General features: G+C 50.1%; 2 protein-coding genes and 2 pseudogenes across 4 annotated transcripts; 2 read left to right on the forward strand and 2 right to left on the reverse strand.

Annotated features, from left to right (window-relative positions):
• Nucleotides 1-17,054: 17,054 nt before the first annotated feature.
• Nucleotides 17,055-21,481, reverse strand: LOC149914422 (uncharacterized; annotated as a pseudogene). Its single transcript, XR_016460363.1, has 3 exons — nt 20,748-21,481; nt 19,560-19,655; nt 17,055-19,310 (listed from the first exon to the last, which is right to left on the reverse strand). The product of XR_016460363.1 is annotated as an uncharacterized LOC149914422 (transcript).
• Nucleotides 21,482-24,025: 2,544 nt separating this feature from the next.
• LOC149914423 (zinc finger CCCH domain-containing protein 11A-like) lies at nt 24,026-29,882 on the forward strand. 2 transcript variants are annotated; one of them, XM_090126560.1, is made up of 6 exons: nt 24,026-26,056; nt 26,698-27,361; nt 27,613-27,699; nt 27,989-28,327; nt 28,634-28,710; nt 28,832-29,882. In XM_090126560.1, exons 3-6 carry the CDS (start codon nt 27,672-27,674, stop codon nt 28,886-28,888), a joined length of 501 nt encoding a protein of 166 aa, XP_089982686.1. In that variant the 5' UTR covers nt 24,026-26,056; nt 26,698-27,361; nt 27,613-27,671; the 3' UTR covers nt 28,889-29,882. The 2 variants fall into 2 exon arrangements, with proteins under 2 accessions (XP_089982686.1, XP_089982685.1); XM_090126559.1 differs by having other exon boundaries at nt 24,026-27,361.
• Nucleotides 29,883-37,979: 8,097 nt separating this feature from the next.
• LOC116239494 (uncharacterized) lies at nt 37,980-41,504 on the reverse strand. Its single transcript, XM_090126561.1, has one exon. The coding sequence runs from the start codon at nt 40,263-40,265 to the stop codon at nt 38,538-38,540; it is 1,728 nt and encodes a 575-aa protein (XP_089982687.1). The 5' UTR covers nt 40,266-41,504; the 3' UTR covers nt 37,980-38,537.
• Nucleotides 41,505-61,749: 20,245 nt separating this feature from the next.
• Nucleotides 61,750-63,551, forward strand: LOC149914424 (syncytin-A-like; annotated as a pseudogene).
• Nucleotides 63,552-70,310: the final 6,759 nt, after the last annotated feature.

Raw genomic sequence — 70,310 nt, forward strand, 5'->3', positions numbered from 1 at the left:
GGGAAGGCAGCCTTGAAGAGCAGCCAGCTTTGCTCACCATCTTTGTTTTTACAGACAGATCCCCAGAGATCTGGGCCATCAGCCCATGAAAGCTTAAAGCTCGCCGTCCCAAAGCTCAGGTCCTGCCCCACTCCTTGCCATGCCCACATCCCTCGGATCACCAACCCCACAAGCCGTGCTCACTGCAGCCAGGCTGCCCCAGCCTGAACGCCTTTCACTCATCATCTCCTCCGCACTGCTGAGCAGCAGATCCAGCCACGCTTCACCTCTGGTCGGTCTGCCCAACGCCCGGAGCACAAAGTGACCATGGCTGCATTCCAGGAGCCTCCTGGAGCTCCTGGAGCTGGCCGTCTGTCCTTCCAGCAGATCTCCGATGGCTGCAGTCCTATTTTTGTAAAGATAACTGGTATTTCTGGGAGGAAATGTCCTATTTTTGGGAGAAAATGTCATACTGAGGACTGTAATGTCATATTGTTTGGAGAAAACATGAGGTATTTCTAAGAAAACTGTGACTCCCTGGAGAAAGTATCACATTATGGGGAAGGGGGGGTATTGTAATGTTGTATTTTTTGGAGGAAACGTGAGGTATTTCTAAGGAAACTGATATTTCTGGGAGGAAATATCATAATTTTGGAAGAAAATTTCATATATCTCTGATAAAGCTGGCATTCTGGGAGAAAATATCATGGATTTTGGAGAATGCTTGTATTTCCGGGAGAAAATATCGCATTTTTGGAACAAATTGTCATATTTAGGATTGAAAAGTGATCTTTCCGGAAGAAAACATCGTGATTTGGGAGAACACTGATATTTGTGGGTTATAACGTTGTTTTTCGGCACTAGTGACACGAGAGAAGAGGCTGAAGCCCAGCTCTCTACAAGCTCCCTTCAGGTAATTCTAGAGAGCAGTAAGGTCTTCCTGAGCCTCCTCTTCTCCAACTGAACAACCCCAGCTCCTTCAGCCGCTCCTCGTGAGCTCTGTGCTCCAGACCCCTTGCCAGCCTTGGCGCCCTTCTTTGAACCCGCTCCAGGGCCTCGATGTCTTTCTGGCAGTGAGGGGCCCAAAAGTGGACACAGCACTCGAGGTGCGGCCTCACCAGAGCTGAGGACAGGGGGACAATCACTGCCCTGTTCCTGCTGGCCACACCGTTCCCGATGCAGGCCAGGATGCCATTGGCCTTCTTGGCCACCCGGGCACACTGCTGGCTCATTTCAGCCCAGCATCCATCAACACCCCCAGGTCCACTTCCTCTACGCATCTTCCAGCCGCTCCGCCCCCAGCCTGTAGCGTCGCCTGGGGTTGTTGCAGCCAAAGCGCAGGACCTGGCCTTTGGCCTTGTTGGAACTCATCCCATTGGCTTCAGCCCAGCTCTTCAGCCTGTCCAGATCCCTCTGTGGGGCCTCGCTACCCCCAGGCAGATCCACACTTCCAGCCAGCCTGGTGTCATCCGCAAACTTCCCGAGGGTGCACTCAGTGCCCTCAGCTCATCAAGAAAGATCTTGAGGAGGACAGGCCCCAGCACCGACCCCTGGGGAACAGCACTGTGACCCACAGATACCACTTTTCTCACAGATACGTGACATTTTCATCCGGGAACACTATTTTAGTCCCCTACACATGATCTCTTCCACCAAAAAACAAGGACATTTTCTCCCAGATAGACCACTTTTCTCCTAACTATGTGACCGATTATCCGGGAAATACCCATTTTTTCCTAAAAATATGGCGTTTACTCCCAGAAATACCAGCTTTCTCACATACATGTGATCTTTTCCCCCCAAAACAAGACATTTTCTCCCAGAAATACCACTACGCTTAGAAATACCTCACGTTTCATCCCAAGAATACTACTTGACGCTCCTCAGGATCACACTTACTCCCAGAAAAATGGCAGTTTCTTCCAGATAGACCAGTTTTCTCCCAAATACATGACATTTTCTCCAAGATAGACCACTTTTCTCCCAAAGACGGGACATATTCCCCCAGAAATACCAGCTTCGTCTTAAAAATACGGCCTTTTTTCCCAAAATACCAGCTTTCTCACAAACACCTGTCATTTTCCAACCAAGGATGCTACTATCTCCCAGAAACAGCAGTTTTCTGAGAAATACCTGACATTTTCTCTCAAAAGTACTACTTGACACTCCTCAAGAGGACATTTTCTCCCATATTTACCGTATTTTCTCCCCAAAGGACCAGTCGTCACACCAAAAATACCACAGTTGCTCTCGAATAGAAGACATTCTCTCCCACCATTTCCGAGTTCTCTCCCTCAAGTATGTCATTTTCTCCCAGAAATACCACATTTCAGTGGTAAATTTCACCTTCTCTTCCAAAAAGAGGATATTTTCTCCCAGAAATACCCCTTCTCTTAGAACTACCACACGTTTTCTCCCAAAAATACTGGATGACAAAACCAAATGGGACACTTGCAACCAAGAAGAGGACTGGCACAACTGCAGAGCGGTGCCATCCTCATTGAAGAGGTGACGAGGAGTGTACAGGGAGGGGAGCTGGGGACAGTCGGGGACATGTGGGGTCTGCTGTGGGTGTGACATGGGGTCGGTGGTGTCACCATTGTTGGTTCTTCCCTTCACTGGATGCCACTGGGAGTCGTTGAGTGTCACTGTCTTCAGGTGACGCCGTGACACAGGGTGACCTCGATGTGGAACAGCCGTGACGCAGTGTCCCCATCCCTGGCTGTCACTGTTGTTACCGTCATCTGGTGTCACCATCACTTGTGTGCCACCATCTATCGGGTGACACCATTCCCTGTACTCTGACCACCGCATGGGGCCAGGCACAGGCAGCTCTGCATTGTCACCATGCTGTCACTGAGCCTCTCACTGTTCTTTGTCACCCCTCCAGGCCCACCTAGAACTGGACCTGGTGACACTGGAGTCCTCTGGCGCTGTCACCATCGTCTGACATGAGGATGTGGACACGCACGGTGGTGAACTCTGTGCCACCACCAGAGGGGACTGTGTGACACCAGCGTGGCACAGCCGTGACGCGGTGTCATCGTCATCGGGTGTCGCGCTCGGCAGCCAGCATCGGGTGTCACCGTCATGCAGAGGGGACAAAAGGACCCCCTGGGGACGTTGAGCCGAAGCTGGGGACACTGTAACCAGCTGGAGGACTTCCTGGAGAAGTGGGGACACAGCATCGTGCTGTCACACCACCAAAGTTGGGGACACCTTCATGGCACCCTGGTGGTGTCACGTACTGGAGATGGGGACACCCCCACAGTGTCACCCCCACGGACCACTTTGTTCCCATGGGTCGGGGGTTGACACCCCTCACTTTTGCAATTAAGGTTTATTTTTCGATAATGGGGGTTAGGGGATGTCCCCCCCCATGTCCCCATGTAAACTAAGCATGCACGCTGCAGTTTTCAGCCTAGGCTTTTAAGAGCAAAGCCAGAAAATTCCACACCGCTCAGTACAAAGCTGTGCGATGATGAGAGTGACTCATGCTCTGCCCAAAGGATGGAAAGTAGCATCAAAACGGCTGAAGAGAGGGGGGACAATGAGGCAAGGTAGCACTGCAGAGAAGTCAGGAGAACACCTCTGCCTTCCGGGATCAGGCAGCCGGCGGAGCCTCTCTTCCCCCAACAGAGACGCCTGCAGGGTGAGGGGCACACGCTCACTTCTGCTCAGTGCTGCCCCGAGAAACTCAGACAGCTCGAGACAGCTGTTCTCTAACTCAGCGCGCCTGTGCTCAGGCCGTGCTACTCGCAGCTCTGTGCACGTGCTTTGCAGGCAGTGCGTTTATGGGCAGGGCCAAGGACTGGTGCATCCATTGCTTCTATAACCTGCAGCATCCCCTGATGGAGATGTGGGAGTTCTGACCCAGCGCCGCGAGTGGAATAATGAGGAGGTGGTGCAGCAGCTCACTGAGTGCCACTGGACAAATCAGGCCGTGCGCTCTTTGTGAATACAAAGCTCCAATTGTTTATTGATGGACTGCAACCAGAGTGCCAAGTTGGGCTGCTGCCACGAAGCCGCTGCCTTCTGATGCTCCTCCACTCAGTCCTTCAGCTGCAGCTTCTCCATCATCTCCACAAGGCTGTTCATTGTGGAGGACTGGAAAGAAAGAAAGCGAGCGTCAAAGTAGGACACCGCTTCCCCCAGCATTCTACAATCCCCTTCACGTCTGACAGACAGAGAACAACAAGAGCCGTGTCTGTGCTCACCGAGGACTCACCTCTGCACGTGCAGCGGCAGCTCTCAGAGCAGCCTTCTTCATTTCTGCTCTCCTCTCTTTTTGTCGTTGTCGTCTTGCTATAGAGAAAGAGGAGAGAAATTCAGTTTGTCAACAGCAAAACCGCGGAAACATGGGTACATGAAAACAGGCTAGGAAGCCTCTCAGGGAAGGGTATTTCCAGTGGGACAAGCAGAAGGCCGTCATGGATTTCATGGGAAAAGAGAGGGTTACACTTTCTGGCACTTCCTTGCCATTGGACTCGGCAGCCTTCTACTCTTTTCCCCTCTCCGCAGAGAGAAGGAGAAAGCAAAGCAAATCCTAAGCAAACTCCATGCACCTGATAAGGGAAGCACCTCACCAGGGCAGCTGCAGCACCTTCCTACCTCTTCGCTTTGAGGTCCGGAACCGCTCAGTCGGCGCTGGGGCAGGCCCAGGGTGTGTTGCTGGAGCTGGCACACCGCCTCTGCTCTGATGTGGGCTCTGAGCCTTCTCCCCATCGCGCTCCACCTTCACTTGTTTCTTGGCAGGCCACAGCTCTGCTTTTTGCTCCTCTTCCTCCACTCCCTTGCGCTTTCTTGCAGCCATGGTCTTGGAGAGGGAGTGGTTGTCAACTGCAGGGGAAGGTCTTTCCCCTCTGCTGGGACCTGCTGTTCCAGGAAGCCCTCCTGGAGCCTGGAGAGGAGCTTTCGCGTACATCTTGCCGTTTGGCTCAGCACCTCTCCCTGTTCAAATCAAGCAAGGGGAAGCAGCAAGATTAAAAGAGAGTCACACACTGCCTTCGGTCTGCAAAATGGGCCACAATGCTAGGAACTCTCGAGTGTTCACAGCAATGGACCTTGGGATCTTGGCTGAACTGTGGGCCATTTCCAATTGGGACAGGAAAGGCAACTGTAATCCCCAGGGATTAAGATCTCAAGCAACACGCAACGACAGCAGTCCCAGGAAAGGACAGACAGAAAGCCTAACTAGAAAGACAGTGCACCAAACCCAGATGCTGCTGTGTGTCTGTACCTCTCTTGGGGGCTGTGCCACACTCCATGCTCCTCCCCTGGCTTCCTGCAAGGCTGCGCTTCACTGCAAGCCTGCTTGCATCAGCTTCTGTCAGAAAGGAAACAAGAAAGACATGAAGAGCATCTCTTTGGAGGAGCATTTTAGCACAGCCAACCACAAACTTCTGCTCCTCAAGCGTAGTTTCTTCAATTGGCCTTTCTGCTGCTACAACGCTGTGCCATTTCTGCAGTCAGCACAGATCTGCAGTGCCCCTTCTTTTCTCCTCCATCCCACACAGCCCTTCATGCAGCCCTATTTAGAGGCAGGTACCCACACCACAGCTCACAAGAGCTTCTTACCTGGGGAGGCTTTCCGTTTCCCCCCAAGCCCAGCACCATTCCATGGACGCGCAGGCTCCGTCCCTACAACAACAGATTGTGTGTTGATTTCACAGACACCAGGAGCAGCACTGTCCTGTTAGCCCACGTCCACCACAAAAACCAAAAGACACTCTTCTACAGCCAGAACAGAAACTGATCTTTAAACTGCAGTGCGCTTGCACAAAGCACTACTGCTCTCATTCCCGCTCAGGTGGCAGCAGAGGAACCCCAGTCTGCCTGACAGCTCTGCATGCTGCAGAGCAAAGCTGCGTCAGCACACAAAACGCTATCAGCTGCAAAAGTCGAGGCACGGATTTTTTGTCCCTACAGGGAATGCACTCAGCTCTGAGCACCACCACTTACACACACACTTCTGTCTCACTGCTGCCATCTGTTGCTGTCGGCCTCTCTAATGCTTCCACCATGGTTACCGGACATCCCTGCAGTGCTGCACCGCTCAGAAGTAATACTTAAAATGCATTCTTCCATACTTCATGACAGAGGACTGCAGAGACTCACTTTTGCGTGGTGCTAAGGATGGTCCGTCCCCATCGCGTCCCTCTGTGCGCTGCAAGGCGCTGTTGGATCCCTGGCAGCCTGCTGGGTGCTGCTCCCTAGCACAGGGAACTGCGCCGCGCTGCTTCTGAGGAGAGAAATAAAGGAAGGGCCATGGAAACGGCCACCCAACGTTTGCAAAGAGATGCAGCGTTCCAGATGGTGCCAGAGGTGGGTATCAGAGTGCTGAGACGTTAGTTATCACTAACGGAAACATTTGGGAGCGCATTCACAACATCTGCACGCGCTGCAATTTCTGGGCATATCCAGCTTTCTCATCGTTCAGGTGGAGAAGACGGGCGCTCTCAGACATCACTTCGGGGGGTTAAACCAACACACCTGCAAACACCAGCATTATTCCGAGGGAAACAGTGACTTCAGGTGCCACAGTTCAACCCATGCAAAATTACCGTACACAGCCTTAGCTCTTCACCACTATTTCTTCCCCACCCTTTACTACTGCAGGCAGCTAGAACTAACTTCTCAGCAGAAACCCAGGGCAGCTGGCAAACCATAACCAGGTGCAGCTGGCAGGAGGGCAGTGCCCGCTCTCTGCTCCCACCCTGCCCCAGCAGGTTAAGGAGCCTGGCAATGCTGTCCTGTTGCTGCAAGTGCACAACCCAGCCGCTTACTGAGCTAACAAAGGACCAGCAGGGCTCCCCCTGCTCCACCCCTTCCCCTCCAAAACCAGAGAAAGGAGAAACCCAAGCGAAAGAAACCCAGCCATACCTTTCCACGCGCAAAGCAGCGATGGCAACTGCGTCCGTCTCCCTGCTGAGACATGCTGGGGAACGTCTCAGGGGAAGCTCAAGTTCCCGGGGTCCTCTCCACAGGGACTGCCCGCACTGTTGGAAAGAGCTGGCTTCACTCTCTCTTCAAGTGCCTCGATCCCCAAAATCTCCTTTTGGAAAGGAAAAAGGAACCCTAAGGAAAGAACCTGCAAGTGAAAAACAGTGAGGAAGAAGCATTTTCCCAGCATTCTTCTGCTGTGCAGTTTAGACTCTCGGGCAGGGCAATGTCTCGAAACCAGCTGGTTACAAGGACTGTCCCCAAAATACACCCAGCTCCTGTACAGCTGCCATGATTTCTGACAGCAAGCGTTCTCCATCTCCTCAATAGTTACGCGCCTTGAAGCACATGGCTGGTGTTGCTGTCCTGAAGAAAACTCCCTCTGTCTCACTGCCAGCCGGGACGAGGGCTGATGCAGCGTGCCCACCCCAGCCCAGCTTTCCTGCTGAGACACCTCCCGGCAACCACCCAGCACCAAACCCAGCTCACCTGCTCGGCCTGCTCAGCCTGAGCTGTGCCCAGCTCACGCACACGCCGCAGCGGTGCTTCCGACGGGCTCTCGCAGGGTGATCTCTCAAGGAAAGCTCACAGCTCAGTCTCTGCGTGCAGCACACTCACCAGAGCACCAGCTCTGCTCACCGGCTGTGCCACAAACGCTCCCACCTCGGCGATGACTGTGACCTCAGCGAGTGCCCTCATCACTTCTGTGCTTCCATCATAAGCAAAGGGCGTGCTCACCTCCCAGATCCAAATTTTAGGAAACCAACACCACGGTCTCCCAACGGGTTTATTTAAGTAAAAGAACAGAGATATTAAGATGACCCTCATGCAGCCAGTTCTTGCTCAGGTGCTGCACAATCGGACCAAGGAGATGTTACCCCCAGGCTGCCTCCAGCTTGGAGGATTTGAGCTCCCAAGCAACCAGCAAGCATTTGGACGTGCCCTCCCCCTGCTTTTTACAAGGACAGACGAGTCCTTCTTGGGATGCCAGCTATTCTGCAAAGGCGGAATAGCTCTGTTCTTGGGCCGCAGCTCCTTGGCCACGCGCTTCTCAAATACTGGGGCTGCATTACCTCCTGGGCATCCACACGTGCTCCGACTCTCCCGCAGAGTTTCTGGCTTCCTGCTGGGGAGCTTCTCATCTTCTGCAATATCATTCCTGCCTCCTCTGGTACCATCCTGGGAGATGCTGCAGAGCTCATGAGCCTGAACTACCTTCCTCCCATCAGCAGCTGCTCTTGCTTTAAAGAAGTGCCAGCACCTACAAATCAGCTTGGAGAAAGTAATTCTGGGGACCCAGAGACACTGCAAGTTTCAATGCAACTCCCACAAGAACGCTGCTGTTAAATCCATAGAATCATAGAATGGATCAGGTTGGAAAAGACCCGAAAGATCATCGAGTCCAACCACAACCTGACCATACTCCCCTAACTCTAACAACCCACCACTCAATCATGTCCCTGAGCACCACATCCAGAGCTCTTTAAACACGTTCAGGGACAGCCAGGACACATCCCCAATTAGCCAGGACTGCTGAAGGATGATGGAGAGCGGCTTGGCAGCCACGTCTGCCAACCCCCTCAGCACCCCAAGGTTCAATCCATCCGGCCCCATGGCTTTCAAAGCAGGTTTTGTTTCTTTAATTATTGTCTCCCATTCTATCTTTTCTTTTAGAAAGGAATCTAAAAGATGAAAAGTAAGAAAGTACTAAACAAAATGAATCAAAAGAAATGAAAAAAGGAAAGAAAGGGGAAGAGATGAAAAGAGACGGAAAGAAAAGGGGAGAGGGAAAGAAAAGGGGAGAGGGAAAGAAAAGGGGAGAGGGAAAGAAAAGGGGAGAGGGAAAGAAAAGGGGAGAGGGAAAGAAAAGGGGAGAGGGAAAGAAAAGGGGAGAGGGAAAGAAAAGGGGAGAGGGAAAGAAAAGGGGAGAGGGAAAGAAAAGGGGAGAGGGAAAGAAAAGGGGAGAGGGAAAGAAAAGGGGAGAGGGAAAGAAAAGGGGAGAGGGAAAGAAAAGGGGAGAGGGAAAGAAAAGGGGAGAGGGAAAGAAAAGATGGAAAACAGAAAACAAAATGAAAAAAGGAAAAAAAGGAAAGGAAGGGAAGAAAAGAAGAAAAAGGAAAGGAGAAAAAACCATCCTTCCATCACCATTGCTACCACAAGCACTAAACCATATCCTGTAACTCCTAATCCAGATGCCTCTTGAACACTGCCAGGGACGGCGACTCCACCACCTCCCTGGGCAGCCATTCCAGTGCCTGGCTGCTCTCTGAGAGAACAAGTTCTTCCTTATGTCTAACCTAAACCTCCTCTGGTACAACTTATGGCCATTTCCTCGGGTCCTGTTTGTTGCCTGGGAGACGAGGCCAAACCCCTCCTCATCACAGCCTCCATTCAGGAAGTTGTAGATTGCAATGAGGTCTCCTCTGAGCCTCCTCTTCTCCAGACTGAACAACCCCAACTCCTTCAGCCGCTCCTCGTAAGGCCTGTGTTCCAGACCCCATACCAGCTTTGTTGCCCTTCTCTGGACACGTTCCAGGGCCTCAATGTCTTTTTTTGTAGTGAGCGGCCCAAAACTGAACACAGTGCTCAATGTGTGGCCTCACCAGGGCTGAGTACAGGGGGATGATTCCCTCCCTGCTCCTGCTGGCCACGCTATTTCTAATGCAAGATGCTGTTGGCCCTCTTGGCCACCTGGGCACACCTCTGTCCCTGGAAAGGTGATGGAACAGCTTGTGCTGGATGCCATCTCCAGACAACTGGAAGAAAAGGAGGTTATCAGGAGTAATCAGCAAGGGTTCACCAGGGGGAGGGCATGCTTGACCAACCTGGTAGCCTTCTACGATGTTGTCACTGGCTGGGTGGATGTAGTGCATGTAGTCTACCTTGCTTTCAGCAAGGCGTTTGATACCGTCTCCCACAACATCCTTATGACAAAGCTGAGGAAGTGTGGACAGATGAGTGGACAGTGAGGTGGGTTGAGAACTGGCTGACTGGCAGAGCGCAGAGGGTCGTCGTTGGCGGTGCAGAGTCCGGTTGGAGACCTGTAACCAGCGGTGTTCCTCAGGGGTCGGTGCTGGGTCCGGTCTTGTTCAACATCTTCATCAATGTCCTCAATGAGGGAATAGTGCTCACCCTCAGCAAGGGTGATCTGTGAGGCCCCGTGTACTGAAAGGCAGCCACACGGTCTCCCATGAGCCTTCTGTTCTCCGGGCTCAACAAGCCCAAACCTCTCAGTCTCTCTCCAAAGGAGACATTCCCGATGCTTTGAAGCCTTTGAAGTCACGTTCCTGATGTCCAAGTTACGTGCCCATCATGTGTTAATGCTGTTGTGCCAATCGGTGGGCTCAACAGCTGCAACAAAGACACCAACGTCTTTGGGATAGGCTTATTTTACTGCCTATGACAAAATAAAACCAACAGTAATATTGGCAGCGTCTATAGCCAAAAGAGAAGCTTAGCAGTAAAGGGAATAAGCAAGGCAGTGGGCCTACTCATTGCCACGTGAGCACAGTGGTGAAGAAAGATCCACGACCAATTGCCCCAGCACTTTACCATCAGCCAGATCTGCAGTCACTGGGGAGCCCCGTTTGCAGGGAGGATCTGAAGAACCTCTCCCAGCCATGGGGAAGTTGCACAGCAATGCATCCATCCCACGAGTGAGGCGTCCAGAGCCGCTGCAAGCAGCTCCAGCCTTTCTAGCACACAGTAAACCAATGTACGGAGCAGTCCGAGGGAACAGCCGCTGCCCTCTTTCTCCTCTTGGTTTTCGCCCCGAAGCCTGGCCAGGGCTCAAGGGGAACAAAAGGCGTCGTGCTGTCAATCTTGCTGTAGCACGGGCCTCTTTGGCAAGACTGTCTGCCCAGCCCCCCCGCGTCGGGCTTCGTCGGGTAACGAACTCAGCAGCAAAGCTGCCCTCGGCTCCTCGGGGAGAGCCCGCCGTCGTCACGGAAACGCAGCGTGACAGCACGCAGGTCCCAGCAGCCCGGCTGATGTCACCGGCGCCGTGACTTCCTCTGCCTGCCCTGGAGCCGCAGCCCGAGAGCTTTCCGGCCCCCGGCCTCCCTCTCCCTGGTCAGCGCCAGCGCCGCCAGCTTTCTTCTCGGACAGACGTGAATACAGAAAACGGCAGTCGAGTCCTCCGCCTGCGGGGCAGCGGCTCAGCACGGCGCTGCTGACCGTTCGAGCCGAGCCGAGCCGGAAGCGAAGGCGGCCGCCCGACTCTGCCGGGCTCCGACGCGTCTCGATCGGCGGGGTCGGTCCCTCTCTTTCGGGGCTGCCCGGCTCGGCCAGGAGCCGCTCCCGGACACCGGGCGTCCCGCCGCTCGCAGTCAGCCGCCGGTTCTCAGCCGGCGGCGCCCCGCCGCGACGCCGACTCCGGAGGACGGCTCCGTTCTGACGCGGGACGGACGGGGCCCCGAGGCGCGGGGCGGGCGGCGGCGGGGACGCGGGGCGGCGGAGCGCCGCTTTCCCGGCACGGAATCCCGCGGCCGCCATTGGCGGAGAGCCCGCGCTCGGCCCCGCCTCTCCCGCTCTCCTATTGGTCGGCCCGCGGAACGGGGCGGGCGCTCCCGGCGGGGTCGTTTGCGCCCGCGGTCGCGCCGTCATTGCGTCATCATCGCGCGCGTCCCGCGTGGCCCCGGCCCGGCTGCCCGCGGCGCTGCCTCGCTCCGCGCGCCCGCTCCGCTTCCGGGGCCCCGGGGCCCGCGCCCCCGGATCCTTTTCCTCCGCGCGGCCTTCCAGCCGCTCTGCCCCCGGCCTGCAGAGATGCCTCGGGTCGTCGTGACCGAAGTGCGGGACCGGCGCGTGGCGGTGTTGAACGTCGTTCCGTTGGCATCAGCCGTCGGTCAGCCCGTCCAGAGCCCTGTGCGGGGCCTTCGTTTCCTCAGGCGGATAACGGGAGGATGCCGGAGCCGAGGGGCGGTGGGAGGGAGGCGGGGACGGGAGCATCCTGCCGTGCCGCCAGCAGCCCGGGGGCCGCGTGCTGTGGGTGCCGGCACGAAGCTCCGCCGTCCGTCAGCACGGGAGCTGCGGTTCTGGTGCAGCAGCAGGAGCTCAGCGCAGCCCTGCAGAGAGCGGTCCGGCGGCACGGGAAGAAGATGACGGCCTGGAGCGCGAGTGCCTCAGCAGTGTCTGCAGCCTGCGAGGAGCCGAGCCGGGCTGGGGAGAGGAAGGTGTGGGAGTCCCGGGGAGGGACGCGCGATGGCAGCGTTATTGGCAGGATCAGCTGCTTCCTCCACCGCTCCCGACGCCGAGCACTGGTTTCCTTTGAGAAGCAGCCCACTGTCACATCTGTGGGGTTCCGCAGGACACACAGGCATGGGGTAAGTTTAGGTTGGATATCAGGACAAACTTCTGTGCAGAACTTCTACAGCCGTGGGTGGGATCCCCCTGAGCTCCCCTTCTCCAGGCTGAGCAGCCCCCTCTCTCTCAGCCTCTTGTCATGGCAGAGGTGTTCCAGTCCCTTCACCATCTTGGTAGCCCTGCGTTGGACTCTTTCCAGCATGTCCAGCTGTCTCCTGTACTGGGAGCCCAGAGCTGGACGCTGTTCTCCAGCTGCAGCCTTCCCAGTGCCGAGCAGAGCAAAAGGAATGGTGCAGAATACTGGTCCTTACCTGCTACAAGAGAAGTCAGGACTAGGGCTATGATGGGAGTGCATTGCTTTATGATTGACGTGGAGAACTGCTAGGAAGAAGGCCTGGTGGGCCTGAACACAGATGCCGGGTGGTCCAGCTTTTGTTTCACTGGAAACCCGGTACTCCGTGGGCAGCAGTATGGAGATATGTTCTCCATGCAGTTGTGCCCCCGTGGCTTCTTTCTGATATGCTTGGGAAGTCCCACTAGAACAGGCTGCCGTGTGAGACAGAAGTGAGAGAGAAGCATCAGTTGTGTGGGTGGAGTTTTACTATCTCTGTGTTCACATCTTTTATGTTTGTCTTCTTTTTTTTTTCCAGTTCAACTCTGCGTGCGTCGGTCTGCCTTTGCTAAATCCTTTTCTTGTGGCCTTAGGCAACAATCGAGGGGGTCTCAAGTTTCAGCGCTGAGCAAGAAGCGCAGGCTCTCAGGAAGGCCATGAAGGGCTTTGCTAAGTTGATCTCCCTCCATGGTCAACTTTTATTTTTTCCCCAGCACTGCGAATGGCTGCTCTGGTGGTTTGATAGAGGGAAGCATAGCTGCTTGCACTGCTCTGCTGCACAACTGCCCTAAAAATTGTTGGAAAGTGGAAACAGAACTGCCCTTCGTGTCCCAAAATGCAGCTGCTCTGGTGGCGTGGGTCCTGGCAGCTTTGTGTGCATCGATGTAGTCCTGGAGCTGTTGAGAGCCGGCTGTGTGAGGGACTGGAGGTGGCACAAGACCAGAGGGCACTTCTGATCCTTGTGCAAGCATCCTGACTAGCTTCCATTTGTTTCTTGCAGGCACGGATGAAGATGCCATCACTGACGTCTTGACCAAACTAAATGTTTCCCAGCGTCAGCTGGGTTCTGATCACCTCTAAGAGCACTACTGGCAGGGTGGGTGGTCTGCAGAGATGCATGAACGTGGTTGTGTCACTTGGGCGCAAAGTGAAAAACGACCCAATCTCTACAAGAGAAAGGTCGGCAGAGACTTCACCTGACCAAGGTTGTTTTGTTCTTGTTCAGTTCAGAGCAGTTGTTGATGCAAGGAGGGTTGGAGCCTGAAGAGGAGTGCTGAACAGCTCAATTCCTCTGTCCTCAAAGGCCGTCCCTTCTGCCAACTCCTTTCTCCTCTTTGCCTTCTAGGATTTGATTGATGACTTGAAGTCGGAGCTGAGTGGGAATTTTGAGAGGGTGATCATTGGGGTGATGACTCCCACCACCATGTATGACGTGCACGAACTAAGGAGGGCTGTGAAGGTTTGGAAATCTTCCTTTTGTATTGCTTAAGTTCTGGCCAAGGACTTACTGCTTTGTTATGCATGTCTTCTCTCTCTTAAAGAAACCTGGTTGCACGTCACAAGCAGGTGCTGGTATCTTAAGTCTTGCCTTGGTGATTCCCTAGGGAGCAGGAGCAGATGAAGGTTGCCCAATGGAAATTCTGGCTTCTCGCACCAATGGAGAGATTCGTCGCATTAATGAGAACTACAAGCTTCGTAAGGAGTGCGAAAGGCTCTCTTGTCAGTTTCCTTCTGTCTGCGCTTCTTAATTGGAGGCTGTAGCACTAATGATGATGGCTGGAGTGCTGCAGTGCTGCTGGGAGCCCTGGGCACAGTTCTGTACTTAGCTAGGTTACAGCTGGCAAATGTTGTGGGCAGCACCCAGGTGGTGGCCCTGCTCCTAACGGGTGCTGTGTGTGTGTTCTTGCTGGAATATGGCTGCTCCCTTGAGGATGGCATCGTATCTGACACATCTCCCATGTTTCGAAGGGTCCTCGTGTCCCTCGCAACGGTGAGCCAAGCTGAGGGGAGAAGGGGGTGAATGTTCAGAGCTGCGGGCACAGCTCTGCACTCAGTGGTGAGGAGCTCCAGGCTGGCTTTTTCTCACCCTGTGTGTCCCATGACCTGCTCCTCAAACCCAGCCTCTCCGGGGAGGGAACTCTGACTCTGGGTGTGCATGAGTGCTGTGGGCTCTTCTTTAAATGTCCCAGTAAAGTGGGTTGCTGCTCGTTTCAGAAGGAAGCCCAAAGTACATCTGAGCTGCATTTCATTTGTAAGCTAGTGTTCCCTTTGAAGGACTCCATTATCCATCCCCAGCAGCTTTTCATGAACGGGGAATTCTCAGGAGTTGCTTCCAGTAGATGCTCTGGTGAACTGAGTCTTCTATCCTTGTGTCTTTGCAGGGAAACAGAGATGAAGGAATGTATGTGGATGATGCCCATGCTCAGCAAGATGCTCAGGTGCGTAGTAATGTGCTTCCCAATCTATTCTTGTGCAGGTGATGCATGGTGAAGAGAAGCCAGCCTGTGAAATGGAAATAATGCTTTTAGCCTTGTTTGCAAGTCTCTAATGAGAGGTCTCTCGACAGGCTGGCTACTTGGCAGGGGCAATGAGATTTTGGCTGTGGGTTGCCGTGCCTGGTAGGTGCTTGTTGGAAAATATCCGTGATCTAGACAAGTACGCGCCAGCAGTGCTCTAGCTGCAAGGGATTTAAGATCTCCTGTACGCCCAGTCTTCTCCATGAGCCTTACTTTGTCACCCCTAATGTCTTGAAGTGCCTGTACGAAGCGGGGGAGAAGAAGTGGGGAACAGATGAGGTGCAGTTTATGTCCATCCTCTGTACACGGAACAGGTATCATCACCTAGTGAGAGGTAGGACCCCTGCACAGTGTCCTGGGTTTTTCTTTCCTTCCTTGTTTGTGTGTGATGCTTTTGTAGGAGCTCTGTAGCTGTCCAGTAGATGTGAACTCTTCTGAGGCAGCAGGTGTCCTAGAGAGAGCCGCATTGCATCCATTCCATTCTGGCTGTTTTATTCCCTCCTGAGACTGAAAGGGACTTGAGAAACCTAAGTCCAACTGGCTGCAGCTCCAGCATGGAAAGCAGAGATCATGAAGTGTGACTGCCATTGGGGCAGGGGGGAGAGGAGCTAAGAAACTTGATTGGCAGCACAAAGCAGCAGGTCTTGAAAATGGTACTAGCTGTGGTAGGCCAATTCGCAAGACTGTTAGCAGTGAAAATGAATTATTTCTGTGGGGCGATCCTGATTTAGCTGAGAGTGCTGCAGGGATGAAAGAATGTTCATGCAGTATACGAGGAGCTTGTTGCAAAGCGGTCCTTTGAATCTCTGTGACTTTCTGCCATAGTTTTTGATGGTACAGAGGCATTGCTAACAAGGACATAACTGATAACTAACAAGGACATAACAAATCTGAGATGACAGGAGATCTGGAAGATGCTTTGCTGCCTGTAGGTGAGCGCTCTGCTTTTAAATGTTGTCTACAAAGAAATGAAGTGATTAGAGGTGCTGTGTCTTCCCTTGAGTGACTGTTACGTACAGGTTTGTCTTTGTTTATGGGCACAGAGCAAGGCTGGGTGGGACTTGGAGCACCCAGGTGTAGAGGGAGGTGTCTCTGCCTATTGCAGGGGGGTTGGAACTCTTCTCCCTCTTTTCTCTGCCCCATTCCTTCCTTTCTTCTTCCATTTGCCCTTCCCTCTTTTGCTGTTCCCTCTGTTCTCCCCGCCCTCTCTTTTTCTCTTGTCCTTTTTAGATCTGCTCTTCTTACCTCTTTCTCCTCCCCTCTTGCTCCTCCCTCTTCTGTTCTTCCCCTTAAAAGCTCCTCTCTTCCCTTTTTCTTTGTTCTGCTCTATCGTTTCTCTCCTCTCCTCTCTTCTTTGTGGCAAGAGGGCTCCGAGCTCCCTTGCTGGTGTGGCGAGAGAGGCGCAGACTCCCTTGCTGGTGCAGAACGAAGGACCTTTATTGTAGGTGCTCACAACCTTTTATACCCGCGCAAAAACAACTGGTTACATGTAGGAGTCAGGCATCTCGTGTGTGTTTGTGTCTGGCTCAACTTACTGCTAAGCTTTCTTAGACGTTAGCAAGATAATGACTTTGTTTATCCCACAGGGCTGCAAGTGGGACACTGGGATATGGGGTCGTATAGGGACACAGGGGGAACGTGAGGATGTGGGGAGTGGGTTGAGGTGAAAAGGGGGGGTGTGGGGTGGTGGTGGAGTGCTTTTAATTCCTCTGGAGAGGGGACGGGGGGCCCTGTGACCCGAAGGTGTGGCCCTGAGCCATAACCCCACGAGCCATAACCCAAGGTGACCACAAAAGCCCGTATGTGCCACCTTTACCTCACATGTTGCCTTCTCCTGAGCAGCACTCTGCTCCTGCAGCCTGTGGCCCCTATCCCCATATCCTCTGCTGTTACCTCCGGCAACCACCGTGACAAAGGCCGCACTGCCTAGGGGCTAACGATCTGCATTCGCTAGGGCCATAGCAACATTGACACCAATATGATGTAGAAGCAAATGACAATTTATTAAGGCACAACAACCCCTTACATACACATCCCTATCGCCTAAGCCCCTTAAGCATGCGTCACATGTTACTCACACTTTACTCACAGAGTGGGGAAGGTCCTATCGCGTCACAACCCGATACCCGTTATCACCTACCACAACACACTATGAGACACACTAAGACAGCCAGTATAATTTGGAGCAAGCATCGTTAGCTTCCCTAAGTAACACGGGCCACCAAGGGGGTTCTTTGGGATACCCTGCCAGGCTCTATCTCCACATATTGGCCACACTGAAAACACGGCCCTTGTCGCTGCAGAGATTTTTGATGTCGCAGGCTGACATACTGGATAATTTCTCCTGGGGTGTTAAGCATTCCCGGGGCGGCCCGCAACAATGCCTTAACATTTCTCCCAGAACTAACTTCCCCTTCATCTGCTGAGCTGTTGCTCCAGCTATTGCCCGAGCTATTGCCCTTGGGTGTAATCTGAGACAGCAGGCCTTTTGTCTGCCCCCTCCCTGTGCCGGCAGTAAGCTGCTCCCACCCGTGTGGGTCGTACCCTCCTCCGCTCCCTTGACCCAGGGCGCACTGACACAATTCAGATAAAGGATACAACGTTTCACCCAACCGGTCTGGATATGGTGGCAGGGGGTGAGTCAGCGAACCTCCTCTGCTATCTTGTTGTCTGTCTTCTTTCAGACTGGGCACTGTCAGTTCAGCTCGCGGCTCCGTCTCCTCTCGGTCCCTGTAAACAACCACCGCTCCCGAGCCCCCTCCGGAACCCCCTGGGTCCGGTGTCCCAGCCCCGTCGCTGAGACCCAAAAGCAACCGAGCCTCCAACTATACTTTTTTTTCCTCTCTGGCTGCCTTCAACGCTCCTAGTATCAGGCCCCAAGTTTTTAGCTCAGATCCACCCTTCTGTGTGCTCATAATATGTTGCGTGAGCACGGAGGTGAGATTGTCCCACCTCCAGTGGTCAAGAATCTCTTGGGGGGCGTTAACCTCCCCCTCCTGCTCTAACCTGGAGATAACTGCAGCGACCTCCTTCTTAGAAGGAATGTTCTTGTCACAGTAATCTTTGCACAGCTGAAGTATTACCTTAATTACCGGTTCCATGATTCGGACCTCAGCGCAGCACCGCTACTCTGCCGTTCCGCTGACTACGAATCGTGGCACAGCGCCCGTACCGTGCTGGTTCTCGCTTGATGATGGCCCAGACCTCAGCGCAGCGACACTAGCACACTGCCTCCTGCTGACTATGAGCCCCCCTTACAGTTCAATAATAGCCCAGACCTCAGCACAGCGACACTACCACGCTGCCTTCTGCCGAGTATGGGCCCCGGCGTCAGCCTGACACCGCACTGCTAGTTGCTGGAAGGTAAAGGGTGACAGTCCGATCTCCTCACATGGGGCACCATTTGTTAACTCCGGCAACCACCTTGTCAAAGGCCGCACTGCCTAGGGGCTAGCGATCTGCATTCGCTAGGGCCATAGCAACATTGACACCAATATGATGCAGAAGCTGCTGGGGATGGATAATGGAGTCCTTCAAAGGGAACACTAGCTTACAAATGAAATGCAGCTCAGATGTACTTTGGGCTTCCTTCTGAAACGAGCAGCAACCCACTTTACTGGGACATTTAAAGAAGAGCCCACAGCACTCATGCACACCCAGAGTCAGAGTTCCCTCCCCGGAGAGGCTGGGTTTGAGGAGCAGGTCATGGGACACACAGGGTGAGAAAAAGCCAGCCTGGAGCTCCTCACCACTGAGTGCAGAGCTGTGCCCGCAGCTCTGAACATTCACCCCCTTCTCCCCTCAGCTTGGCTCACCGTTGCGAGGGACACGAGGACCCTTCGAAACATGGGAGATGTGTCAGATACGATGCCATCCTCAAGGGAGCAGCCATATTCCAGCAAGAACACACACACAGCACCCGTTAGGAGCAGGGCCACCACCTGGGTGCTGCCCACAACATTTGCCAGCTGTAACCTAGCTAAGTACAGAACTGTGCCCAGGGCTCCCAGCAGCACTGCAGCACTCCAGCCATCATCATTAGTGCTACAGCCTCCAATTAAGAAGCGCAGACAGAAGGAAACTGACAAGAGAGCCTTTCGCACTCCTTACGAAGCTTGTAGTTCTCATTAATGCGACGAATCTCTCCATTGGTGCGAGAAGCCAGAATTTCCATTGGGCAACCTTCATCTGCTCCTGCTCCCTAGGGAATCACCAAGGCAAGACTTAAGATACCAGCACCTGCTTGTGACGTGCAACCAGGTTTCTTTAAGAGAGAGAAGACATGCATAACAAAGCAGTAAGTCCTTGGCCAGAACTTAAGCAATACAAAAGGAAGATTTCCAAACCTTCACAGCCCTCCTTAGTTCGTGCACGTCATACATGGTGGTGGGAGTCATCACCCCAATGATCACCCTCTCAAAATTCCCACTCAGCTCCGACTTCAAGTCATCAATCAAATCCTAGAAGGCAAAGAGGAGAAAGGAGTTGGCAGAAGGGACAGCCTTTGAGGACAGAGGAATTGAGCTGTTCAGCACTCCTCTTCAGGCTCCAACCCTCCTTGCATCAACAACTGCTCTGAACTGAACAAGAACAAAACAACCTTGGTCAGGTGAAGTCTCTGCCGACCTTTCTCTTGTAGAGATTGGGTCGTTTTTCACTTTGCGCCCAAGTGACACAACCACGTTCATGCATCTCTGCAGACCACCCACCCTGCCAGTAGTGCTCTTAGAGGTGATCAGAACCCAGCTGACGCTGGGAAACATTTAGTTTGGTCAAGACGTCAGTGATGGCATCTTCATCCGTGCCTGCAAGAAACAAATGGAAGCTAGTCAGGATGCTTGCACAAGGATCAGAAGTGCCCTCTGGTCTTGTGCCACCTCCAGTCCCTCACACAGCCGGCTCTCAACAGCTCCAGGACTACATCGATGCACACAAAGCTGCCAGGACCCACGCCACCAGAGCAGCTGCATTTTGGGACACGAAGGGCAGTTCTGTTTCCACTTTCCAACAATTTTTAGGGCAGTTGTGCAGCAGAGCAGTGCAAGCAGCTATGCTTCCCTCTATCAAACCACCAGAGCAGCCATTCGCAGTGCTGGGGAAAAAATAAAAGTTGACCATGGAGGGAGATCAACTTAGCAAAGCCCTTCATGGCCTTCCTGAGAGCCTGCGCTTCTTGCTCAGCGCTGAAACTTGAGACCCCCTCGATTGTTGCCTAAGGCCACAAGAAAAGGATTTAGCAAAGGCAGACCGACGCACGCAGAGTTGAACTGGAAAAAAAAAAGAAGACAAACATAAAAGATGTGAACACAGAGATAGTAAAACTCCACCCACACAACTGATGCTTCTCTCTCACTTCTGTCTCACACGGCAGCCTGTTCTAGTGGGACTTCCCAAGCATATCAGAAAGAAGCCACGGGGGCACAACTGCATGGAGAACATATCTCCATACTGCTGCCCACGGAGTACCGGGTTTCCAGTGAAACAAAAGCTGGACCACCCGGCATCTGTGTTCAGGCCCACCAGGCCTTCTTCCTAGCAGTTCTCCACGTCAATCATAAAGCAATGCACTCCCATCATAGCCCTAGTCCTGACTTCTCTTGTAGCAGGTAAGGACCAGTATTCTGCACCATTCCTTTTGCTCTGCTCGGCACTGGGAAGGCTGCAGCTGGAGAACAGCGTCCAGCTCTGGGCTCCCAGTACAGGAGACAGCTGGACATGCTGGAAAGAGTCCAATGCAGGGCTACCAAGATGGTGAAGGGACTGGAACACCTCTGCCATGACAAGAGGCTGAGAGAGAGGGGGCTGCTCAGCCTGGAGAAGGGGAGCTCAGGGGGATCCCACCCACGGCTGTAGAAGTTCTGCACAGAAGTTTGTCCTGATATCCAACCTAAACTTACCCCATGCCTGTGTGTCCTGCGGAACCCCACAGATGTGACAGTGGGCTGCTTCTCAAAGGAAACCAGTGCTCGGCGTCGGGAGCGGTGGAGGAAGCAGCTGATCCTGCCAATAACGCTGCCATCGCGCGTCCCTCCCCGGGACTCCCACACCTTCCTCTCCCCAGCCCGGCTCGGCTCCTCGCAGGCTGCAGACACTGCTGAGGCACTCGCGCTCCAGGCCGTCATCTTCTTCCCGTGCCGCCGGACCGCTCTCTGCAGGGCTGCGCTGAGCTCCTGCTGCTGCACCAGAACCGCAGCTCCCGTGCTGACTGACGGCGGAGCTTCGTGCCGGCACCCACAGCACGCGGCCCCCGGGCTGCTGGCGGCACGGCAGGATGCTCCCGTCCCCGCCTCCCTCCCACCGCCCCTCGGCTCCGGCATCCTCCCGTTATCCGCCTGAGGAAACGAAGGCCCCGCACAGGGCTCTGGACGGGCTGACCGACGGCTGATGCCAACGGAACGACGTTCAACACCGCCACGCGCCGGTCCCGCACTTCGGTCACGACGACCCGAGGCATCTCTGCAGGCCGGGGGCAGAGCGGCTGGAAGGCCGCGCGGAGGAAAAGGATCCGGGGGCGCGGGCCCCGGGGCCCCGGAAGCGGAGCGGGCGCGCGGAGCGAGGCAGCGCCGCGGGCAGCCGGGCCGGGGCCACGCGGGACGCGCGCGATGATGACGCAATGACGGCGCGACCGCGGGCGCAAACGACCCCGCCGGGAGCGCCCGCCCCGTTCCGCGGGCCGACCAATAGGAGAGCGGAAGAGGCGGGGCCGAGCGCGGGCTCTCCGCCAATGGCGGCCGCGGGATTCCGTGCCGGGAAAGCGGCGCTCCGCCGCCCCGCGTCCCCGCCGCCGCCCGCCCCGCGCCTCGGGGCCCCGTCCGTCCCGCGTCAGAACGGAGCCGTCCTCCGGAGTCGGCGTCGCGGCGGGGCGCCGCCGGCTGAGAACCGGCGGCTGACTGCGAGCGGCGGGACGCCCGGTGTCCGGGAGCGGCTCCTGGCCGAGCCGGGCAGCCCCGAAAGAGAGGGACCGACCCCGCCGATCGAGACGCGTCGGAGCCCGGCAGAGTCGGGCGGCCGCCTTCGGTTCCGGCTCGGCTCGGCTCGAACGGTCAGCAGCGCCGTGCTGAGCCGCTGCCCCGCAGGCGGAGGACTCGACTGCCGTTTTCTGTATTCACGTCTGTCCGAGAAGAAAGCTGGCGGCGCTGGCGCTGACCAGGGAGAGGGAGGCCGGGGGCCGGAAAGCTCTCGGGCTGCGGCTCCAGGGCAGGCAGAGGAAGTCACGGCGCCGGTGACATCAGCCGGGCTGCTGGGACCTGCGTGCTGTCACGCTGCGTTTCCGTGACGACGGCGGGCTCTCCCCGAGGAGCCGAGGGCAGCTTTGCTGCTGAGTTCGTTACCCGACGAAGCCCGACGCGGGGGGGCTGGGCAGACAGTCTTGCCAAAGAGGCCCGTGCTACAGCAAGATTGACAGCACGACGCCTTTTGTTCCCCTTGAGCCCTGGCCAGGCTTCGGGGCGAAAACCAAGAGGAGAAAGAGGGCAGCGGCTGTTCCCTCGGACTGCTCCGTACATTGGTTTACTGTGTGCTAGAAAGGCTGGAGCTGCTTGCAGCGGCTCTGGACGCCTCACTCGTGGGATGGATGCATTGCTGTGCAACTTCCCCATGGCTGGGAGAGGTTCTTCAGATCCTCCCTGCAAACGGGGCTCCCCAGTGACTGCAGATCTGGCTGATGGTAAAGTGCTGGGGCAATTGGTCGTGGATCTTTCTTCACCACTGTGCTCACGTGGCAATGAGTAGGCCCACTGCCTTGCTTATTCCCTTTACTGCTAAGCTTCTCTTTTGGCTATAGACGCTGCCAATATTACTGTTGGTTTTATTTTGTCATAGGCAGTAAAATAAGCCTATCCCAAAGACGTTGGTGTCTTTGTTGCAGCTGTTGAGCCCACCGATTGGCACAACAGCATTAACACATGATGGGCACGTAACTTGGACATCAGGAACGTGACTTCAAAGGCTTCAAAGCATCGGGAATGTCTCCTTTGGAGAGAGACTGAGAGGTTTGGGCTTGTTGAGCCCGGAGAACAGAAGGCTCATGGGAGACCGTGTGGCTGCCTTTCAGTACACGGGGCCTCACAGATCACCCTTGCTGAGGGTGAGCACTATTCCCTCATTGAGGACATTGATGAAGATGTTGAACAAGACCGGACCCAGCACCGACCCCTGAGGAACACCGCTGGTTACAGGTCTCCAACCGGACTCTGCACCGCCAACGACGACCCTCTGCGCTCTGCCAGTCAGCCAGTTCTCAACCCACCTCACTGTCCACTCATCTGTCCACACTTCCTCAGCTTTGTCATAAGGATGTTGTGGGAGACGGTATCAAACGCCTTGCTGAAAGCAAGGTAGACTACATGCACTACATCCACCCAGCCAGTGACAACATCGTAGAAGGCTACCAGGTTAGTCAAGCATGCCCTCCCCCTGGTGAACCCTTGCTGATTACTCCTGATAACCTCCTTTTCTTCCAGTTGTCTGGAGATGGCATCCAGCACAAGCTGTTCCATCACCTTTCCAGGGACAGAGGTGTGCCCAGGTGGCCAAGAGGGCCAACAGCATCTTGCATTAGAAATAGCGTGGCCAGCAGGAGCAGGGAGGGAATCATCCCCCTGTACTCAGCCCTGGTGAGGCCACACATTGAGCACTGTGTTCAGTTTTGGGCCGCTCACTACAAAAAAAGACATTGAGGCCCTGGAACGTGTCCAGAGAAGGGCAACAAAGCTGGTATGGGGTCTGGAACACAGGCCTTACGAGGAGCGGCTGAAGGAGTTGGGGTTGTTCAGTCTGGAGAAGAGGAGGCTCAGAGGAGACCTCATTGCAATCTACAACTTCCTGAATGGAGGCTGTGATGAGGAGGGGTTTGGCCTCGTCTCCCAGGCAACAAACAGGACCCGAGGAAATGGCCATAAGTTGTACCAGAGGAGGTTTAGGTTAGACATAAGGAAGAACTTGTTCTCTCAGAGAGCAGCCAGGCACTGGAATGGCTGCCCAGGGAGGTGGTGGAGTCGCCGTCCCTGGCAGTGTTCAAGAGGCATCTGGATTAGGAGTTACAGGATATGGTTTAGTGCTTGTGGTAGCAATGGTGATGGAAGGATGGTTTTTTCTCCTTTCCTTTTTCTTCTTTTCTTCCCTTCCTTTCCTTTTTTTCCTTTTTTCATTTTGTTTTCTGTTTTCCATCTTTTCTTTCCCTCTCCCCTTTTCTTTCCCTCTCCCCTTTTCTTTCCCTCTCCCCTTTTCTTTCCCTCTCCCCTTTTCTTTCCCTCTCCCCTTTTCTTTCCCTCTCCCCTTTTCTTTCCCTCTCCCCTTTTCTTTCCCTCTCCCCTTTTCTTTCCCTCTCCCCTTTTCTTTCCCTCTCCCCTTTTCTTTCCCTCTCCCCTTTTCTTTCCGTCTCTTTTCATCTCTTCCCCTTTCTTTCCTTTTTTCATTTCTTTTGATTCATTTTGTTTAGTACTTTCTTACTTTTCATCTTTTAGATTCCTTTCTAAAAGAAAAGATAGAATGGGAGACAATAATTAAAGAAACAAAACCTGCTTTGAAAGCCATGGGGCCGGATGGATTGAACCTTGGGGTGCTGAGGGGGTTGGCAGACGTGGCTGCCAAGCCGCTCTCCATCATCCTTCAGCAGTCCTGGCTAATTGGGGATGTGTCCTGGCTGTCCCTGAATGTGTTTAAAGAGCTCTGGATGTGGTGCTCAGGGACATGATTGAGTGGTGGGTTGTTAGAGTTAGGGGAGTATGGTCAGGTTGCGGTTGGACTCGATGATCTTTCGGGTCTTTTCCAACCTGATCCATTCTATGATTCTATGGATTTAACAGCAGCGTTCTTGTGGGAGCTGCATTGAAACTTGCAGTGTCTCTGGGTCCCCAGAATTACTTTCTCCAAGCTGATTCGTAGGTGCTGGCACTTCTTTAAAGCAAGAGCAGCTGCTGATGGGAGGAAGGTAGTTCAGGCTCATGAGCTCTGCAGCATCTCCCAGGATGGTACCAGAGGAGGCAGGAATGATATTGCAGAAGATGAGAAGCTCCCCAGCAGGAAGCCAGAAACCCTGCGGGAGAGTCGGAGCACGTGTGGATGCCCAGGAGGTAATGCAGCCCCAGTATTTGAGAAGCGCGTGGCCAAGGAGCTGCGGCCCAAGAACAGAGCTATTCCGCCTTTGCAGAATAGCTGGCATCCCAAGAAGGACTCGTCTGTCCTTGTAAAAAGCAGGGGGAGGGCACGTCCAAATGCTTGCTGGTTGCTTGGGAGCTCAAATCCTCCAAGCTGGAGGCAGCCTGGGGGTAACATCTCCTTGGTCCGATTGTGCAGCACCTGAGCAAGAACTGGCTGCATGAGGGTCATCTTAATATCTCTGTTCTTTTACTTAAATAAACCCGTTGGGAGACCGTGGTGTTGGTTTCCTAAAATTTGGATCTGGGAGGTGAGCACGCCCTTTGCTTATGATGGAAGCACAGAAGTGATGAGGGCACTCGCTGAGGTCACAGTCATCGCCGAGGTGGGAGCGTTTGTGGCACAGCCGGTGAGCAGAGCTGGTGCTCTGGTGAGTGTGCTGCACGCAGAGACTGAGCTGTGAGCTTTCCTTGAGAGATCACCCTGCGAGAGCCCGTCGGAAGCACCGCTGCGGCGTGTGCGTGAGCTGGGCACAGCTCAGGCTGAGCAGGCCGAGCAGGTGAGCTGGGTTTGGTGCTGGGTGGTTGCCGGGAGGTGTCTCAGCAGGAAAGCTGGGCTGGGGTGGGCACGCTGCATCAGCCCTCATCCCGGCTGGCAGTGAGACAGAGGGAGTTTTCTTCAGGACAGCAACACCAGCCATGTGCTTCAAGGCACGTAACTATTGAGGAGATGGAGAACGCTTGCTGTCAGAAATCATGGCAGCTGTACAGGAGCTGGGTGTATTTTGGGGACAGTCCTTGTAACCAGCTGGTTTCGAGACATTGCCCTGCCCGAGAGTCTAAACTGCACAGCAGAAGAATGCTGGGAAAATGCTTCTTCCTCACTGTTTTTCACTTGCAGGTTCTTTCCTTAGGGTTCCTTTTTCCTTTCCAAAAGGAGATTTTGGGGATCGAGGCACTTGAAGAGAGAGTGAAGCCAGCTCTTTCCAACAGTGCGGGCAGTCCCTGTGGAGAGGACCCCGGGAACTTGAGCTTCCCCTGAGACGTTCCCCAGCATGTCTCAGCAGGGAGACGGACGCAGTTGCCATCGCTGCTTTGCGCGTGGAAAGGTATGGCTGGGTTTCTTTCGCTTGGGTTTCTCCTTTCTCTGGTTTTGGAGGGGAAGGGGTGGAGCAGGGGGAGCCCTGCTGGTCCTTTGTTAGCTCAGTAAGCGGCTGGGTTGTGCACTTGCAGCAACAGGACAGCATTGCCAGGCTCCTTAACCTGCTGGGGCAGGGTGGGAGCAGAGAGCGGGCACTGCCCTCCTGCCAGCTGCACCTGGTTATGGTTTGCCAGCTGCCCTGGGTTTCTGCTGAGAAGTTAGTTCTAGCTGCCTGCAGTAGTAAAGGGTGGGGAAGAAATAGTGGTGAAGAGCTAAGGCTGTGTACGGTAATTTTGCATGGGTTGAACTGTGGCACCTGAAGTCACTGTTTCCCTCGGAATAATGCTGGTGTTTGCAGGTGTGTTGGTTTAACCCCCCGAAGTGATGTCTGAGAGCGCCCGTCTTCTCCACCTGAACGATGAGAAAGCTGGATATGCCCAGAAATTGCAGCGCGTGCAGATGTTGTGAATGCGCTCCCAAATGTTTCCGTTAGTGATAACTAACGTCTCAGCACTCTGATACCCACCTCTGGCACCATCTGGAACGCTGCATCTCTTTGCAAACGTTGGGTGGCCGTTTCCATGGCCCTTCCTTTATTTCTCTCCTCAGAAGCAGCGCGGCGCAGTTCCCTGTGCTAGGGAGCAGCACCCAGCAGGCTGCCAGAGATCCAACAGCGCCTTGCAGCGCACAGAGGGACGCGATGGGGACGGACCATCCTTAGCACCACGCAAAAGTGAGTCTCTGCAGTCCTCTGTCATGAAGTATGGAAGAATGCATTTTAAGTATTACTTCTGAGCGGTGCAGCACTGCAGGGATGTCCGGTAACCATGGTGGAAGCATTAGAGAGGCCGACAGCAACAGATGGCAGCAGTGAGACAGAAGTGTGTGTGTAAGTGGTGGTGCTCAGAGCTGAGTGCATTCCCTGTAGGGACAAAAAATCCGTGCCTCGACTTTTGCAGCTGATAGCGTTTTGTGTGCTGACGCAGCTTTGCTCTGCAGCATGCAGAGCTGTCAGGCAGACTGGGGTTCCTCTGCTGCCACCTGAGCGGGAATGAGAGCAGTAGTGCTTTGTGCAAGCGCACTGCAGTTTAAAGATCAGTTTCTGTTCTGGCTGTAGAAGAGTGTCTTTTGGTTTTTGTGGTGGACGTGGGCTAACAGGACAGTGCTGCTCCTGGTGTCTGTGAAATCAACACACAATCTGTTGTTGTAGGGACGGAGCCTGCGCGTCCATGGAATGGTGCTGGGCTTGGGGGGAAACGGAAAGCCTCCCCAGGTAAGAAGCTCTTGTGAGCTGTGGTGTGGGTACCTGCCTCTAAATAGGGCTGCATGAAGGGCTGTGTGGGATGGAGGAGAAAAGAAGGGGCACTGCAGATCTGTGCTGACTGCAGAAATGGCACAGCGTTGTAGCAGCAGAAAGGCCAATTGAAGAAACTACGCTTGAGGAGCAGAAGTTTGTGGTTGGCTGTGCTAAAATGCTCCTCCAAAGAGATGCTCTTCATGTCTTTCTTGTTTCCTTTCTGACAGAAGCTGATGCAAGCAGGCTTGCAGTGAAGCGCAGCCTTGCAGGAAGCCAGGGGAGGAGCATGGAGTGTGGCACAGCCCCCAAGAGAGGTACAGACACACAGCAGCATCTGGGTTTGGTGCACTGTCTTTCTAGTTAGGCTTTCTGTCTGTCCTTTCCTGGGACTGCTGTCGTTGCGTGTTGCTTGAGATCTTAATCCCTGGGGATTACAGTTGCCTTTCCTGTCCCAATTGGAAATGGCCCACAGTTCAGCCAAGATCCCAAGGTCCATTGCTGTGAACACTCGAGAGTTCCTAGCATTGTGGCCCATTTTGCAGACCGAAGGCAGTGTGTGACTCTCTTTTAATCTTGCTGCTTCCCCTTGCTTGATTTGAACAGGGAGAGGTGCTGAGCCAAACGGCAAGATGTACGCGAAAGCTCCTCTCCAGGCTCCAGGAGGGCTTCCTGGAACAGCAGGTCCCAGCAGAGGGGAAAGACCTTCCCCTGCAGTTGACAACCACTCCCTCTCCAAGACCATGGCTGCAAGAAAGCGCAAGGGAGTGGAGGAAGAGGAGCAAAAAGCAGAGCTGTGGCCTGCCAAGAAACAAGTGAAGGTGGAGCGCGATGGGGAGAAGGCTCAGAGCCCACATCAGAGCAGAGGCGGTGTGCCAGCTCCAGCAACACACCCTGGGCCTGCCCCAGCGCCGACTGAGCGGTTCCGGACCTCAAAGCGAAGAGGTAGGAAGGTGCTGCAGCTGCCCTGGTGAGGTGCTTCCCTTATCAGGTGCATGGAGTTTGCTTAGGATTTGCTTTGCTTTCTCCTTCTCTCTGCGGAGAGGGGAAAAGAGTAGAAGGCTGCCGAGTCCAATGGCAAGGAAGTGCCAGAAAGTGTAACCCTCTCTTTTCCCATGAAATCCATGACGGCCTTCTGCTTGTCCCACTGGAAATACCCTTCCCTGAGAGGCTTCCTAGCCTGTTTTCATGTACCCATGTTTCCGCGGTTTTGCTGTTGACAAACTGAATTTCTCTCCTCTTTCTCTATAGCAAGACGACAACGACAAAAAGAGAGGAGAGCAGAAATGAAGAAGGCTGCTCTGAGAGCTGCCGCTGCACGTGCAGAGGTGAGTCCTCGGTGAGCACAGACACGGCTCTTGTTGTTCTCTGTCTGTCAGACGTGAAGGGGATTGTAGAATGCTGGGGGAAGCGGTGTCCTACTTTGACGCTCGCTTTCTTTCTTTCCAGTCCTCCACAATGAACAGCCTTGTGGAGATGATGGAGAAGCTGCAGCTGAAGGACTGAGTGGAGGAGCATCAGAAGGCAGCGGCTTCGTGGCAGCAGCCCAACTTGGCACTCTGGTTGCAGTCCATCAATAAACAATTGGAGCTTTGTATTCACAAAGAGCGCACGGCCTGATTTGTCCAGTGGCACTCAGTGAGCTGCTGCACCACCTCCTCGTTATTCCACTCGCGGCGCTGGGTCAGAACTCCCACATCTCCATCAGGGGATGCTGCAGGTTATAGAAGCAATGGATGCACCAGTCCTTGGCCCTGCCCATAAACGCACTGCCTGCAAAGCACGTGCACAGAGCTGCGAGTAGCACGGCCTGAGCACAGGCGCGCTGAGTTAGAGAACAGCTGTCTCGAGCTGTCTGAGTTTCTCGGGGCAGCACTGAGCAGAAGTGAGCGTGTGCCCCTCACCCTGCAGGCGTCTCTGTTGGGGGAAGAGAGGCTCCGCCGGCTGCCTGATCCCGGAAGGCAGAGGTGTTCTCCTGACTTCTCTGCAGTGCTACCTTGCCTCATTGTCCCCCCTCTCTTCAGCCGTTTTGATGCTACTTTCCATCCTTTGGGCAGAGCATGAGTCACTCTCATCATCGCACAGCTTTGTACTGAGCGGTGTGGAATTTTCTGGCTTTGCTCTTAAAAGCCTAGGCTGAAAACTGCAGCGTGCATGCTTAGTTTACATGGGGACATGGGGGGGGACATCCCCTAACCCCCATTATCGAAAAATAAACCTTAATTGCAAAAGTGAGGGGTGTCAACCCCCGACCCATGGGAACAAAGTGGTCCATGGGGGTGACACTGTGGGGGTGTCCCCATCTCCAGTACGTGACACCACCAGGGTGCCATGAAGGTGTCCCCAACTTTGGTGGTGTGACAGCACGATGCTGTGTCCCCACTTCTCCAGGAAGTCCTCCAGCTGGTTACAGTGTCCCCAGCTTCGGCTCAACGTCCCCAGGGGGTCCTTTTGTCCCCTCTGCATGACGGTGACACCCGATGCTGGCTGCCGAGCGCGACACCCGATGACGATGACACCGCGTCACGGCTGTGCCACGCTGGTGTCACACAGTCCCCTCTGGTGGTGGCACAGAGTTCACCACCGTGCGTGTCCACATCCTCATGTCAGACGATGGTGACAGCGCCAGAGGACTCCAGTGTCACCAGGTCCAGTTCTAGGTGGGCCTGGAGGGGTGACAAAGAACAGTGAGAGGCTCAGTGACAGCATGGTGACAATGCAGAGCTGCCTGTGCCTGGCCCCATGCGGTGGTCAGAGTACAGGGAATGGTGTCACCCGATAGATGGTGGCACACAAGTGATGGTGACACCAGATGACGGTAACAACAGTGACAGCCAGGGATGGGGACACTGCGTCACGGCTGTTCCACATCGAGGTCACCCTGTGTCACGGCGTCACCTGAAGACAGTGACACTCAACGACTCCCAGTGGCATCCAGTGAAGGGAAGAACCAACAATGGTGACACCACCGACCCCATGTCACACCCACAGCAGACCCCACATGTCCCCGACTGTCCCCAGCTCCCCTCCCTGTACACTCCTCGTCACCTCTTCAATGAGGATGGCACCGCTCTGCAGTTGTGCCAGTCCTCTTCTTGGTTGCAAGTGTCCCATTTGGTTTTGTCATCCAGTATTTTTGGGAGAAAACGTGTGGTAGTTCTAAGAGAAGGGGTATTTCTGGGAGAAAATATCCTCTTTTTGGAAGAGAAGGTGAAATTTACCACTGAAATGTGGTATTTCTGGGAGAAAATGACATACTTGAGGGAGAGAACTCGGAAATGGTGGGAGAGAATGTCTTCTATTCGAGAGCAACTGTGGTATTTTTGGTGTGACGACTGGTCCTTTGGGGAGAAAATACGGTAAATATGGGAGAAAATGTCCTCTTGAGGAGTGTCAAGTAGTACTTTTGAGAGAAAATGTCAGGTATTTCTCAGAAAACTGCTGTTTCTGGGAGATAGTAGCATCCTTGGTTGGAAAATGACAGGTGTTTGTGAGAAAGCTGGTATTTTGGGAAAAAAGGCCGTATTTTTAAGACGAAGCTGGTATTTCTGGGGGAATATGTCCCGTCTTTGGGAGAAAAGTGGTCTATCTTGGAGAAAATGTCATGTATTTGGGAGAAAACTGGTCTATCTGGAAGAAACTGCCATTTTTCTGGGAGTAAGTGTGATCCTGAGGAGCGTCAAGTAGTATTCTTGGGATGAAACGTGAGGTATTTCTAAGCGTAGTGGTATTTCTGGGAGAAAATGTCTTGTTTTGGGGGGAAGAGATCACATGTATGTGAGAAAGCTGGTATTTCTGGGAGTAAACGCCATATTTTTAGGAAAAAATGGGTATTTCCCGGATAATCGGTCACATAGTTAGGAGAAAAGTGGTCTATCTGGGAGAAAATGTCCTTGTTTTTTGGTGGAAGAGATCATGTGTAGGGGACTAAAATAGTGTTCCCGGATGAAAATGTCACGTATCTGTGAGAAAAGTGGTATCTGTGGGTCACAGTGCTGTTCCCCAGGGGTCGGTGCTGGGGCCTGTCCTCCTCAAGATCTTTCTTGATGAGCTGAGGGCACTGAGTGCACCCTCGGGAAGTTTGCGGATGACACCAGGCTGGCTGGAAGTGTGGATCTGCCTGGGGGTAGCGAGGCCCCACAGAGGGATCTGGACAGGCTGAAGAGCTGGGCTGAAGCCAATGGGATGAGTTCCAACAAGGCCAAAGGCCAGGTCCACGTTCTGTGGGAACGTTTGTGGAAAAGTGACTTTAGGTAGCTTAAATCTCTGCCTTCTGACACAAGAGCAAAATGGAGCCAGGAATGTATTCTTAGTTCCATAACAAGAGTGTCAGAAGGAAACACCCTGAGACTTCTTGTAGGGGTGTCCATTTGCTGTCTCCCAAAAACCAGTCAGGGGAAGGGCACAAGAGGGGTGTGCCCTGCCAGCTCCAGGTCTTAAGACCTTAGAAACCCGGTCTCTTTCAAAAGTTGAGGGAGTTTCCATTCTTAGAGCTCAGCCCTGAAGCCTTGCTGGTTCAATTCCTCTCAATGATGCATCTAAAAGATGCGGTGCAGGTGGGCAAAGGTCCAGGTGGGCCAGCGGGTGAGTTTTACCACAGCCCGACACAGATGGATAAGCTGCTTCATTAACAAGTCCAGCTTTTACTGCGGGGCTGGCAGCATCTGTGCTGTTGTTCCATCTGCAGTCAGGAATGTCACACTGCCTTTTTTTCAACCCACATTTACTCTTTCACAAAAGAGCATCAACTTCTGATACTCGTTCTGCAAACTGGGGAAGAGTAACCCGCAGAATGCTAACTGCTGCAGAGGACAGGTTGGAAGACAGCCGCTCCACGCGCCCATTGTGCCACAGCAGCTCCTTGCTGGATGTGCCTGGCATAACTGGTTGGCTCCTGACAGCAATCCCTCACAGTGGGGAGGAAAGCAGCACTTGCACAGCTGGTTTTAAGAGCGCTAACCAGGCTCAGCTAAAATGCTCAAGGGAGACTGTCTTCAAGCACGGTCACAGGATGCGTTTGTTATACTGAGGACTAAAGGAGATCACTTCAGTTTGACATCAGGGAGGAGACGGGGTAAAACTCCCCGCTGGCCCACACTTCAGGATCTGTGGCATGTTTTTCTGCACAGCTGCCGTTTCTAAATTTGGAAAGAGACAGTAAAACATACCTGGAAAGGGTTGAGAAGTCAGGGTCTCCGTAGCTACAGAGAGATGTTGGATGCTTCTTTCTGTGGGAACGTTTGTGGAAAAGTGACTTTAGGTAGCTTAAATCTCTGCCTTCTGACACAAGAGCAAAATGGAGCCAGGAATGTATTCTTACTTCCATAATAAGAGTGTCAGAAGGAAACACCCTGAGACTTCTTGTAGGGGTGTCCATTTGCTGTCTCCCAAAAACCAGTCGGGGGAAAGGCACAAGAGGGGTGTGCCCTGCCAGCTCCAGGTCTTAAGACCTTAGAAACCCGGTCTCTTTCAAAAGTTGAGGGAGTTTCCATTCTTAGAGCTCAGCCCTGAAGCCTTGCTGATTCAATTCCTCTCAATGATACATCTAAAAGATGCAGTGCAGGTGGGCAAAGGCTCCACAGCTGTACAGCATCTACGGGACAGCTCTTATTGAGCCGGCAGGTGTAACTGCTTCCCGAGGAGCTGTGCAGCCATAAAGGCATTCCAAAGCACCTCTTGCTCTTACATGAACGCATCATTGGCTTCATCTCACTGCCGTGCTTAATTCCCAGTGCTGACAGGTCTGTCCGGCAGCTCTGCCTAGAGAACCAGCATTTGTTTCAGGCACGTGTCCTGAACAAGTCACTTCGTTTCAGCGAGTTTAGCATCAGTGAGAGCTCCCTGCCCCAGCAAGTCTACCGAGCACCTGTGTTCTCTTACATCCCCGCACCACGCCGTGCTGCTCAGCGAGTCCAGCGCAGCTCTGCAGGACCCGGGGGACTACAGAACACGTGCCAGCGGTGAGCTGAGCTCGTTCTTCAGGTCCTGCTCCGGGCTGTGCCCTTCTCACATCCCACGCACCGAGCCCGGCCGGGCCACCGCTCGGTTCTTCCTTGGAGGAGAAAGTGGCCAGAGATGCCGCCGCAGGAGCCGTGAGAAAACCGGGCAGAGATGCGCGCTCGGCTTTCAAGAAGCGCCAGCAGCTCGGAATCGGCCTGGAGAAAGCGATTCTGGGGAAGCCGGAGACGCCGCACGTCTCAGCGCGGCTCCCGCAGGAGCGGTACCGTTCGACGGCGTCGCCACGGCGACGGCGCCTCAGCGCCTCAGCACCGGTCCGTCGCTACGGCGCCGCGCCGTCCCCGCCGAGTGACGTCATCACGCCGCGACCCGAGGAGGCGGCCGTGCGGAAGCGGTGCGGGGCGCCTCGGGGCTCCGGGCGCCGCCTCGGCTCCTACAGGTGGGTGTTCGGGGGGCGCCGGGGCGGGGGCCGGGGTGAAGGCGGCGGGGGGGCCGCGTGCCGCTCTGCCTCGGCCCCGCGGGGTCTCCGTGGTGCTCGGGGCTTCCCTCGGCGGGGGCGGCTGCCCTGCGTCTCGCCGCCTCCCCCACCCCGTGTCTTTCGCTGCCCTCCCCCCCTCTCCCCCTGCCGCTGATCGCCCGCACCCCCCAGTCCCTCTGTGTGCCCCCCGGGGTTACACCCTCCCCCCGGTCTCCCTCCCCTCCAGTCCCCCCGTTCTGATCGCCGTAGTCCTCTTCCACCCCTCCCCTCTGTGCCTCCCCCATTCTGATCCCCAGGGTCCCCCCCCGATCCCTCATCCCTCCCCAGTCCCCCGTTCTGATCCCTGGTGTCCCCCCACCCCCCCACCGCTCTCCCCATTCTGTCCCCTAGAGTCCCCCCCTTTCCCAGTCTCCTCTATCTGACCCCCGAACCCCCTCTCCTCCCCCCGAGTGCCCCACTCCAATTCCCCCATTCTGATCCCCAGAGTCTCCTACCACCCCCCATTCCCCTCTATTTGACCCCCAGGGTCCCGTGTCCTCCCTTCTCCTCCCACCTCCTCCCCCCTTTTTTCTGACCCCTAGAGGTCCCTGTAACCCCCTGAGCGCTCCTCCCTGACCCCTGGAGTCAGTTCCTCATTTTGACCTCCAATTTCCCTCAGCCAGACCCCATAGAAGCCTCGCACAACCCCTGGCTCTTCCCTCCCACCCCTCCCTCCACCCCCAGATGCTCTTCCTGCCTTGTAGAAACTCTGTTCACCCCTTTCCCCCACACAAGCCACTAAGTTTCCCCCCAGACTCTTTTTCCACCCCATAGACATCCCACTCTCCTCTTCTCCCCCCCAGTACTTCCCTAAGGTGTCCCCCAGACTCCCCTTCCACCCCATAGAAGCCCCCCACAACCCTCCAGATTTCCTCTGCCACCCCTTCTCCATTCCTAGACCCCTTTTCCTCCCAGCAGAGACCCAACTCACCCCTTTTTTCCCCCACACAACCCCCCGTCCACTCCCAGACCCCCCTTTCTGCCCTACAGAAGCCCCCTTTCCACCCCTCAAGTTCCCCTCCACAATGTACCCCTCCATCCCCAGGCCCCCTTTTCACTCACAGAAGCCTCGTTCTGCTCTTTTCCCCCTCACAACCCCCTCTCTCCATCCTCAGAGCCCCTTTCCACGCCACAGAAGCCCTCCACAATCCCTCAGTTTCCCCTTCCAACCTTTCTCCACCTCCAGACCCTCTTTCCACCTCACAGAAGCCCCACTCACACCTTTCCGCCCATAGATTCCCCACGAGCCCCCCCCTATATACCCCTGGAGGCATGCAGAAGAATCTGGAGATGTTGTAGAGGGGTTTGGGGCATCCAGTTGGTCCCCAGGTGGATCCAAGGTGTCCTTGGATTCATACAGAAGGATCTGGAGATGTCCCAGAGGGATCCTGGGGTGTCCAGGGGGTCCCAAGAATGGTCCTGGGGGTCCCTGGAAGGATCTGGAAGCTCCCAGGATGGGTCCAGGAGCTCCGAGGAGCCACTGGGATGATTTGGAGATGTCCCAGTAGAGTCTGGTAGGGTCCAGAGAGTTCTCATGTGGGTCTGAGTGGTCCTGGAGTCATCCCGTCATCAGAGACATCTCTGGGGATGTCCCAGAGAGGACTTGGAGGGTGCAGGGGGTTTTCAAATTGATCCAGGGGGTCCTTGGATTCGTCCAGAAGGGTCTGCAGACGTCCCAGAATGATCCTGTGGAATGTGGGGTGGTCCTCAGGTGGCTTCAGAGGGTCCTATTGTCTTCTGGAAGGGTCTGGAGATGTCCCATGGGTGTCTTGGGGTCCCCAGGCGTTCCTGGAGTCCTCCAGAGGTCTCTAATGGGGATTTTGAGAACAACCTCACATAGTGACACATTCTCGCTCTTCTTTGTCCCCGTGGGATCGCCCCCAATAATGTCTGTTTCCATTAAAATCAATACTATGTCACTTTTCTTGTATATTTTTTGCCACTTCCTTTCAGAAATGGATGGTTCCCACCAATCCCTGTGCAAAGCCCCACGGAAACAATCCCCCCAGGGCCACCGGGTGACACCGGACAACCACTTGTCCCCAAAGTTCTCACTGTCACCGTAACCGTGGAACCTGGGGCCGTACCAACGTACCTTGAGAGCCCCATCCGCGTCCTACAGCTCCTGGACGCTGTCACCCTGGCTGTCCATGACTGTCCCATGCTGTCCCCCCTGCCATGGTGGCACAACTTCAGCACGGTGCCATCCTCATTGAAGAGGTGACAAGGAGGGGTACAGGGAGGGGGGCAGGGGACAGTCGGGGGACACGTGGGCCAGGCGGGGGCTCAGCTCTTCCCACACTCCACCATTCCTGCAAGATTGCTTTCTCTCATTCACTGCCTTCCTTTGCTTTCCTTTGCCCCTTTGCAGAAGCTCAGATCATCAGCAGCACAGGCATACTTGTTCCTGCAAGAGGTGAAAGGATTATTCTAAAATATCTCTTTCACATGTAAGTGGATGAAATAATTGAAAAAAGAACTGATCACACAAGTCTCCTTATTAACTCCTTTTTCACCAACCCATCTGTTACCATCCAGCCTGGTCAATTCAGTATAGCAAACTGCCTCATTCCTTTTAGCACAAATTATGAGATGTATGAAGATTTAACAGAAAACAGAAAACCAACCTTCCTTGCAGAACAGTTCCTGAGTGCTTAGCAAACCTATTAGCCACACAGGCCTTTCAGTAGCTCGTTTGCTCCATCTTTTGGTAGAAGAAAGGACTGCAACGCTGTGCTCCAATTTACTTGAGGTTCACTCATCAAAGAGCAGTTTCCACACCTAAGCACAATAGCTTTTCAGGTTAGAGTCTGCTCCTCATTTTAAGAGCTCAGCAATAAGACAAAACAAAGAAAGAAGACTTCCCAGAGAAAACACAAAAGGGAACGGGATAAAACAGCATTTGCAGACAAGGCAAATGACCAGGGGAAAAGTCACATTTCACCCCTGGAACCTCAAGGTCAAGACTCCACAATCCTGCACTCAATTCTCATTCTCCACCCTCACAAGTGGACTGAAGAGAATTCCTCTAGTTCTGCCATAGCCTCCAACACTCCGTTTGCCAGTTTGAGCCATGGAAGTGTTTTCAGCCTTCTAATATCGCTGCCTTCCACTCATGAACCCTAACAGTTCAGAACATTTCTTTCCCTAGGTCTGGAAACATGTTCAGCTATTTTCATCAGGTTGCAGACCCCTCTGCCTTAAAACAAGGCAAAACACCCCAAGGCAGCAGTGTGCTTTTTCCTCCTTTACTTTTGCAGCTTGGCATCCATTCTTGCCTTCCCACTCACATTTTAGGAGATGGCTACAGAAGAGCTGTATTTCTCAATGTCAGTGGAAACAGAAAATATGCTCTCTATAGAGCACAGCATCACCCGCTCAGACAAGCACCTGCAACTGTCCAAACCACACTGTGTGCAGGCAGCAGGGTTTCATGCACAAGAAGGTGTTTAAAACAGGATGAGCAAGAGAATCCACTACTGGAAGGAAAGAGGGATGGCAAGAGCACAGCTGGAATGAGCACAAAGCCCAGTGAGCAAACGCTGGCTGATAAGTTACTTCTTCACAGCTTCCTAACCACTCTCTTTCCTGCCTTATTCCCTCTGTGTTCATTCTCATAAAAGATGACCTGCCGTTCTGACACAACAGAACAACATCTCGATAGCTGCTTCACAGCAGTGTCAGCAACTCCTCCATTTTCATGTCAGTACAGCAGTATCATTAGAGATCCTGGATGTGGTCCAGTTTAACTGAGGCATACTTCTTCATCTAAGGACCAACTGCCTGTACGCCGGTCAGAAAGTCAGAAACACATCAGCTATCTAACAGGCAGTGGAGCAAAAAGCACTTCACAAGCTCTTGTTACTAGGAGGGAAAGACAGACTGCATTATATTCAAGGTCCAGAACTATGCCTTTACAAAGACAGACCTGCACTGTGGTAAGACATCTGCTGAACGTGAAAGGGCAGGCATGTAGCCAAAGAAGCAGCGTATGCACTGATGAAACAGACTTCCAGAAGAATCATGGAAACGAGACCAGGAAACAAGGCAAACTTCACAAAGATAGAAGCAACAACAGCTCACAAATGGTATTAAGCAGAAAGAGAAAGAAAAAAACAACAATCTTTTGTTACTAACAGTCTTTTCATCTCTGATGACTATCAATCTGCCTCTTCAATCAACAAATGCCATAAGAGAACTACACTTGTTGACTTCATGCAATCTACAAAGATGAATTCAGTCCCTGAAGCCACATTCAGCGCTAAGTAATTCCTCTTTGTTCACTGAAGCCCGCTTCATCCAGGTGTTCGCAATCGTTAGGGACTCAACGGTCTGTCCATCTACCCCAGGTGCACACCAATGTGGTGGGTGGTAAAATGGCGTTTATTAACTCGTGGCAGGAACTTATATAGCCTTGTACAACTTCGTCTACACCCCACTTATCGTGCGTAAGCACTTGCGTCACTACTTCCTTATCTGGTTACTACTAGCAATTACTCGAAGGTTCTAGGCTCGCTGTCTACATTTCCCCCTCCCTATGCACAAGCGTAATTACCCCATTCTGAGAGGACCCTAACCGCGTACAACCGAAGCCCCGCTTTGCGCCTATACATGCCATTGTCCTCTCAGTTAAGCCTTGCCCCGTTACATCCCGAATCGCAAAGTGATCCCGCACTACCCCTATACCGCCGTGTTTTCTGACTGCCTACAAGCTTTTTGCATTTTACTATATTCTACGTGGTAGTTGACTGTGCGGTCAATCATCCTTTGAATACAACTTAACATAATTTGTAGAAGGCAAGGTACGCATACTATCAAAAGCAAGATAACTACAAGCCCTAAAAGCAGACCCTTCAATAAGTGCACACCCCATTCCCCTATGCCTCCGAACACACTTCTCAGCCAGTCCCCGATGGGGTCGTCCTCCACTTGGATCTTCTCCGTATGGTCGCGCAGGGCTCTCAGCGCTTTATGGATGGATACACTGTGGTCGCTAAGATTGAAGCAGCACATTCCTTCTAGGTCTTCACATCCATGCCCCTGTGCGAGGAGCAAGAAGTCGATGGCTGCTCTGTTTTGCAGCACCGCATGCCGAATGCTGTTCGTGTCTTCTAGCATCGCATTCAATATTAATGTTGTTAAATTTGCCTGCTTAACTGACCAACATGCTAGGCGTTCTATCTGAGCCAAGCTCTGCGCTGCAGCAACCCCAGGGGCGAAAATCGATGCGAATATCCGTGCTGTGGCACTCCATAACTCTACCTCGTCGTTACAATTCTCCGGGAGAGGGCTCAAACGCTTCCGGCGATGATGGTGACCCGTGATATTCGGGCCATACTGCATCCACGTCGTGAAGTTCGGAGACAGTAACGTCAGTTCCCCTAGGTAGCAGGGTCCTCCTAAGGCATTCTGCGGGATGCCCTGCCAGGCTCTATCCCCACAGATCAAGAAGATCCCAGGGGGCAATGCCTTAGCAGTTTTGTTATTCCATAGCACCTCGTTAACCCCCCGCTTAAAGGTGAACCCATACCCATAAAAGTCCCAAACTGCCGTACAATTAAATGAGGATCTACCGCTAGATTTAGAAAGGACCCCACCCTTCGACAAGCAGGTTGTATTGCGCCCTGTGAAGACCCGTGTGTAATTTTTAGTATACCCGCAATAACCTGAAGTAATAGAGAAAGCCTCCGTGTTCACAGGACTAACCACAGTCCAAGAGGTCTCATTGTATGGCTTCAACCGCGGATCTGTGCCTGCCCACCGGGCAATTAAGGCCTGCAGTTGTCCTTTCAATCCCCCGTAGCCGTTGAATACCCCGTCAAACAAGTTGCAGGTAATAAAGCCACCATCCTTCCAGCACACTGACCCAAAGGTAATACAGGTACGTGTGCCATTATACGATCCATTCCGTACCTTCTGCGACCCCAAGATATCTAATTCTTGTGGATCCCATGGGAGAGACACATTCAGAGATTTTATCAAACACGCCGTTTGGCTTGCTAAATCGGCGTCGTTACGGCAAGCAGAATGGTTTGTGGTGTACCCCGCAAAGGCTTCTAACGCATATTGAGGGATACCTACCAGGCAGGTGCGAAAAGGCGATGTTGCCGATTGTAAACTAAGGCAAAAGTCATTTTGGCCTGTCTTATTTGCCCAAGTAACCCATAAATTCCCTGGCTGCGATATGGAGTGTACATCAGCGCCCGTTCCCGTGACCCCACATAGGATTAATAAACAGACAAACACCGTAATTCCATTAATTCTCGTCGGCAGCAAGGGCTTCTTCTCCGGGTCTTTCTTGTCTGCCTTCAAGGGCCTCTTCTTCGGGTCTCTCTTGGTTGTGTTCCCGGAGTATCCAGTCAGAAATGCCTGCAAAGGGAGAGCTCGCCTCATCTTTTCCAGCCACATTACTTTCGCGACTTAGGTCCGGTTTGACCTTTCTGGAAGGGATCCAGATAATTTTATCCGTCTCCCCATTCTTAACTGCTGCATAACCCCGACCCCAGACCAAAACCTTCCATCCCTTTTCCCATTCACCCGCTTCCGTGCGTATTTTAACAGGTGGCCCTTCTGTAAGGATGGTCGGTTTCCAGTGTTTCTGCATCGGGGTCTTGACATTGTCACCCCGCTCGAAGTGATTCAACGCATACAAAGCTTTCGCCAATATTTCTCCTTGCTTAGTCGTTGGGACCCTTCTCATAAACCCGTCTCCCTCCGCGAGTACGCGGATCTTATCTTTCAGAAGACGGTTAGCTCGCTCCACCATGGCCTGACCTTGGGAATTCCCTGGGATTCCCGTCGTATGCGCTATTCCCCACCTCGCCAGCCACTCTCGAGTGGATCTTGAGGTGAAGCATGACCCATTGTCTGTCTTGATTGCCTTGGGCTTCCCTAACGCGGCAATAGCCGTGGCCCAATGATGCTGCGCCACTATTGATGTGACACGCCCATGTTGGGTCGCTACCACTACCGACGAGGCAGTATCCACAGTGACGGCTAGCCAAGAGCGCGCAGCCATTCTCAGTTCGAGCGTGAAGTCTGTCTGCCATATCTGCAGGGGCCCCAAACCTCTAGGGTTTACCCCAGCCTCCAATGCCGGGGCCGAATTGCAATAAGGGCAAGCCTGAATAACCTCCCGAGCTTGTTGCATAGATATATTGCATGCCCTAGACAGAGCACGAGGCCCGATGTGGAAGGCCGTATGGAGGTCTTTGGCTTCCCTTAGTGGGTATGCCTGGAGGGTGGCCTGAGTGTCCGCCATGGTATTTCCCTCTGTAAAGAACCCTGGTACATCAGAATGACTACGTACATGAAGGACCGCGACCATGGCCGTTCTCTGGCTTAATGCATCCTCCAGGACAAAGGCGGCCGTCGTAGACGGGACCCCCTCTTGCCCCATCTTGAGTAGCATTTTCGCGACAAACGCGGAGTCCGTGACCACATTAGTAGGCGTTGTTGGCCATAACAGAAGTGCCATGGCCACGGCGCGAACCTCTAACTGTTGTACACTCGCCTCTGGATCAATAGTCTCCTTTACCTGCCACTCAAAACCTTCCCTCCACACCATCACCCCTTTATGGGTACTCGAGGAGGCATCGGTGAAGACCGTGGGCCCTACCACGGGGCAATCAGTAACCCTTATCTTCAGTGAAACGCGTAGCGGTCGCGCAATATCAAAAATAGGTGGCGAATCGCCGCTCCTTATTTTTCCCGCAAATCCCCTAAGGGCCAGCAAGATCCCCTCTGGGAGTGGGAGATCTTCTCGGAGACACGCGGGTAACAGAAGAATCTCAACATCCTTACCGAAGGTTCTCACTGCCAAGGCGCGGAGCTTAACGATCAGGAGAGCAAGCACCTCCAGCCAAGCGGTGAATGCTCTAGTGGGTTGAGTGGAAAACACCCACAAGCATGGTCTTGGGTGTGTCGCCAACCCCTGTCCTAGGACCCCTATCGCCCCTTGCTCACATCGAGAAACTGCTCCCTCTAGTGGTAGAGCAGGGTCCCAACGATCCAAAGAAGCGGTAGTGCTGAGCTGTACAATTTCGTTCCACGCTAATCTCATGTCCAGGTTCCACTCTCTCTCCTCATTCGGATCTAACCCCTTCAACTGTTCGTAAAAGGGGCTCATCAGTCGCGGTGGGATCCCTAACGCTGGTCGGATCCATTGAAGGGATCCCACCAATTTCTGAACATCCCACAAAGTGGAGATCTTCGGCTCTGCTAATAGACCCACTGGAGTTACATAGGTACTTCCTAACCGATAGCCAAGGTACTCTACGCCAGGTTCTCTTTGGATTTTGTCCTGAGAAATAGTAAAGCCCGCCCCCTCTAGTACACTTATGATCTCCTCTCCCATCATTTCCACTTTCTCGCGGTCAGGGGCAGCTATCAAGAGATCATCCATGTAGTGCAGCATACACAAAGATGGATGTTTACGTCGAAGGGGTTCCAATACCCGTCCCACTACCAGCTGACAAATAGTGGGAGAACATGCCATCCCCTGAGGCAGAACCTTCCATTGAAATCTGCGTGCAGGAGCCTGGTTATTGACAGAGGGAAGGGTGAATGCAAAGGCTTCGCGGTCCTGCTCCGCAAGGGGAATAGAGAAGAAGCAGTCCTTGAGGTCCAGTACCATCAGGGGCCAACCACGTGGGAGCGCCAAAAGAACTGGTGCCCCCTGTTGGACTGCCCCGAAAGGGACTAGTTTAGCATTAACAGCACGCAAGTCATGCAGCAGACGATAGGATCCGGACGCTTTCCGGATCACAAAGACAGGTGTATTCCAGCAGCTAAGCGAAGGTTCTATGTGCCCTAATTGTAATTCCCTTTCAGCCAGATGCATTAGCGCTACATGTTTAACCTCGGGAAGGGGCCACTGATCAATCCACACAGGGGTGTGGTCTGGCTTCCATTTCAGTGGAATAGCCAGATGTAGCGCTACAGTAAGAACAGTGGCCCTTTCTATAAATTTGTCAAACGGAGCCCTAGGCCCTGCAGACAATCTCTCCCTAGGATACTTCCTCTGACCAGGGCTACCGCTGGGAAAATAAGCAGAGGTCGCTCCAAAGAGCCGTCTCGATTTATGACCCCAACTTCAATCATTTCTCGGGATTTCCGCATAGGAATTCCCCCTCCTATCCCATAAACTTGTGTGCTCGCAACTTCCATCAATGGCCAGTCAGTGGGCCAATCCTCTTCTGAGATGATAGTAACATCAGCCCCAGAATCCAGCAGCGCTGTGATATAAACCGTGCGTTGCTTCACTGGGTGGCTGCCCGTGTTAGTCATCATAACCCTGACCAGGGGGCGATCCTTGTGCTCCATAGTCATTGCCAATGACACGGTGGGATGAGCTGAAATAGGCCACGGCCCTGAGAAAGGTCTCTTCCCAGCCCGATAACCCCGGCCCATACTCTCACCCCGCGGGGCATGTTGAAATCTCCGGCATTGCTTAGCATTATGCCCCGACCCGTCGCATAGTTGGCACCGATCACGGTCACCCCCTGACCTCTTTCCTTTAGGACATTGCGCCTGGTAGTGCCCTGGGGATCCGCAAGAATAGCAAATTCCCCGGACGCGACCACCCGGTCCACCTTGTCCATCCCTTTCTTTGTTGACTACCGCCATGACTAAGGGTTGGATGGCTGACGACAGTTCACTACCATAAATATACAACAAGCAAAAGTATGAAGTCAGTTCAACCGTTCTCATGGCAGCCATAATACAGCAATAGTCCTCCCTTGGTTAATTAAGTATATCTCTATTAGAAAGCTAGGAGGAAGCTACTAGGGAAGAGAGGCAATACTGGTACCCATACCCAATTTCTCCAAGGTATATGGACCAACAGTCACTGCTTTGGAAAGAAAGAAGCTTGAGAGAAACCAAGTGCTTACCTGGGAGCGATACTTTTCACACGGAACGGCCAAGCCATCAAACCAAATTTCAAATGAAATATTTCAGGTTGACAAATTGAGTACTGAATCTCACATTCTTCCCACTCTGCGTATATAAAGCACAGGGAAAAGGAAATTGTGCAAAACAAGGACAGGCTATTCAAAGCACACGGGAAATGTTGGGATCATAAACCACATATGCACAGAATCAAACCAAAGTTAATGGCCACTAGCTGGTATTCAACTTACTTTTGTTACTCTTTTCCTTCAATTTTTCCACCTTGCCTGCTCGGTTAATAAAACCACAATTGTAAGAGTAAAGCAAAGGCACAATTTAGTGCTACATCAATTATTATGGCTTTGTTGTGACACAGTGGTGTTCAACAGATCCCAGAAAGCTGTCCGGATGCCTCAGAAGCAATTAAGGTTTGATTGATCTAACTCACTACAGCACGGCATGTAAAATGTTCAGAGACATTTGAATGATTCTATTATACAGAAGAGATTACTGCCCAGAGATAATTTAAATTAAATTCTCAAGTTCTTTTAGCAACTGTTACACACAGATTCAGTCCTATTGCGGTAACAGTTAAGTCATTGCTTTACAAAGAAAACTAATTAAATAAAAGAACTGTGACTAATAGGTGGCACTGCAGCCTCGAAAAAGTGAAACCACATTACTTGATACTCCTAAATATCAAAGTTACTCCCATAAAACTGGACATTTTCTCCCAAATAAACCAGTTTTCTCCCAAATAGACGACATTTTCTCCCAGATAGACCACTTCTCTACCAAAGATGTGACATATTCCCCCAGAAATACCAGCTTATTCTTAAACATATGGCCTCTTTTTCCCAGACAGCCAGCTTTCTCACAAACAGATGTCACTGTCCAACCAAGTCTGCTATTATCATCCACAAATAGCAGTTTTCTCAGAAATACCTTCCACTTTCTCTCAAAAATACTACTTGACACTCCTCCAGAGGACATTTTCTCCCACGTATACCATATTTTCTGCCCAAAGGACCAGTTGTCACACCAAAAAGACCACAGTTGCTCTCCAGTAGAAGACATTCCTTCCCACCATTTCCCACTTTTCTCCCTCAACTATGTCCTTTCCTCCCAGAAATGCCACTTTTCCCTTGGAAATTTCACCTTCTCTTCCAAAAAGAGGAGATTTGCTCCCAGAAATACCCCTTCTCTTACAACTGCCACACGCTTTCTCCCAAAAAGCCTCCAGGACAATACCAAATGGGACACTTGCAACCAAGAAGAGGACACCTTCTCTCAGAAAGACCACTTTTCTCCCAAATAGAGGAGATTTTCTCCAAAGTCTTTGACGGTTTTGGGAAGAAATACCTGTTTTCTTCCCAAAATACATTTTCTTCCCTCAAGAGGACATTTTCTCCCAGAAATACCAGTACTCTTAGAAATACCTCCATTTCCTCCCAAATCTACTACATGACACTCCTCAAGATGACACTTACTCCCCGATTTGGGGCATTTTCTCCCAGAAATACCATTTCTATACCAAATAGATGGCATTTTCCCTCAGAAACACCAGTTTTCTCACAAATACCTGCCATGGTCTGCCAGAAATACCATTTCTATCCCCAAAAGATGACATTTTCTCCCTGAAACTCCAGCTTTCTCACAGATAGATGACCTTTCCTCTCCCAGATAAGACATTTTCTCCCAGAAGTACCAGCACTCTTAGGAATACCTCCCATTTCCTCCCTAATATACCGCAATACACTCCTCAAGAGGACATTTTCTCCCATCAATGTGCTTCACACTCCTAACAGTCATCCAGCCGTTTCATCTCCCAAATGTGTTTCTGCCAGAAATGCCAGTTTTCTCTTAAATATATGAAGGTTTCTTCCCAAAATACCAGCTTTTTCACAAACATACCACCTCACCCCCACTCCCCTCGAACGATGATCCTGTCTCCTGGGAATACCACTTTTCTTAGAAATACCTCATGCTTTCTCCAAACAAAACGACATTACAATCCTCAAGATGACATTTTCTCCCCAAAGAGGACATTTTCTCCCACAAACATCAGCTTTTTCCCAAGCACTTGATATTTTCTCCCAGAAACACCACCTTTCTACCAAATAGATGACAATTTCTACCAAAAAGAGGACATTTTCTCCCAGAAATACCATCTATTTCCAAATAGATGACATTTTCTCCCAGAAATTCCCGCTTTTTCCCAAACAGATGATATTTTTGCTCAGAAATACCAGCTTTGTCCCCATTCCATGACATTTTCTCTCAGAAATGCCCGTTTTTCACCCAAACAGATGATATTTTTGCCCCAAAATACCAGTTTTCTCCCCATTCCGTGACATTTTCTCTCAGAAATGCCCGTTTTTAACCCAAAGGATGGCATTTGCTTCCAAAAAGAAGACATTACCTCCCAGAAATACCAGCTTTCTCCTATCCAATGACATTATCTCCCAGAAATACTACTTTTCACCCAAACACATGACATTTTCCACCACAACTATCACATTTCAATCCTAAATAGGACACTTTCTTCCAGACCTATGGCATTTCCTCCCAGAAATACCGCCCTTCTCCCAAATTCATGGCATTTCCTCCCACAGGTACTACTTGGCCATCCAAAAGAGGACATTTCCTCCCCAAAGAAGACTTTCTCCCTGAAAAAACAGCTTTCTCCCCAAACAGATGACGTTTTCTCCCAGAAATACAGCTTTTCTTACATATACTTCATGGTTCATCCACAAAATACTACATGACAATGCCGAAGGTGACTTTTCCAACAAAAATACGATCTTTTCTCCCACAAATATCACCATTCTCCCAAACAGATGACATTTTCTACCACAAGTACTACTTCACACTCCACAGGATGAGACTTACCATCATACTTTTCTAGACTTCATATCACAGTTTCCTCCCAAATTAGATTTCCTTCCAGACATACCAGCATTCCCCGAAACAGAGGACATTTTCCCCCGGAAATACCATCATACCATCTTTTCTCCCAGAAATACCAGCTTTCTTACAAATACTTCACATTTCCTCCCATTTACACTACTTCACACTCCTAACAATCAGACGGCCGTTTCATCTTCCAAATGTGTTTCTGCCAGAAATACCAGTTGTCTCTTAAATATATCAAGCTTTCTTCATATACAATCCTCATGATGACATTTTCTCCAAAAAGAGGACATTTTCTCCCAGAAATACCAGCTTTTTCCAAAACTAATGAGATTTTCTCCCAGAAACACCACCATTCTCCAAAACAGATGACAATTTCTACCAAATAGATGACATTCTCTCCCAGAAATACCCTCTCTTTCCCAAGCATATGATATTTTTGCCCAGAAATACCAGCTTTTTCACCATTCAATGACATACTCTCTCAGAAATGCCCGTTTTACACCCAAAGGGCGGCATTTTCTTCCAAAAAGAAGACATTAGCTCCCAGAAATACCAGCTTTCTGCAATCCAATGACATTATCTCCCAGAAAGACTACTTTTCGCCGAAACACATGACATTTTCCACTACAAATGTCACAACTACTTGATACTCCTCAGGAACACACTTACTCCCATCAAAATGGCCTTTTCTCCCACATAGTCCAGTTTTCTCCCAAGTACACGACATTTTCTCCCACATAAACCAGATTACTCCCAAAGATGGGATTAATTCCTGCAGAAATACCAGCTTATTCTTACAAATAGGGCCCTTTTTCCCAAAATACCAGCTTTCTCACAAACACATGTCATTTTCCAACCAAGTATGCTACTATCTCCCAAAACAGCAGCTTTCTGAGAAATATCTTTATTTTTCAATTAAAAACACTCCCCTAGAAATGTAGTGTTATCTCTCAGAAATAAGCATTGCTATTGGAAATATGATTTCTTTTTCAGGAATATGATATTTCTCCCAAAAATGGAAAGTTTCATTCTAATGCTGAAGTTTTTTCTAGATACACTGTTTAATTTTTCCTAAAATGTCAAAAAGATTGATATTTTCTATCAGACATACTATTTTAGGCTGATGAATTTGTCATATTTTTCACAGAGAATATATTTTTCCCTTAGGTATGGCGTTTTCGTTCACTAATTCCACGTTTTTCATAAATTTATGATCCTTTTCTTTCAAAAGAATTCATTATTTTTTTATTTCCGGGGTAAAATTTCATATATTAGGTATAAAAGTGATATTTCTTTTGAAATTTTTTTTTTTTTTTTTTGGAGAATATTTGTTTTTCTGTTGTGAAATGTCACTTGTGGAGTGAATAGGCTTTTTTTGGTGAAAAGCTCCAATTCTTTGAATGGGGCTGGTATTTCTTGATGACAATGTGATATTTCTGTTTAATTAGGTATTTTTGATTGTAAGGTCGTATTCCTCACGAATACGAACTGTCAGTCAAAAGAAAGATACATGCACTTCATACGCAGCACAGTGCAGAGGATCTTGCCTGAATACAAGGCAACCATGTAGCAGTTTCCAGCAACTCAAACTCTTAGCAGCGGTTCACTGCGAGTGCCGCTTTCTGCTTTCAGCAGTAACCTCGTTTTTCTCGGGTGCTGAGAATGTGCGACATCAGGCTACAGCATTGCCTCCAAGCAGGGACATTTTTCTCCGCAGTACAGAAAAAGTGGCACTCGACTTTCTGCAACGATCTCCCTGAGAGCACAATATCTGTCACTCTTCGAACTTCTAGCTGCCTTATTTAAGGGGCTTTCCCTTCTACTCTTTTCGTCTCAGAATGCTGACGTGTAGTAGCAACGGAGAACCAGTCAAAACATAGGAATAAAGGGAAAGACAGAAGAATGAGAGACAAGAGTCGTGCAATCTGTATGGACACAGGGAGAAATCAGAACCGCTCCTTTGCGATGTGCGCAGAAGAGGCTGATCATTGGAGAAAAGCATCCGGCTGAAGTCGCCCATTCTCGGCAACCGAATATTCAGTTGCCTTATTAGGAAGTGCTCTATATTAATCTTTATTTCATCCGAGAATGCATGAAAGGTCTTAGTAGAAAAGCTTTCCCGACTATACATTTTCGTTATTGGCTTCAGAATTGTAGAAACGGAGAACCACCCAAAAACCAGGACTTATATTTAAGAAAACCTGTATTTCTGGTAGAAAATGTCATCTCTTTGGGAGAATCATGGTTTTCATGAATAAATGAAATCTCCTTCTGTGGGGAGAAAATGCCATGTATTTGGGGGAAATGGGACATTTCGGACAAAAATGCAACTTGTGTGATAAAAAGGCATACGATTGAGCATAACTAAGTGCCAAAAAGCCTAATTGGGACAAAATGGGAAGTATTTCAAAGAAAGCTGGCATTTCAGGGAGAAAAGATGGTATTTCCGGGGGATAATGTCCTCTATTTGAGGGAACGCTGGTATGTCTGGAAGGAAATGTAATTTGGGAGGAAACTGTGATATGAAGTCTAGAAAAGTATGATGGTAAGTCTCATCCTGTGGAGTGTGAAGTAGTACTTGTGGTAGAAAATGTCATCTGTTTGGGAGAATGGTGATATTTGTGGGAGAAAAGATCGTATTTTTGTTGGAAAAAGTCACCTTTGGCATTGTCATATAGTATTTTGTGGATGAAGCGTGAAGCATATCTAAGAAAAGCTGTATTTCTGGTAGAAAACTTCATCTGTTTGGGGAGAAAGCTGTTTTTTCAAGGAGCAAGTCTCCTTCTCTGGGGGGGAAATGTCCTCTTTTGGATGGCCAAGTAGTACTTGTGGGAGGAAATGCCATGTATTTGGGAGAAGGGCGGTATTTGTGGGAGGAAATGGCATAGGTCTGGAAGAAAATGTATTCTTTAGGATTAAAACATGATAGTTGTGGTGGAATAGATCGTGTGTTTGGGCAAAAAGCAGTATTTCTGGGAGCTAATCTCATTGGATTGGAGAAAGCTGGTATTTCTGGGAGCTAATGTGTTCTTTTTGGAAGAAAATGCCATCCTCTGGGTGACAAACGGGCATTTCTGAGAGAAAATATCATTACATAGGGAGAAAAGTGGGAAAGGGTGGGAAAGAATGTCCTGCATAGTAGAGAGCAACCGCGCTATTTTTGGTGTGCCAAGTGGTCTCTTGGGAAGAAAACATGGTAAATACAGGAGAAAATGTCCTCTGGAGGAGTATTTTGGAGAGCAAATGTCACATATTTCTCAGCAAAGTGCTGTTTCAGTGAGATAATAGTAGAATTGGTTGGAATATGACAGGTGTTTGTGAGAAGGCTGGGTTTTTTGGGAAAAAGGCTGTATTTTGAAGAATAGGCAGGAATTTCTGGGTGAATATATGCCATCTTTCGGAGAAACCTGGTCTACCTGGGAGAAAAGGCCAATTTAATGGGGTAAGTGTGATCTTGAGGAGCGTCAAGTAGAATTCTTGAGATGAAACGGGTGGTATTTCTAAGAGAAGTGGTATTTCTGGGAGAAAACGTCATCTTTTGGGGAGAAACGTTCCTAGATCGGTGAGAAACCTGTGTTTCTTGAAGAAAATGTCTTCTTGTGGATGAAAAAGATCGTATCAACGTGAGAAAAGTGGTATGTCTTGGAGGAAGTCCTTGATTTCTGGTGAAAGCGATCTTTAGGGGAATAGAATAGAGATTCGGGATGACAGTGTAACGTCTTTGTGAGCAAGGTGATATTACTTAGGGAAAATGTACCAGATAAGGGATGGAAAGAGTATATCTGTGATCAAACGCCATATTTCTGGGAGAGAACATCTGATGTGGGGGGAGAAGGTCACGTTTTTGCGAGAAAGCTGGTGTTTCTGGGAGAAAATGCCAGGTATTGGTGAGAAAAGAGATGCTAGAGAGGGAAAAGGCCATCACTTTGGGAGAGAAGTGGTATTTGTGGGAGAAAATGCCCCAAATCGGGGAGTAAGTGCCATTCTGAGGCGTGTCATGGAGTAGATTTGGGAGGAAATGGAGGTGTTTCTAAGAGTAGCGGTACTTCTGGGAGAAAATATCGTCTTTGGGGAAGAAAATGTCCTCTTGAGGGAAGAAAACAGGCCTTTCTTACAGCAAATGTCATCCAATTGGGACAAAACCTGCTCTCTTGGGGAGAATACTGGTCTTTCTGAGAGAAGGTGTCCTCTTCTTGGTTGCAAGTGTCCCATTTGGTCTTGCCATGGAGGCTTTTTGGGAGAAAGCGTGTGGCAGTTGTAAAAGAAGGGGTATTTCTGGGAGCAAATCTCCTCTTTTTGGAAGAGAAGGTGAAATTTCCAAGGGAAAAGTGGTATTTCTGGGAGCAAATGACGTAGGTGAGGGAGAAAAGTGGGAAATGGTGGGAAAGAATATCTTGTACTGGAGAGCAACGGTGGTCTTTTTGGTGTGCCATGTGGTCTCTTGGGGAGAAAACGTGGTAAATAGGGGAGAAAATGTCCTCTGGAGGAGTGTCAAGTAGTATTTGGGGGAGCAAACGTCAGGTATTTTTCTGCAAAGTGCTGTTTCTGGGAGATAGTAGCAGACTTGGTTGGAAAAGGACAGGTGTTTGTGAGAGAGCTAGTATTTTGGGGAAAAGACCGTTTTTTTTTTAAGAATAAGCTGGTATTTCTGGGAGAATATATGCCATCGTTGGGAGAAACCTGGTCTTTGTGGGAGAAAATGTCGTGTATTTGGGAGAAACCTGGTGTATGTGGGAGAAAAGGCCATTGTGATGGGAGTCAGTGTGATCCTGAGGAGCGTCAGGTAGTATTCTTGGGATGAAACGGGAGGTATTTCTAAGAGAAGTGGTATTTCTGGGAGAAAATGTCACACATTTGGGAGTAAGATGGTATTTCTGTCCTTATATGTCATATATTTGGGAGTAAAATGGTATTTGTCTGATAAAAAGTTGTATTATTGGGCATAAGGGTCATTTTGCAGAGTGCAAAGTAGTACACTTGGGTGAAAATAAAAGGGATTGTCAAGACAAGTGGTATTTCTGGGAGACAGTGTCATATTTTTGGAGTGAAAAGATGGTATTTCTGGTAGAAATGCCACAGTGTAGGGAAAAAAAAAACGGGCATTCCTGGGAGAAAATGTCATAGATTTGGGAGAAATCTGGTATTTCTGGGAGAAAATATCCTAGATTGAAGAGACAACTGGTATTTTTGGTGAAAATGTCCCAGATTAGGGAGTAAAATGGTATTTCTTTGATAAAAAGCCATATTGTTAGGAGTGTGAAGTAGTATAATTGGGAGGAAATTGGAAGTATTTCTAAGAAAGCTGGTATTTCTGGGCGAAAGCATCATATTTCTGGTGGACAATGTCCTATAATTTTGAGAATGCTGGTATGTCTGGAAGGAAGTATTTTATTGGAGGAAACTGTAATATTAAGGATAGAGCAGTGGTATTTCTGGCAGAAAATGTCCTCTGTTTTGGGAGAAGGCTGGTATTTCTGGGCGAAAATATGATATTTCTGGACGGAAATGTCGTATGTTGGGTTGAAATGTAGTATTTCTGGGAGAAAATGAAACATACAGGAGAGAAAAGCGGTACTTCGAGGAGAATCTATCCTATGTTTGGCTGAAAATGTCATCTTGCACAGTTTAAAGTAGTATTTTTTGGAGAAAATGTGAGTTATTCTTAAGAAAGCTTCTATTTCTGGGAGATTGTAACATCATTTGTTGGAAAAGGGCACATATTTCAGAGAATGCTCGTATTTCTGGGATAGAATATTACATATTTTTGAAAAAACACGGAGTAGTGAGAGGAAACATCCTAGTGTTTTGGGTGAAAACAAGATATTGAGGGGATGAGAAAGGTGTTTCTGGAAGAAAAAACCATGTATTTGTGAGAAAAGTGGTATTTCTGGGAGAAAAAGTCATCTATTAGGCTGAAAAATTGTATTTCTGTGATACAAGGCCATGTTCTTGATGGTAAGTATTATCCTGAGGAGTGTGAAGTAGTTCTTGTGGTAGAAAATGTCATCTATTTGGGAGAATAGTGGTATTTCTGGGAGAAAAGATCCTAATTTTGTTGGAAAAAGCGACATTTGGTATTGTCATGTAGTATTTTGTGGATGAAACATGAAGTATATGTAAGAATACTGACTGTATTTCCGTTGGAAAATGTCATCTATGAGGGGAGAAACCTGTTTTTTCAGGGAGAAAATATCCTTCTTTGGGGAGAAAATGTCCGATTTCGGAAATGGAAAAGTAGTTCTTGTGGGAGCAAATGTCATGTATTTGGGAGAACGGTGGTATTTCTGGGAGGAAATACCATATGTCTGGAAGAAGGTGTCCTATTTAGGATTGAAATGTGATAGTTGTGGTGGAAAATGTCATGAGTTTGGGCGAAAAGTTGCATTTCTGGGAGAAAATGGTATGTGATGGGAGTAAGCTCGTATTTGTGGGAGATAGCGTCTTATTTTTGGAAGAAAATGCCGTCCTTTTTGTGAAAAACGAGCATTTCGGAGAGAAAATGTCATCTATTTGGGAGAAAGTTGGTATTTCTGGAGAAAATATCATATGCTTGGGAAACAGCTGGTATTGTGGGAGAAAATGTCCTCTTTGTGGAGAAAATGTCATCTGGAGGATTGTAATGTCGTATTGTTTGGAGAAAGCACGAGGCATTTCTAAGAAAAGTGGTATTCCCAGGAGATAGGATCATCGTTCTGGGGGAGTGGGGGTGAGGTGGTATATTTGTGAAAAAGCTGGTATTTCTGGGGGAAAACATCCTATACTGAAGAGACAACTGGTCTTTCTGGCAGGAAATGTCACACCTTTGGGAGATGAAACGGCCGTCTGATAGTTAGGAGTGTGAAGTAGTATAATGGGGAGGAAATGTGAAGTATTTGTAAGAGAGCTGGTATTTCTGGGAGAAAAGATGGTATTTCCGGGGGAAAATGTCCTCTCTTTGAGGGAATGCTGGTATGTCTGGAATGGTGGTATTTTGTTGAGAAATTTTTGGAAGAAAGCTGGTTTTTCTGTCAGAAAATGTGATAGTTTTGGCTGAAAATGACATATTTGATTTTGGAGTGTTGTATTTTTTGGAGAAGAAGGAAACTGATATTTCTGGGAGAAAATATCATGTATTTGGAAGAAAAGTTCATGTATCTTTGATAAAGCTGGCATTTCTGGGAGAAAATGTCATCTATTTTGGAGAATGATTGTATTTCGGGGAGAAAACATCGTATTTTTTGAACAAATTGTCATATTTCGCATTGAGAAGTGATCTTTCTGAAAGAAAATATCATGCATTTGGGAGAGCACTGCTATTTCGGGGATACGACGTCATTTTTTGGGCACTAGTGACACGAGGGAAGAGGCCGAAGCCCAGCTCACTACAACCTCCCTTCAGGGAGTTAGAGAGAACAAGAAGGTGTTTCTGAGCCTCCTCTTCTCCAGACTGAACAATCCCAGCTCCTTCAGCCGCTCCTCGTCAGGTCTGTGCTCCAGACCCCTCACCAGTTTTGGCACCCTTCTTTGAACCCGCTCCAGGGTTCATACCGCTGATGTCTTTGTAAAAGGGCTCCTTGTTCCTTTTAACCTCAGCGGCCAGGCTGAGTTCAAGCTGGGCCTTTCGGATTTTCCCTCTACACACCCCAGCAATTTCTCTTTCTGAGTCAGCCGTCCCTTCTTCCACTGGAGGTAGATTCTCTTCTTCTCCCGGAGCCTCAAGAATCGCTCCCTGTTCATCCATCCCCGCCGGTCCTCTTCCCCGCCGGCTCATTTTGCTGCTCAGGGGGACAGCCAGCTCCTGCGCCTTTAAGACTTCCTTCCTGAAGAGCCACCAGCCGTCTTGGACCCCTTTACTCTCTAAGAGGGAAACCCAGGGGATTCCCCTACTAGCCTCCCGAATAACTCCAAGTCCCTTCAAGAACACTGACGTGTCCTGCCACAAGACCCACCTCCCACACCTACTGCTGCAGCCATGGGCAGTGTGGGCTGCGCTCACACTCTGACTGCCCTCCCTGTTATCGGTGGGCAGTAACACCCTTTTCTCGCCTCTTCTCACCTCTTCTCACCAGGCACCTTAGCTGGGCTGGCTGCTTTTAGCCTCGCAGAAAAGGGTCAAGGTTAATCTCACAGATAAGAGGGAGCAGTGCTGACTCCAACCTGCTGCCTCAGCAGTCCTCCCACCAGCTGCCAGCTGCTGTCACCCCCAGCACAGGCATAGAGCTTTTCCTGGCTTCAAAAATCCCTACCAAGAGCATTTTGGTCGGCCTTTTTCCTTTAGGTCCCCTACCCAGTGCGGTCTTACATATACAAATACAGCATTTTTTCCCCAAATGCCAGACACCACGCAAATAGACAACATTTTTAAACAGAAAGCTATTACGACCCAGAAATAGCAGTTTCCTTACAAATACCTCACAATTTCTACCAAAAATACTAACTTACACGCCTCACTATCAGACGTACTCCCATCAAGATGGCATTTGATCCCAGAAATACCAGGTTCTGCCCCTAAAATAGGACATTTTCTCTGTCAAACAAGACATCTTCCCCAAAAAGACAACTTTTCACCTCCAAGAGAGGAGATTTTCTCCCAATTGGATGACATTTGCTGTAAGAAAGGCCTGTTTTCTTCCCTCAAGAGGACATTTTCTTCCCCAAAGACGATATTTTCTCCCAGAAGTACCGCTACTCTTAGAAACACCTCCATTTCCTCCCAAATCTACTCCATGACACGCCTCAGGATGACACTTACTCCCCGATTAGGGGCATTTTCTCCCACAAATACCACTTCTCTCCCAAAGTGATGGCCTTTTCACTCGCTACCATCTCTTTTCTCACCAATACCTGGCATTTTCTCCCAGAAACACCAGCTTTCTGACAGATACATCACCTTCTCCCCCCCCATCAGACCTTTTCTCCCAGAAATACCAGGACTCTGCTGAATATTTCCCATTTCCTCCCGAACATACAGCATTACACTCTGCAAGAGGACAGTTTCTTTCAGAAATGTGGCATCTTATCACAGATACACCATTTTTATGCCCAGTAGAGCTCCTTTTCTCCCAGAAATAGCACTGCTCTTAGGAAGAGCTCCCATTTTCTAACCAAAATGCTGCTTTACACTCCTCAAGATCGCACTTACCCCCATCAAGATGGCAGTGTCACAGAAATACCGGCTTCTGCCCCCAAAATGGGACTTTGTCTCTCCAAAACAAGACATTTTCTCCCAGAAATACCAGGCCTCTTAGAAATACCTCACGTTTCATCTCAAGAATACTGCTTTCCACTCCTCAAGATCACACTGACTCCCATCACAATGGCCTTTTCTCCCACATACACCAGGTTTCTCCCAAATACACGACATTTGCTGCCACATACACCCGTTTTCTCCCAAAGATGGGACATGTTCTCCCAGAAATACCAGCTTATTCTTTAAAAAACGGCCTTTTTTCCCCAAAATACCAGCTTTCTCAGAAACACACGTCATTTTCCAACCAAGTCTGCTACTATCTCCCAGAAACAGCACTTTGCAGAAAAATACCTGACGTTTGCTCCCCCAAATACTACTTGACACTCCTCCAGAGGACATTGTCTCCCCTATCTACCACGTTTTCTCCCCAAGAGACCACATGGCACACCAAAAAGACCACCGTTGCTCTCCAGTACAAGATATTCTTTCCCACCATTTCCCACTTTTCTCCCTCACCTACGTCATTTGCTCCCAGAAATACCACTTTTCCCTTGGAAATTTCACCTTCTCTTCCAAAAAGAGGAGATTTGCTCCCAGAAATACCCCTTCTCTTACAACTGCCACACGCTTTCTCCCAAAAAGCCTCCATGGCAAGACCAAATGGGACACTTGCAACCAAGAAGAGGACACCTTCTCTCAGAAAGACCAGTATTCTCCCCAAGAGAGCAGGTTTTGTCCCAATTGGATGACATTTGCTGTAAGAAAGGCCTGTTTTCTTCGCTCAAGAGGACATTTTCTTCCCCAAAGACGATATTTTCTCCCAGAAGTACCGCTACTCTTAGAAACACCTCCATTTCCTCCCAAATCTACTCCATGACACGCCTCAGGATGGCACTTACTCCCCGATTTGGGGCATTTTCTCCCACAAATACCACTTCTCTCCCAAAGCGATGGCCTTTTCCCTCTCTAGCATCTGTTTCCTCACTGATACATCACCTTCTCCCCCCAAATTTTCTCCCAGGAATTCCAGGACTCCTGGGAATATTTCCTATTTCCTCCCAAATATACAGCATTACAATCCTCAAGACTACAGTTTCTTCCTGAAATGTGGCATTTTATCACACATACAACATTTTTATCCCCAGTAGAGCTCATTTTCTCCCACAAATACCACTACTCCAAGAAATAGCTCCCATTTTCTATCAAAAATGCTGCATTACGCTGCTCAAGATCACACTTACTCCCATCAAGATGGCATTTGCTCATAGAAATACCAGCTTCTGCCCCCCAAAATAGGACATTTTCTGCCATAACAAGACATTTTCTCTCAGAAATACCACTTCTCTTAGAAATACCACCCATTTCATCTCAAGAATACTACTTGACGCTCCTCAAGATCACACTGACTCCCATCAAAATGGCCTTTTCTCACAGATAGACCAGGTTTCTCCCAAATACACGACATTTACTCCTACATAGACCAGTTTTCTCCCAAAGATGGCCTATATTCCCGTAGAAATTCCTCCTTATTCCTGAAATTTTGGCTTTTTTTCCCAAAATACCGGCTTTCTCACAAACACCTGTCATTTTCCAACCAAGTCTGCTTCTATCTCCCAGAAACAGCACTTTGCTGAGAAACACCTTTCTTTTTCTTTCTAGAATGTGGCATTTTCATTTAGAAATACTGCATTGCAGTTGGAAATATTTATTTTTCAGCAATATGATATTTTCTCCCCTAATTGGAATTTTTCATTCAAATGCTCTTCTTCTGTAGATACGCTGCTTTATTTCTCTGAAAAAAATAAAAAAACTTACAATTTCCCACAGATATACTTTTTTTAGGTGAAATATCTGTTTTTTCTCACAGATAGAATATTTTTCGCCTAGGTGTGGTTTTTTTCTAAGTAATTTGGTATTTTAGATTGTAAGGTCGTACTCCTTATGAATACGAACTGTCAGTCGAAAGAGGGATATATGCACTTCCTACGTAGCACAGCGTGGAGGATTCTGCCTGTACACATGGCAACCATGTAGCAGTCTCCAGCAATTCCAACTCTCCCCAGCGGGTCACCGCGAGTGCCGCTTTCTGCCTTCAGCAGCAATCGATTTTCTCGGGGGCCGACAATGTGTGACATCAAGCTACCGCATTGCCTGCAAGCAGGGACTTTTTCACCGCAGAACAGAAGCCATGGCACATGACTTTCTGTAACGACCTCCATGAGAGCACAACGTGTGTCTCTCCTGGAACTTCTAGCTGCCTTATCAGAGGGGCTTTTCCCTTCTACTCTGTTCGTCACAGAATGCTGAAGTGTAGCATCGGCTAAACACACCAAAACGAAATGTCGCTAGGAATCAAGGGAAAGACAGAAGAATGAGAGAGAAGCTTAGTGCAGAATGCATGGACACAAGAAGTCAGAACCGCTCCTTTGCGATGTGCGCAGAAGAAGCCGCTCGTCGCAGAAAAGCACCCGGCTGAAGTCACTCTTTCTCGGTATCTGAGAGAAACGAGACCGCTGCTGAAGACCGCAAGCGGCATTTGGGGAGAACCGCGATTTCTCGGCCAGCAACTGCAAACTCTCCGTAGCGGTTCAGCGCGAGTGCCGCTTTCGACCCATGAGAGCGAAATAGCGGAATTGAGATGCCGAGAACGTGCGAATTCAGCATACTGCATTTCCTGAAAACAGGGTTTTTTTTGTCCGCAGGAAAGAATCCACAGCTCTCGGGAGGCTCAAGGGCCATGTTTTAGGTGCGGCCAGTGGGGCCACATCAGGGCCCAGTGTAGGGCCAGAACAGGGAGCAACGAAAGTCCAGTATGCCAGTTGTGTGGGAAAAGGGGCCACAAGGCGCCGCAGTGTAGAGCCCGAAGTAGACCGCAGTATCCTAATAGAACAGGAGAAAGACCGCGTCCAACTGAGGACCTCCCTTTCCGCCTGCAGTTGGGAGATCTGAGCCAGCCTATGGCGGCCTTGTCCTTGGGTTGTGAAGAGCGCCCTCTAGTGAGGGCCACTATTGCGATCACCGATCTCCCACCCGGTTCAGCAGGGCCACGGTCCATTTTTGTCACTGCGTTGATAGACTCTGGCGCGGATGTGACGGTTATTGCGGAATCCGATTGGCCCTCTACATGGCCTACAGGGGCGGCACAGATGATAGCGGGAGTGGGAGGAACAACGCCCACCCGGAGGTCCGCCCAGAAGGTTGAGATTATCGTAATCAACAGGGATGGTTCCCTGGAAAGGCCTGTTCTGCTTACCCCGTTGGTGGCGCAGGTGCCGGGAACCCTCTTGGGGAGGGACTTTCTGCGGGGCGTGGCAGCACGCATAACAAATTTATAGTGGGGGCCACGATCTGCCAATTGTCAGCGCAGTATGCGATCCCAGTGCGCTGGAGACAGGAAGTGCGACCTGTCTGGGTGGATCAGTGGCCCTTACCGACGGAAAAGCTTGCAGCGCTTCACCCATTAGTACAGCAAGAGCTTCGCTTAGGTCCTATAGAACCCTCTCTTAGTCAATGGAACACTCCTGTATTTGTAATAAAGAAGCGGTCAGGATCCTATCGCTTGCTGCACGACTTGTGCGCAGTTAACGCTCAGTTAGTGCCTTTTGGTGTAGTTCGGCAGGGTGCGCCCGTACTATCCGCCGTGCCCGCGGGCTGGGGGGTTGTTGTTATCGATTTGAAGGATTGCTTTTTCTCCATACCCCTGTCTGAGCAAGATAGGGAGGCTTTTGCCTTTACAGTTCCTGTCCGTAATAACCAAGGCCCGGCTCGTCGGTATCACTGGCGAGTGCTCCAACAAGGGATGGCGTGCTCTCCCACGATCTGTCAGATAGTGATTGACAGAGTCCTGAGTCCGATCCGGCAGTCCCCTAGGCAGTTCCTCCTGCTGCACTATATGGATGATCTGCTGCTATCATCCCCGACGCCATCGGGGCTCCAGACATTAGAAGCCCAAGTGGTGACGCTCCTGACATCAGCCGGCTTCACTATTTCTGCTGAAAAGATCCAGAGAGGATCGGGGATCCAGTTTTTAGGATATCGGCTGGGAGACAAAGCTGCCCACCCAGTCGGGGTTGACATCTAACCCCGGATACGCATGCTATGGGATGTACAGAAGCTAGTGGGAGCCCTACAATGGGTTCGAGGGGCACTGGGGATCCCTCCTCGCCTCATGCAGCCATTTTATGAGCAGCTTAGGGGCTCGGATCCGAACGAGGCGCGTTCCATCACGCCCGAAATGGCAGAGGCATGGAAGGAAATAACAGAATCCTGTTGGCATTCGGCTCTGTCTCGATATGATCCTGGAAGGGAGTTGGAAGTGGCTGCCTGTAAGTGCGAGAGTGGGGCGGCTGCTGTTATAGGCCATGACTTGGGAGCCAAACCGCAACCATTGTGGTGGCATTTTTCCGTTCAGCCCACGCGTGCGTACTCCTCCTGGCTGGAAATATTGGCTAGGCTTCTTCGCAAATGCCGTCATACGGCTGTCAGAGCCTTTGGACGAGAACCTTCCATTATCTATCTCCCTACATCATTTCGTGATTCTTTACCACTCCCAGAGCCCATCTTGCTTGCTTTGGAAGGGACGTCAGCTTCCCTCACATTTGCGGACTCGCCCCCTATTTTCGAACTGGCGAGACCACTGCAGCTGTTGTTACGGTGCAGGGTGCAAGACTCGCCAGTGGAAGGGCCTACCCTGTTTACCGATGCATCATCATCAACGGGGCAAGGGGCAGTGGTGTGGGAAACAAATGGTCGCTGGGATTCCATAATCTTCACAGATCCGGGTGCCAGCGTTCAGATGCTCGAGGTCAGGGCTGTTGCGATGGCGATTGTTTATTGGCCCTCCCTTCCCTGTAACATAGTCACAGATTCTGCTTTTGCGGCTAAGCTCGCTTTGAAAATGGGTCAGGAAGGCATCCCTAGTACGGAAGCAGTGCTTATCTTGGAAGATGCTCTGTGCACCTGAGTAGAGCCTATAGCAATTTTGCATGTAAGAAGTCATTCGGATGTACCAGGATTCTTCTCGGAGGGCAACGCGGCCGCGGATGCGGCTGCAGGGTCCCGTGTCCTGACGATCCGAAAGGCCAGGGACCTCCACTCCACGCTTCATATAGGCGCCCGGGCACTTGCTCGAGCCTGTGGTATTTCCATTACGGCTGTGAGGGATGTGGTGCAGGCCTGCCCTCACTGTAACTCAGCTCCTGCTATTGGGGCGGGGGTCAACCCCCGTGGCTTAGGGCCGCTGCAGATATGGCAGACGGACTTTACGTGGGAGCCGCGAATGTCACCTCGGTCGTGGTTGGCGGTTACTGTCGACACGGCCTCCATGATGATCGTGGCTACCCAACACGGGAAAGCTAACTCTACTTCGGCCCAGGCCCACTGGGCTGTGGCTATTGCGATCCTCGGCTTGCCAGTGCAGATTAAAACGGACAACGGCTCATGTTTTACATCGCGGTCCACCAAGGATTGGTTAGAGGCCTGGGGAATTCAGCATACTACGGGCATTACGGGAAACTCACAAGGGCAGGCCATTGTTGAAAGGGCTAACCGCCTCCTCAAAGAAAAGATCTGTGTTCTTGGGGAGGGGGAAGGATATAACGACAGAATCCCAATAGCAAGACAAGGAGAGATATCGGCCAAAGCTCAGTTTGCCCTGAATCACTATGAAAGAGGGGATGCCAGCAGGGCGCCAGTAGAAAAGCACTGGCGACCCAGAATTCTAGAGGAAGGCCCTCTAGTCAAAATAAGAACGGAGGCAGGAATATGGGAGTCAGGATGGAGGATTCTAGTGTGGGGTAGAGGGTATGCTGCTGTAAAACATGTCAATACGGGAAGTGTCATGTGGATCCCGGCGAGAAAGGTCAAACCAGATCTGATGAAAGAGAACAGTAACGCGGGACTCTGAGTTTTGCAGGTATGGCTCCTGGGAACGCCGAAGGAGGAGACAGCCCAGGAACCCCGAAAGAAGGACGGGAGGAGCGTGGAGGAGACGCAACCGTTGCTGCCAACGAGAAAATGCGTTTCTAACAGGCAAATACTATGCCTGGTGTGTGTGGTGGTTATTGCTTTATTACAGGGAGCGGGGGGAGTTCACCTCTTGTCACAGCCAGGGAATTTATGGGTTACTTGGGCAAATAAGACGGGCCAAAATGACTTTTGCCTTAGCTTGCAATTGGCAACCTCACCCTTTCGCACTTGCCTAGTGGGCATCCCTCAATACACATTAGAAGCCTTTGCAGGGTACACCACAAACCATTCCAGCTGCCGTAACAACACCGATCTAGCAAGCCAAACGGCATGTTTAATAAAATCTCTGAACGTGTCTCTTCCATGGGATCCGCAGGAATTAGATATCTTGGGGTCCCAAAAGGTACGAAATGGGTCACATAATGGCACGCGTACCTGTATTACCTTCGGGTCAGCGTGCTGGAAGGAAAGGAATTTCATTACCTGCGACTTGTTTGACGGGGTATTTGACGGCTCCAAGGGATTAGAAAGACAATTGCTGGCCCAAATTGCCCGATGGGCAGGAACAGATCCGCGGCTGAGGCCGTACAATGAGACCTCTTGGACTATAGTTAGCCCTACAAGCACGGACGCTTTCTCTATCACGACGGGTTATTGCGGGTATACCAAAAATTAAACACGGGTCTTCACAGGGCGCAATACAACCTGCTTGTCAAAGGGTGGGATCCTTTCTAAATTTAGCGGTAGATCCTCATTTAATTGTATGGCAGTTTGGGACTTTTATGGGTATGGGTTCACTTTCAAACGGGGTGCCAACGAGGTGCTATGGAATAACAAAATGGCTAGCCCCCTGGAATCTTCTTGATCTGTGGGGATAGAGCCTGGCAGGGCATCCCGCACAATGCCTTAGGGGGACCCTGTTACCTAGGGGAGCTGACGTTACTGTCTCCGAATTTCACAACGTGGATGCAGTACGGCCCTAGCATCACGGGTCACCATCACCGCCGAAAGCGTTCGAGCCCGCTCCCGGAGAATTGTAACGACGAGGTAGAGTTATGGAGTGCCACAGCACGGATATTCGCATCGATTTTCGCCCCTGGGGTTGCTGCAGCGCAGAGCTTGGCTCAGATAGAACGCCTAGCATGTTGGTCAGTTAAGCAGGCGAATTTAACGACATTAGTACTGAATGCGATGTTAGAGGACACAAACAGCATTCGGCATGCGGTGCTGCAAAACAGAGCAGCCATCGACTTCTTGCTCCTGGCACAGGCGCATGGATGTGAAGACCTAGAAGGAATGTGTTGCTTCAATCTTAGCGACCACAGTGTATCCATCCATAAAGAGCTGAAAGCCCTGCGAGACCATACAGAGAAGATCCAGGTGGACGACGACCCCATCGGAGACTGGTTCAAGAAGACGTTTGGCAACTTCGGAGTTGGATCGCGAAGATCGTTAAGGGCATGGTGTTGGCACTCTTGGTAATTGTATGTATTGCCGCTATTCTGCCGTGCGTGATTATGTGCTTTCAAAATTGTTTGCTGAGGATCATGTGGCAGCTTATGGATCAACGCATAGAGTATCACAGGTATCGAGAGCAATTGTAGCGTTTGCGCTCGCGCTGTTACGGGATATTCCTGAGCATAGGGAGGGGGAGATGTAGTAGGCGTGGCGAGGAAAAGGTATGTGACGGGGTCAGGTTCCCTATGCTCAGGGCTTGCCAAGTGCTGCCCCATAATAGGACAGCGTGTATGCAAGGGGTGTAGACAAAGCGGGACAGGAATATTTAAGTGCCTGCTACATTTTAATAAACGCCATTTTGCTTCACCTATTCTTGGGGTCTGTGCAAGCATTTGGCCCCGACCTGGTTAGGGTCGGCTTCGTTGGCTATGCAGCGTCTCACGGGGTAGAAGACGAATGATACAGAGAGAGACAACATTTCTGTAACGTCCTCTCCAAAAGCACAACGTGTGTCTCTCCTGGAACTTCTAGCTGCCTTATTAGAGGGGCTTTTCCCTTCTACTCTGTTCGTCACAGAATGCTGAAGTGTAGCATCGGATAAACACACCAAAACGAAATGTCGCTAGAAATAAAGGGAAAGACATAAGAATGAGAGAGAAGCTTAGTGCAGAATGCATGGACTCAAGGAGAAGTAGGAACATGAATATTCAGTTGCCTTATTTGGAAGTGCTCCCATTAGTCTCTATTTCATCCGAGAATGCAAGAAATGTCTTAGTAGAGAAGCTATCCCGTCTATATATTTTCGTTACAAGCTTCAGAATTGTAGTAACGGAGAACCACCCAAAAACCAGGACTTATATTTAAGAAAACCTGTATTTCTGGTAGAAAATGCCATCTCTTTGGGAGAATCATGGTTTTCATGAATAAATGAAATCTCCTTCTGTGGGGAGAAAATGCAATGTATTTGGGGGAAATGGGACACTTCTAGTGGAAAATGTCATCGATTTGGCGAAAGGCTGTATTTCCGGGCAGTAATGTCATTTGATTGGAGAAATATGGTATTTCTGGGAGAGAATGTCCTAATTTGGGGAGAAGATGACGTTCTGGGAGGCAGAAACATGCATTTCTGAGAGAAAATCTAGTTTTGGGTGAAAGTGTCATCTTGCAAACGAACTTCATGGAGAAACTATGAGGTATTTTTAAGAAACCTGGTATTCCCAGGAAAGAGTCTCATCTTTTGATTGAGGGAGGGAGAGGTCATGTATTGGTGACAAAGCGAATATTTCAGGAAGGAAACGTCCCACATTCAAGAGAGAACTGGTATTTCTTCCAGAAAATGTCCCAAACATGGAGAAAAATGGTATCTTTGTCATTATATGTCGCATATTTCGGACAAAAATGCAACTTGTGTGATAAAAAGGCATACGATTGGGAATAACAAAGTGCCATAAAGCCTAATTGGGACGAAATGGGAAGTATTTCAAAGAAAGCTGGCATTTCAGGGAGAAAAGATGGTATTTCTGGGGGAAAATGTCCTCTATTTCGGGGAATGCTGGTATGTCTGGAAGAAAATCTAATTTGGGAGGAAACTGTGATATGAAATTTAGAAAAGTATGATGGTAAGTCTCATCCTGTGGAGTGTGAAGTAGTACTTGTGGAAGAAAATGTCATCTGTTTGGGAGAATGGTGATATTTGTGGGAGAAAAGATCGTATTTTTGTTGGAAAAAGTCACCTTTGGCATTGTCATATAGTATTTTGTGGATGAAGCGTGAAGCATATCTCAGAAAAGCTGTATTTCTGGTAGAAAACTTCATCTGTTTGGGGAGAAAGCTCTTTTTTCAGGGAGCAAGTCTCCTTCTCTGGGGGGGAAATGTCCTCTTTTGGATGGCCAAGTAGTACTTGTGGGAGGCAATGCCAGTATTTGGGAGAAGGGCGGTATTTGTGGGAGGAAATGGCATAGGTCTGGTAGAAAATGTATTCTTTAGGATACGAAAATGACAGGTGTTTGTGAGAAGGCTGGGTTTTTTGGGAAAAGGTCTGTATTTTGAAGAATAGACAGGAATTTCTGGGTGAATATATGCCATGTTTTGGAGAAACCTGGTCTATATGGGAGAAGAGGCCATTGTGATGGGAGTCAGTGTGATCTTGAGGAGCGTCAAGTAGAATTCCTGGGATGAAACGGGTGGTATTTCTAAGAGAAGTGGTATTTCTGGGAGAAAATGTCTTCTTTTGGGAAGAAACGTTCCTAGATCGGTGAGAAACCTGTGTTTCTTGAAGAAAATGATGAAAAAGATCGTATCTACGTGAGAAAAGTGGTATGTCTTGGAGGAAATGTCCTTGATTTCTGGTGAAAGCGATCTTTAGGGGAATAGAATAGAGATTCGGGATGACAGTGTAACGTCTTTGTGAGCAAGGTGATATTACTTAGGGAAAATGTACCAGATAAGGGATGGAAAGAGTATATCTGTGATCAAACGCCATATTTCTGGGAGAGAACATCTGATGTGGGGGGAGAAGGTCACGTTTTTGCGAGACCCTTTTCCCTCTCTAGCATCTCTTTTCTCACCAATACCTGGCATTTTCTCCCAGAAATACCAGCTTTCTCACCTTCATCACCTTCTCCCCCCCACAGCAGACATTTCTCCAAAACATACTATTTTCAACTGTTCCAGGTGACATTTGCAGCCAAACATAGGAGAGATTCTCCACAAAGTACAACTTTTCTTTCATGTCGATTGCATTTCCTCCTAGAAATACCACATTGCAACTCGAAAGAGCACATTTCCCTCCAGAAATACACTATTTTCCCGGAAATACCAGCCTTCTCCCAAAAGAGAGAACATTTTCTCTCAGAAATGCCAGGACTCTGCTGAATATTTCCGAGTTTTACCTGAATATACAACATTACACTCCTCAAGAGGACAGTTTCTTCCAGAAATGTGGAATTTTAACACACAAAGACCATTTTTATCCCCAATAGAGCTCATTTTCTCCCACAAATACCACTACTCCAGGAAATAGCTCCCATTCTCTACCAAAAATGCTACATTACACTCCTCAAGATCACACTTACCCCCATAAGGATGGCAGTGTCACAGAAATACCAGCTTCTGCCCCCCAACATAGGACATTTTCTCCCCAAAACAAGACATTTTTTTCCCAGAAATACCACTTCTCCAAGAAAAACCACCCATTTCATCTCAAGAATACTACTTGACGCTCCTCAAGATCACACTGACTCCCATCAAAATGGCCTTTTCCTCCACATACACCAGGTTTCTCCCAAATACACGACATTTTCTGCCACATACACCAGGTTTTTACCAAAGATGGAATATAATCCCCCAGAAATTCCTGCCTATTCTTCAAAATACGTCCTTTTTCCCAAAAAACCCAGCTTGCTCACAAGCGCCTGTCCTTTTCCAACCAAGTCTGCTACTATCTCCCGGAAACAACACTTTGCTGAGAAATACCTGACGTTTCCTCTCCAAAATACTACTTGGCACTCCTCCAGAAGAACACTGTCTCCCGTATTTACCATTTTCTCCCCGAGACCACTTGGCACACCAAAAATACCGCAGTTGCTCTCCTCTACGGGACAGTCTTTCCCACGCTTTCCCACTTTTCTCCCTAGGTCATGACATTTTCTCCCAGAAATGCTCGTTTTTCACCCAGAGGATAGCATTTTCTTTAAAAATGAACACATTAGCTCCCAGAAATACCAGCTTTCTCCAATCCAATGAGATTAGCTCCCAGAAATACTGCTTTTTGCCCAAACACACGATCTATTCCACCACAACTATCATGTTTCAATCCTCAAGACTACATTTTCTACCAGACCTATACCTACCAGAAAAACAGCTTTTCTTAGATATGCTTCACGCTTCATCCACAAAATACTATATGTCAATGACAAAAGTGACTTTTTCCAACAAAAATACGATCTTTTCTCCCACAAATATCACCATTCTCCCAAACAGATGACATTTTCTACCACAAGTACTACTTCACACTCCACAGGATGAGCCTTACCATCATACTTTTCTAGACTTCATATCACAGTTTCCTCCCAAATTAGATTTCCTCCAGACATACCAGCATTCCCCGAAACAGAGGACATTTTCCTCGGAAATACCATCTTTTCTCCCAGAAATGCCATGTTTTTTGGAAATTCTTTCATTTCCTCCCAATTAGACTTTTTGGCACTTAGTTATGCCCAATCATATGGCTTTTTATCACAGAAGTAGCATTTTTGTCCCAAATATGAGACGCATAATCACAGAGACTCTTTCCAGCGAATACCAGGTTTCTTAAAAATACCTCATACTTTCTCCATGAAGTTCGTTAGCAAGATGACTCTTTCATCCAAAACTAGGAGATTTTCTCTCAGAAATGCATGCTTCTCCCTCGCAGTACGGGATCTTCTCCACAAATTAGGACATTCTCTCCCAGAAATGCCACATTTCTCCAATCAAATGACATTATTGCCCGGACATTCAGCCTTTCGCCAAATTGATGACATTTTCCACTAGAAATGTCGCATTTTCCCCCAAAGAAGATTTCATTTATTCATGACTAACCATGATTCTCCCAAAGAGATGACATTTCCTACCAGAAATACAGGTTTTCATAAATATACATCCTGGCTTTTGGGTGGTTCTCTGTTTCTGAAGCCTGTGACGAAAATATATAGACAGGAAAGCTTCTCTACTAAGACATTTCGTGTGGGATGAAAAAGAGAAAAATGGAGAGCACTTCCTAGTAATGCAAATGAATATTCGGTAACCTGCAGATGTAATGCAGAAAGTTCAGAGCGATCGATTCTTGCCTCCGGAACAAAAAGACGCTGTTTGGAGAAAAAGCCTCAAGCTCAATTCACACGTTCTCGCCATCGGAATTCTGCTATTTCGGTCTCGTGGGCAGAAAGCGGCACTCGCGCTGAACCGCTTCTGAGAATTTGCAGTTTGTGGACGAGAAATCGCGGTTCTCCCCGAATACCGCTTGCAGACTTCAGCTGTGTCCATGCATTCTGCACTACGCTTCTCTCTCATTCTTCTGTCTTTCCCTTGATTCCTTGCGATATTTCGTTTTTGTGTGCTTATCCGATGCTACACTTCAGCATCCTGTGACGAACAGAGTAGAAGGGAAAAGCCCCTCTAATAAAGCAGCTGGAAGTACTAGGCGCGACACACACTGTGCATTCACGGAGGACGTTACAGAAAGTCGAGAGTTGTGGATTGTTTCCTGCGGACAAAAAAACCCCTGTTTTCAGGCAATGCAGTATGCTGAATTCCGAAGTTAACCGCATCAAAATTTCACTGCGTCGCTCTCGTAGGTCGAAAGCGCCACTCGTGGTTAACCGTTTCGGAGAATTTGCAGTTGCTGGCCGAGAAATCGCGGTTCTCCCCGAATGCCGCTTTCTGCCTTCAGCACCGGTCTCGGCTCTCTTGGATGCCGAGAAAGGTGTGACTTCAGCCGGATGCTTTTCATCAAGAAGCGGCTTCTTCTGCGCACATCGCAAAGGATTGGTTCTGACTTCTCCTTGAGTCCATGTATTCTGCACTACGCTTCTCTCTCATTCTTATGTCTCTCCCTTGGTTCCTAGCGACATTTCGTTTTTGTGTGTTTATCCGCTGCTACACTTCAGCATCCTGTGACGAACAGAGTAGAGGGGAAAAGCCCCTCTAATAAGACAGCTGGAAGTTCTATGAGAGACACACCTTGTGCATTCCGGTAGGACGTTACAGAAAGTCGAGAGCTGTGGATTCTTTCCTGCGGAGAAAAACCCCCCTGTTTTCAGGCAATGCAGTATGCTGAATTCGCCCGTTCCCGGCATCGCAATTCCGCTACGTATCTCTTGTTGGTGGACAGCGCCACTCTCTGTTAACCTCTGCGGAGAGTTTGCAGTTGCTGGCCGAAAAATCGCTGTTCTCCCCGAATGCCGCTTGCAGCCTTCAGCACCGGTCTCGTTTCTCACGGATGCCGAGTAAGAGCGACTTCAGCCGGATGCTTTTCTGCGACGAGCGGCTTCTTCTGCGCACATCGCAGCGGAGCGGTTCTGACTTCTCCTTGAGTCCATGCATTCTGCACTACGCTTCTCTCTCATTCTTCTGTCTTTCCCTTGATTCCTAGCGACATTTCGTTTTGGTGTGTTTATCCGATGCTACACTTCAGCTTCTGTGAGGAACACAGTAGAAGGGAAAAGCCCCTCTAATAAGGAAGCTGGAACTTCGAGGAGAAACACATGTTGTACATTCAGGGAGGACGTTACAGAAAGTCGAGAGCTGTGGATTCTTTCCTGAGGACAAAAAACCCCCTGTTTTCAATGCAGTATAATCAATTCGCTCGTTATCGACATCGCAGTTCCGCTCTTTCGCTCTCGTGTGCTAATATTAGACGGGAAAAGCCTCTCTAATAAGACTGCTAGAAGTTCCAGGAGATGCAGACATTGTGCTCCCATGGAGATCGTTAGAGGAAGTCGAGTGCCATTGTTTCTGTACTGCGGAGAAAAAAGCCCCAGCTTGCAGGCAATGCAGTAGACTGAGGTCGCAGATTATCGGCCCCCGAGAACGAAGAGATTCCTGCTGAAGGCAGTCACCCTTTGCGGAGAGTTGGAGTTGCTGGAATCTGCTACGTGGTCGCCATGTGCACAGGCAGAATCCTCCACGCTGTGCTAAGTAGGAAGTCCGCATATCCCTCCTACTGACAGTTGGTATTCTAAAGGAAGACAACATTACAATCCAAAATGCCAAATTGCTCAGAAAAAGGCCACACATAGGCGAAAAATATACTATCTCTAACAAAAACGACAGATATTTCAGCTGTAAATAGTAAATCTTTCCCAATAGTCAGCTTTCTTATTTTTTCGTTGAAATAACAGAGCGTATCTTGAGAAAAAGAGCATTTCATTGAAAAATTCCAATTAGGGAAAAAAATATCATATTCCAGAAACGAAATCATATTTGCAACTTCAATGCAGTATTTCTGAATGAAAAATCCTCATTCTAGAAAGAAAAAGAAAGGTATTTGTAAGCCAAGTGCTGTATCGGAA

This window comes from Phasianus colchicus, chromosome 29, assembly GCF_987193195.1.
Source record: "Phasianus colchicus chromosome 29, bPhaCol1.hap1.1, whole genome shotgun sequence".
Taxonomy (NCBI): Eukaryota; Metazoa; Chordata; class Aves; order Galliformes; family Phasianidae; genus Phasianus; species Phasianus colchicus.

What these genes read in the sequence shown, in the direction of transcription:
- LOC149914423 (XM_090126559.1), top strand. Translation starts at nt 27,672, where the DNA reads ATGGAGTGTGGCACAGCCCCCAAGAGAG. An exon ending in TGGCACAGCCCCCAAGAGAG is followed by an intron (nt 27,700 to 27,988) that starts GTACAGACACAC and finishes TGATTTGAACAG; the next exon opens with GGAGAGGTGCTGAGCCAAAC. An exon ending in CTGCCGCTGCACGTGCAGAG is followed by an intron (nt 28,711 to 28,831) that starts GTGAGTCCTCGG and finishes CTTTCTTTCCAG; the next exon opens with TCCTCCACAATGAACAGCCT.
- LOC116239494 (XM_090126561.1), bottom strand. Translation starts at nt 40,265, where the DNA reads ATGTGGCTGGAAAAGATGAGGCGAGCTCTCCCTTTGCAGGCATTTCTG.